Source organism: Dendronephthya gigantea, unplaced genomic scaffold (assembly GCF_004324835.1).
Source record: "Dendronephthya gigantea isolate DGI-Jeju-01 unplaced genomic scaffold, DenGig_1.0 000039F, whole genome shotgun sequence".
NCBI classification, from domain to species: domain Eukaryota; kingdom Metazoa; phylum Cnidaria; class Anthozoa; order Malacalcyonacea; family Nephtheidae; genus Dendronephthya; species Dendronephthya gigantea.
The window spans coordinates 1343218-1415306 of NW_021163049.1; the positions used below are offsets into that span (position 1 = coordinate 1343218).

The 72089-nt window shown below is 36.4% G+C and overlaps 3 protein-coding genes and 1 pseudogene across 3 annotated transcripts; all 4 read left to right on the forward strand.

Moving 5' to 3' along the window:
- Positions 1 to 14694: 14694 nt before the first annotated feature.
- Positions 14695 to 16644, forward strand: LOC114526596. Its single transcript, XM_028548192.1, has 2 exons — positions 14695 to 15784; positions 16122 to 16644. The coding sequence occupies exons 1-2, from the start codon at positions 14708 to 14710 to the stop codon at positions 16602 to 16604; spliced, it is 1560 nt and encodes a 519-aa protein (XP_028403993.1). The 5' UTR covers positions 14695 to 14707; the 3' UTR covers positions 16605 to 16644.
- A 6338-nt stretch (positions 16645 to 22982) lies between these two features.
- LOC114526565 lies at positions 22983 to 32146 on the forward strand (annotated as a pseudogene).
- Positions 32147 to 34293: 2147 nt separating this feature from the next.
- On the forward strand, positions 34294 to 37146 carry LOC114526566. The gene is made up of 6 exons (XM_028548164.1): positions 34294 to 34653; positions 35384 to 35817; positions 35862 to 35868; positions 35990 to 36005; positions 36052 to 36392; positions 36688 to 37146. Exons 1-6 carry the CDS (start codon positions 34294 to 34296, stop codon positions 37144 to 37146), a joined length of 1617 nt encoding a protein of 538 aa, XP_028403965.1.
- Positions 37147 to 40599: 3453 nt separating this feature from the next.
- LOC114526568 lies at positions 40600 to 43467 on the forward strand. Its single transcript, XM_028548166.1, has one exon. It carries the CDS (start codon positions 40600 to 40602, stop codon positions 43465 to 43467), a length of 2868 nt encoding a protein of 955 aa, XP_028403967.1.
- The last annotated feature ends 28622 nt before the right edge of the window (positions 43468 to 72089 follow it).

Consider the following 72089-nt stretch of genomic DNA (forward strand, 5'->3'; position numbering starts at 1 on the left):
ACTCCTAGGTGAAATCATATAAACAGGCCAAAAATAATCCGGAAATAATTGGCATAACTGGCAATAGGCACTGTAGTCTGTACATAGAGATAAGGATTAATTTAATATATAGATGGGGTCAGTTTTGAAAACAATATAGAGTGTAAAATGGGTGAGATGAATTTCCAAACATAGAAAAACTACACAATTCGAACATATATTTTTATAGAGGAATTTAACCCAAATGAGGTTACAATTTGGCCATACATTTTACTGATTTAAAGTACTTGCATGCGAATTCCTATATTTTAAGTTTTTTACTGGTTGGAAAGCTCTTACAGTTTATTACAGCTAGTATAAATAGCATGATCTATATAGTAGCATGATTTATACAGTAGCATAAAGCAATATCCCTATTATAAATAGAGACCTATTCCCATGAGGAAAAAGCTAACGGCTTATCGCCTACTAAAATGTAATATATTTACATCGAAACCCTCCAAAAAGTGGCTGTTTGAAATATAAATAAACTTTCCCAAACTGAATAATGCAAGTGTTTGATGACTCGTAAAGACACTACTTATTCACGTTGCATTTTTTCATAATAAACTTTAGAAATTGAATATTCAATAGCTGTGTAAAGTCATGAAAATTTAATGACTTACCGAAGTTTGAAGCTGGAACATCCGCCATATTGACTAAACCCGTAGCCATGTGCGTGTGCCCAGGAAGCTATATATACGCGCGCTCATTTGCGTCATTAATTTAAGACATATCCTTAATCTTAGCAAATTTGACATTTAAGGATAATCCCTAATTCTACGTGTGAGGATATGTTGGATAATCCGTTAACAGGAACATGTGCAGGAACAGGTTGAGACGAATATCTTTCAAACACTTCCATTAATTACTGCGTCGCGCACTGCGTGAACGCAGTCTTAAATTGCCGTCTGTGTTTTGTTTTTTTTGTGTTTTTTACGTTTTCGACCCGGTCTACCTGGCCGCGCAGGCCAACTAAGATACTCGTATTTTCAACTCGTTTGATTTTGTATCGAAATATTTTCGTGCTAAACACACTTCAAATAGTAATCTAAGCCTAGTAACCCCCACAAAAGAAATATTTTACTGAAACAAAAAATTGAAAAAGTTTGTTGTCGCCAGGATTCGAACTCGGGTCGTGCGAACCAAAAGCAGGAAACTGCATGCATGATACACGTCATATAAAATAACATGTACACGAGTCGCTGTGCATGGCCGATAGCGTAGGGAATCTAGACGTCTGTCGTTCAAGAAAATACGTACAGGTAATCATAATGCTGGATTCTCGTCTTGTCTTGTTTGATATGCTCACTCTACATACACTAGCACACACTGATTGTGGTAAACATACACTAAAAGATGCCGAGCACTTTCGAAACGGGTTTACAGACAACGATCACATGAATCATGAAAGCCTTGTATGCCATGAAAGCCTTGTATGCCATGAAAGCCTTGTATGCCATGAAAGCCTTGTATGCCATCAAAGCCTTGTATGCCATCAAAGCCTTGTATCCGATCAAATCAATATCTGTACTATCACTATAATTATAAAAGCCAAGCCTATTTATATTCTGAAAGCCAAAGTTTATGCTTATTACAAGGTTCTGAAATTGCATCATATGATATTCACATTGATACACGATACGAACACAAAGGAGATTACAGGGTTGACCAAACGAGATACCAGTTCAAATGTATGTGAAATCAAACTGATTGAATTGAATTTTTGCATTGTGCATAACCATTGCATCGAGGTAACTATGTCTATCTCGTTTGTTTTACTAATGCTGGATTTCATTTGTTTCTTTGTTTCATGCTATGCATGGTTGATTGAATATCATGAATATCGCAAAAACTCTGGACTAGAACTAGACATACTATTATTACCAAGCGAGAATTCGGGAAACAATAAAGTCGAATCTTTGAACAAATTGCTAAACGAATGTCGTTCACGTTATGACAAATTCGATGTCATTAAGAAGTATAATCATGGCCGCCATATTGTTCACAACAGGGCCGGATTAACCTATCGCGGGGCCCGTAGCATTTTTTCAGCGCGGGGCCCCTCAACCCCCCCCCCCGGCGGGCCGAAATTCAGATTGTCGTGAAATCAAAATATAATATGTATACCATGATGTGCAAAAATAACTCTATGACATCGTTTTTAATCAATATTTTTATTTTATATGTAGTTGCAGGTATTCAGACCCTGTGGAGATGGCTATGCCCTCATTGTAGGGTTGTTGGAGGGCGCCTATAAAATAAAAATATTGACTAAAAACGTTGATATATATTTGAATGTCTCGACTAGTCGACTGTAATCTTGTTGTTTGTAAAATGAGACGTCGTGTCAAATGACACCTGCACTCCGGTAACACAAATAGGCAATGAGTCATGTCTAAACTGCAGTTTATGGAAGATTCTAAAATGAATTTCTTAAACGAACTTTCAGTAAATACCTACTTTTTGGAATAACGTTATTTTATTTTGTGGCCATGCGGCTTTGGTTGGGGCTCTTTCGGCGTGACGGCGTCGACTCACGCGCAAAAAAAATTATAACCGAGTAAAGCGCGGGGCCCCTAAAGCGCGGGGCCCATGGGCGGACGCCCCTTCAGCCATATGGTTAATCCGGCCCTGGTTCACAAACACCAAAAGATTCGTCGCGATAGAGCGCCTAGTACAATTCCGGCTAAGAAAATCTCCCGTCTCTTGACTAAAACTAGAAAAGTACGTAAACTGGTTCGCAAATATATCAAGAAAGAAATACCTAGATCTTCTCATATCCATTGCCTTCTTTATGCATTTAGTCATGAACGTAAAAGACTGCTGAGCGATCGAGTCGGATACCTAACACGTAGACACACTAGTCAGAAACGAAGTGGAAAACAAACAGAAACTACAGGCAGAACATTTCGTTGTTCAATATTCCACCACCACTCTTCAAAACCACTCATATTTGAAGCAATTTACAAGCAACTTAGTAGCAAGAGCTTAAATCATAGAGATAAGTATTGCAGGTTTAACATTTCTACAGATATTGAGAAGAACCCAGGTCCAACATTTGTAGATCCTAGTAAAACTCTGATGGCTCCTTATAGCCAAGATTTTGTTGATGTGTTTGGTGCAAACGCTGGACAACAATGTGTAGCTATGAGCTTAAGTGCGTTGTTATATAACAATACTAAAGGTGGTATAAGATATAACACAGAGCTCATTATAATCATGGATATGGGTAATGAACTGTATTCGTTGCTGTCAAGAATTACTGGACAAACATACTTACTGCTAACCGAGTTACCTGAGAAATTGACTTTTCTGGAGATAAATTATGAACTCCATTTTAGTGAAAGTTATACTGGCCAACTACATAGTTTAGATTTTAACCAAGATAATCCATATGTTGTCCCTTTGCAATATGCTTTTGAAAAATTGTTACAAGAAGGTTACAATTCATTTCTCTTAACAATTAGTTGTAACACTGTGTCTATTTTTACTGCTGCAAATGGTTCACTAAAGGTTTTTGACTCGCATGCAAGAGATTCATCTGGTATGGTTGACCCTACTGGTACATGTGTACTATTGGAAGTTGATTGTATTATATACTTAGTACAATATTTTAGAAATTTACAGAGAACCGATGTTTTATTTGAGCTCAAAGGTGTTCATATTAATGTTTCCCAATTTCTTGAAGCCTCAAACCACACTAGTATGCCTTCAAACTCTGTACCTATAGGTCATACTGATCCACAGCAAACAAGCAGTGATGCAGCTATCAGTTGTGATGCAATTCCAAGTCATATATCCCATGTAATATGCTTTTACTCAATTTGTTTTTCAACAATCCTGCCGTGTAAATTCTGGAGAAATTATACACTGCATGCTATCACTGAGCATGGTAACAATGAAGCCTTAAGAACTGGACAGAGTTTTTCACCAGATAACTTACCAAAAAGTATGAATATTTGTGGTGGTCTTATTTCAATATCCCATAACTTAGAGACACACAACATTTTGGTAACAGGTTCAGTTGCTAGTAGACAGGTACTTAAGAATTTAATATTGAAAAACAGTGAGAAAAATACTGGGTTTTTGATGTGGATTTCCAAATTCTGTATTTCATGTATTTTTCAGCATCATCCCAACCAAACGACAAAATGTTTCTTACTCGTATGCAATGATACAATTGATTTATTTAAAGAATTTAAGGATTTGAACTCCCTTGTTGACAGCATTTGCACAACTGTTTTAGAAAAGCTGAAATCTGAACAGGTACCATACATCAACAGGTACAAAAATAATAGATACAGATGTATGGATCCAACTAAAAAACACACTTTTCTACAAAGCAAGAAAGAAGAATATCTTTATATGGATCAAACTAAAAAAGAAACACTTCTACGAAGTAAAAAAGAAAAATATAGCTCTATGCAACAAGCCGAGAAAATATCTTTCATACAAAATAGGAAAAAAAAATATTGTTCTATGGATCAAACTGAAAAAGAATCTCTTTTACAAAGTATGAAAGAAAAATATAGCTCTATGGATCAAACTAAAAAAGAATTTCTACTGCAAAGTATGAAAGAAAAATATAGCTCTATTGAACAAACTAAAAAAGAATCTGTTCTACAAAGTATGAAACAAAAATATAGCTCTATGGATCAAAATAAAAAAGAATCTCTTCTACAAAGTATGAAACAAAAATATAGCTGTATGCAACAAGCTGAGAAAAATTCTCTTTTAGAGTGTAGCAAACGGAAATATGACTCTATGGAACCTTATGAAAAGGAAACTCTTCTTCAAATGAAGAAACAAAAATATAGATCACTCAACCCAGTCAGTAATCAAACAGGTTATCAAAAAGAACCTAAAAAAAGCAAGTTGAAATCATTAAAAGCCTTGAACTGTTTAGATGATTATATCTCAAGATTTATCAGCAAGATTAGAGAGGGGCCTTATTATATCTGTTCTGTTTGTAATCGGTTACTTTACAGGAAATCTGTTGTATTACTACATAGAGAAAAGTACACTCCATGTGATATAAATGTATTTACTGATGTACAATCATTTGATAAAAATCGATACATCTGTAAGACGTGTCACTCAAAATTATTGAAAAATAGAGTGCCATGCCAAGCAATTTGTAACAACATGTATGTTGATGACATACCAACCGAACTTTCTTCATTAGAAAAACTAGAACAGATTCTCATTGCTCAGCGATTCGTTTTTGAAAAGATAGTTGTTATGCCAAAGGGACAACAACGTAAAGTTAAAGGAGCAATCTGCAATGTACCAGTTGAATGTGATAATACATGCAAAGTTTTACCACGTGCACCAGAGAGATCAGGTATTATAATGTTGAAACTAAAACGAAAACTCCAATTTAGAGGTCATGTTTATTTTCAAGCCGTACGTCCTGAGTTTCTTATGGTTGCTCTTAATTGGCTTAAATTGAATAATCAATTGTATAATGACATCACCATCGATATCACAAAAATAGATGAAACCCTTACAACATTTGGACAGGGTGATGATAAATCAATAAATAAAGTAGATGAAAATGAAAAAAATACAATTATGACCCAAAAATCAAATGAAAGCAAAGACCACAGTGATAACAGTGAGGAAACTACAGAAGACCCACTAAATCAATATCGACAAGCTCCTAATGAGACATGTCTTCAGGCTATATTGCCTGATTATCCTGTCAACACTGAAACCAATGAAAATTCATCATTAGGTAATGAAGTGTACAACATAGCACCAGGTGAAAATAGACACCCTGTATCAATAATGACTGATGCAAAATGTGAAGAGCTTGCATTTCCGGTATTGTTTCCTAAAGGTCGCTTTGGTTACACATATGAAAGAGATATCAAATTAACACCTATTTCAATGCCAGGCTCTTGCATTACAGTGGAAGGTTTGCTATGAACCCAGAATATCTTTTCTTTGCACAGTTTGTCATGGAACAAAAGAAAGTATCTGATAGTATCAACATTGCATTGAAGAAAGTCCATGGCCAAGCTGTAACTGCCTCACAAATAAAATCAGATGTAAACCAACTGAAAGGTATGATTTGCCAAGACCAAGCATATTTGTTTTTGCGACAAATCCCAGGTACTCCACCTTACTGGCAGAAATTTATGTATGAAGTAGTAGCCATGGTTAAACAATTAGGTATTCCAACTTGGTTTATGACATTATCATGTGCTGATCTTAGATGGCCTGAATTGTTTAAAATTATTGCTAGAACACAAGAGAACACAAGTAAAAATATGACTGATGACGAAGTGGAAGCTTTATCACACACTGACAAGTGTTCAATGTTAAACCTCAACCCTGTGATTGTTGCAAAACATTTTCAACATAGAGTTGAAACATTTTTCACTGAAGTTCTCCTTAGTGAGCTGAACCCAATTGGTAAAATAATATATTATGCACTTTGTATTGAATTTCAAATGAGAGGCTCGCCTCACATTTAATATGGACCTCTGATTGTCCAAAACTTGACTCAAATAGTAAAGAAGCATATATAAACTTTGTCGATAACCATGTTCAGGCTCACCTACAGAACAAGAATTACATAACTTTGTGAAAATGTACCAAAAACACAGTCACTCCAAAACCTGCCGCAAGTACAAGAATACAACATGCAGGTTTAATTTTGGTCAATTTTTTACCAACAGATCAATAATTGCAGAACCACTTGATAGTGATTTAGATGATGAAGTTAAGAGTCGTACACTGGATCAACGAATGCAAATTTTGAATGCTGTTAAAGAAAAAATTGATGAAGTGCTCAACCCATCAAACTATGATGATACCTTAACTGAGCAGGACATCCTAAAATCAGTGAATATCACTGAGGGTCAATATTACTGGGCACTATCTATATCACCAGATTCAGATTTTGACTTGCACCTTAAGAGACCTGTAAACAGTTGTTTTATCAACAATTACTTTGTAGCTGGTATTAAAGGCTTTGCTGCCAATGTTGATTTACAGCCTGTATTCAATCACTATAAGTGCATAACATATGTATGTTCATATTTCACAAAGGATGAAACTGAATGTTCTCAAGCCATTGTCAATGCAGCAAAAGAAGCTAAACTTGAAAAGATGAGTATAAGAGATGGACTTAAAAAAGTTGGTGCTGCTTTTCTGTCTAGAGAAGTGAGTTCCCAAGAATGTGTCTACAGATCAATGCCTGAACTTTGGCTTAGAAAAATATTTCCAAAAACTGTGTTTATCAACACAGATTTCCCAGAGAAGAGAGTAAGAGTCACTAACAAAACTAGATGATGACAGTACAGACATATATAAGTCTAATATTATCGAACGTTACATTATCAGACCAACAAATTTAGCTGTTGTTAATAACCTCTGCCTCGCCCAATTTGCTGCTTATTACTACAAAGATTATAAGACCAATTGCAATGATGTCAATGACTCCCAGCCTGAGGTTTTGACAGATGATGTAGTTGAATCTCAGACTATGGAAGGTGACACCAACCTCCCAAAAAAGATTAAGTTGATAAATACCAACGAATACATGAAATGTTGCAAAGTTAAAGCTGTTGTAAGGTATCATCGACCAAATAAAAAGAAAGAACCAGAAAGCTATTTTCACCATTTACTTATGCTTTATTATCCATGGCGTGATGAGAGTATTTTAATGGCAGAAGATCAAACTTATGCTACAAAATTTTATGAAGCTGAGGTACAAACTGTAGTTCAACACAACCAAGCTATATTCGAACCTGATGCAGATGCAATTGATGAAGCTTTTGAGTCTGTAACATTAAACCCTAGTAACATCTGTTCATTTGACCCACTAAATGATCAGGAGAATACAGACATGGGTGCTGAAATGCAAGATAACTTTCCCAATGAATCATTTCATGAACAATCACCATCACATCTTGGCCCAGTGCAAAACAATCCAAATCTTGGAGGAATTAGTTCCTACAACCAACCAAATGAAATATGTGATGATACATTGCGTACCAATATTAGATCATTGAACACTGAGCAACGTCATGCATATGATATATTTCTTTCATGGTGTCGCAGTAAAATAAAAAGTTTGAACAGTTTAAAGCCTGCTAAAATTGAACCAATCTACCTATTTATAACTGGAGGTAGTGGTGCTGGCAAAAGTCATTTAATTAAAACTATTTATCATACAGCAGTTAAGACATTTAGACATCCACCTATTAACCCTGAGTTACCAACAGTACTTCTTATGGTACCAACAGGTGTAGCTGCAATAAATATTGATGGTACCACAATCAACACTGCTTTAGCTATCCCTAAGGAAGCTGGTGATTATGTACCTGCCATGTCGGATCAAAAGAAAACTCAGTTAAGACTGTCACTCGTTGATCTCAAACTTATTATTATTGATGAGATATCTATGGTTGGAAATACAACGTCAGAAATCTCACAATCATGGAAAATGTGTTGTGCATATAGATACACTTTTCCATTTGTTGTAAAAATTCCTGACAAACATTGAACCCATTTTTTTTGCAATGTAGGCAATTTTAACAAAAATTCAGGACAATTCTAACGACAGTATCTCACCATACTGACCCTGAGATTTCTGAACGCTAGCATTATCTAATTAAACAAACATTCAGACATGTTGAAGGAACTCGATATCAGGATATCTTGCAAAGAGTTCCTTCAACAACATGCATATAAAATTAAAACTTCGCCCCCTCCTTTTTTATATACAGTGGACCACAGTCACGACCAGGAACAAGACAAAAATGTGAGTATAAAATATTACTGCATAAGATGAATATATGGTATTAATCTTATTTTTCTGTTTATTTTTTATGTCTAGATGTTTAACTCCATCTAAATAATGGCTTAAATCACCAATTGCATCCCATCTTGTTGAACATAATATACCTCTGTGGAACAGGATTATCCCCATCTCTAACGGTTGGATTTTCAATATTTCTACAAGTATAAACCACCTGGTGCTTATAAAGATGTTTGGAGTTGGACAATTGGAATTAAAACCACAATTCACATAGACTGAAAATACCATTTATTATGTCAGAACTGAGGCCCCTTACTGCCATCAATGTTAGAAACAAATGTAACTTGGACTCCTCATCTCCGAGATTACCACTTCAACACAAATTGTGGTTAACATTTGGACCTTTAAGTGTTTTGCTCTAATGATCGTGACACTACAATCAATGGACAGGTACCTGATTTATCATCAACAGTAATGAGTTGGACTTCAGTTGATATGTAACATTGATAACAAGTACATCCCTACTGCTATAGCAAAATTTAATGTATTGACAACATGCATCTGTGTGTGGTGTATGTCATAATCTCCATCCGCCAGCCAACATCAGAAAGGGCAATTACATGCATGGACAGTCAACAGTAAGGCAGAGAAGTCTGGAAATCCAGCCTCAAGCATAAGATCCAAATATGAATCGATCCTTCTGGTTCAAACCATGCTACCCCGCAGATATGAAAGATGGACTCTTTCCTCTAAACAACACTGCCACCTAGATCGCTGCATGCACAGTCTGTTAACAATTGTATGAATACAAAATAAATTTATTGCAAACATCAAGGTTTGAGAATTTTACTATAAAAAAGATAACATCTACCAGCAATTACCCAACAACAATTACCACAATTGTAAAATACTGGTATACCAGTAATTTCAGTAATCTTAATAAAGTTTCCAACTATAACAATCAAACAAAATAATTCTAAATCTGCTTACATTATTCTACCAAATTTGTACTTAATTAATAATGTTTTCAAAAATCATAGACCTCCTGACCCAAACCATTCATTCATTCTTGACCCAACAGCCTCATTTTTTTCATTTCAAATAGTTACTTGTGTTTAATACACAGTCAGGTTGATAAGTCACTTGTTACTCAGTGTAACGGAACCAGAAACAAATAAGTGCAGGAAACATACGAGTAAGACCCTCACCTGCCCTTCCATGCTTAAAACATAAACACACAAACGAGGCCATTGGTCAAACGCAAATAAAAAGAAAAACTCATCAAAACAACAAAATTTATTACAATGAAACTAAAATAACAGTTCTTCAATATTGTTCTCCTGCAAAATACCATTTTTCAAAATTCAAGTAACAAACACAACTCAACAATGTTTACAATGTCGCCCCATGCACCCAAATTCCTAAATTTCACAAACCCTACTCATTCTTTTGCTTCTTATGAGCATTCTCATCCTCAACCAAGGCAGCGGCAAGTAGGTCATCTATCTCGTGTTCAGCTGATGGATCCTCTTGTGCAAAAGGTGTTGCATGCTCAATGATTTTTCTTTTAGAATCAACTCGTAGGGAAAACTTGGTGTTTAGTAACAACATGTCATCCTCAGTAGGTTTTGACTTTGGTTCACACCATTGGAACAAGTGCTGAATAACCTATTATAATAAACGAGAAAAACCACTTAAACTGCAGCTGTGGATATAAAAACACTCCTAAAAATGATTTACAATAATTTACAAAAATAGAGTAATCATCAAGTGGCCCAAGGGCATCAATGACAGTAAGTTACAAACAAAATCAATTGGCAAAGTATTTGCTATATAGACCATCATGACATCTTGGGCCCACCTAAGGAAAAAAATCAGTTCTTACCTTCGTATGTGCAGTAAACCACTGGTTGTTGTTCAACAAGACCATACACTTGTAAGCAGGTTGTAGCGTGGATTTTAGGAACATACAGCAACATGTTGGGCAGTTTATTAATGCGTTGTTCGTCTGGACATCATCAATCTGTATTGGTTTCCTGCAGGCTAGGCAGGAAAATGACGCGTGAAATTCCTTCACGGCAAGAATAGGTGTCTCCATCGTCATCACATTACACGTGGCAAGTGGACGCTTTGCTGGTCTTGCCACTGTCATTTCCTCCCCCAACACCGTTATCGACGTCTCGAAGGTTGTTGTCAGATTCAACTGACCATTGAATTTAGAGGCGACAGCGTTGTTGATTGCTATAACATCTCCATCTTTGAAAGAGACAACATCAGTCCGTTCTCGCCAGAGAATCAATTCCATCTGTCCCGTCGTATCGGCGAGACAAACAGTTCTTTTTGTCTTCGTGTCTGGATAGGTGCCAACCACACAAGGGTCCTCAAGACTCACGACCTTCGCTTTTACATTTAAAAATCTGTCGTCGCCGGTTTCTCCCCTTAAGATCTGTGAGATCGTATAGCTGCAATGTTCTATTTCAACTTGCGAGGCCGCCAGTGATATTTTCGTTTCATGGTCAAGCACCAACTCCGAGTTTGTTTTGTCCCCAAACGACTTCTTCACCTTGAACGACTCCAATTCGTAGGTTTTACTCGACTCGAGTTTGGAGTAGATCTCTTCATTAAACACACACAGCTCTTATCGTTGAAGATTTGTCCTTGTCGCACAAATTCACAGAGAACATGCTACCATTCCGCGTGGGTTTTATAGGACTCTTGTTGAGTATCGCACATGTTAACGCCTTTGACGATCTCCGAGGAGAACTTGGAGGAGGTAGTGCCTTTAAATCCTTTATCGTAGTACGCTCTGTAAAACTGTTCTCAAACTCCATCTGCAAAAATAAACACAAGGATACTTCATTTACATTTCACACGTGAACATCTTCATGACAGTGTGAACAAGTGCGATGTGTGTTGCCTCAAAAACACAAAGGCATTCATCAAAAATATATAAAAGAATATAACATATAAAAGTGCTGTAAAAGATAATTACCCTTTTGTTTAAACAATCGCTGACCAACGGATAAAACTAGGAAACCAAACCCACAAACTATGCACACACACTGCCGACAATATCAGAGAAGGAAACTTCGTTACTAAACTCCACCAATGTCTGACCACAGTGTGATCTGACTACCTGTCAATGATATAATGATAGTCCATTGAAACACGTGTCTGGTGTCTACAACCTAATGTAATGTAATACGATATCATGTAATGAGGTGTATAGGTGCTAGACATCAATCAGACCGCATCTTCCCTCATTCAATCAAACCGCACCTTCCTTCAAGGGTAAAAACGGCGAGACCGATCCTATTGAATTTCAGCACAAACAGATTCCGACAGCACATGATTCCAAACTCAGCATTATTCATATCGATAGCTACATCTGCCTAGCACCAATAACGCACTTTTACCCCAATATTCTGTACGAAGTGCTCTATTTACTACAAACTCTAAGAAAGAAACATTTTTCTAAAGGTATGAATATTGAGGAAAAACAGGAAATGGGGCACAGTTGGATGCAACTATTGACGCGACGCAGTTACTGCCAGAATGGGCGTCTTGTCTATTTATTATTTCTTCGTTTGTTCCATCTTGACTATTATTGTTGTTGTTGACAGGATCCATTGCCTTGCCCAGGGTTTCCTTAAGTTTAAGTTTAATATGCCGACCGTTTTGAAAACTTAATATGCTAAGTTCAGACTATACTTTTTCATTTTGTGCCGTTTTCGTTCCAATTTTTGCCGATATCGTGTAACGCACGGCCGAAACAGTATAATTTTTATAATATACCTTTTATGAGGGTAAACTTTGATTCTTTGAAAATATGTGACCGACCTCATATTTGCGACCAAATATTCGCCTTCGGCTCAGTGAATATAGGCTTGTAATCACCTCACCTTCGGCGACGCAAATTTTTTTTCCGTAGACAGTCGGTAGCATCCTTGATGGTCGGTAGTATCCTGTAGCGCTTATTTATTCGCGAATATTTTTGCGATAAAATCTCGCAGGGACAAAGCACTGCCGGAGCACTGGCCAGTGGCACTGGCACTGAGACACTGACACATTTGGTCAAAATTCCCAACAGCCAATGCGCGTATTTGTTAGCCTCAGAGAAGTATATTAAAAACATGTGTCTTTGGAGTTGCTGTAAAATATTATATTAATAAAAAAATATTAATTCAAGCTTATTGGCAAGACAAGACTTTCGACAATGTAACATTATTTCTTTGTTGGATTTTCAGGTGAGCAACTTTTATTCAAGCAAGCTACAATCTACCATTACTCCATTAATTAATGATCTACTATAATCAGATTTCAGATACTGAGATACTTTATATTTATACAAACTGCTTGTGGCTATTTCTAACTATATTCTTAATTATTATATAGCAATATTCACAGCAATATATGAATCACAGCAATATATGAATATTGCTATAAAACACGTTTTTTAACATGTAATGAATATTTTTATGTGGTCTCAACATATATTACTTTTTTTAGTAGCATCATCATGGCAGCCAATGGTTTAAAAGAACTGCTGAAGCAGTCTATCAGTGAAGTGCACAATACTTTTAATGGGACTAAAAATACTTGTGATTTAATATCATCTGTGGAGGACATCATACCATTACCTACCACTGAATTCAAAGTTCTGAATGTGCAAGGAACACCAATACAATTTAAAGCAAGCATTACATGTACCCTAAAGAATGGTGATGATTTGGATAAGTTCATTGACAACTACAGCACAAAAAATAATGAAACTTTGCGTGTTTCAAAATCAAGGAGTGTCACAGATCAGAATAGTCCATATCACCAAGTGAGATATTACAGATGCCACCACAACACCCGTTACAATGGCACGATGCATCCAGAAGCAGTCCTTCGTGAGAAGCCAGGAAAGCGCTTCAAAAACACCAATTGTGGATTTTCACTTATTGTCCGATTGGCAAAAAATGAAAGGCATAACTCACTGCTTGACATTGAATGGAATCACAACCACCCGACCAATTCCCTACCTGCCCTTAGTTTTCGAGATATACCACCTGAAGTTATTGAGAGGATAAAGGCTTTGTTTTCAGCTGGCTTACTTCCAGGTAATACTTTTATATGAATAATAATTTAATTGTTTAATTGCATACAGGCACAGTATGCTATTTGTGATTCTATTTGGTATCTGTGAGTAATAAAGCTATATTTTCTTTTTTCATTGATTTATTTCTTGCATTACTTCAATATATGTCATAGGTGCAGCACATAGAGAATTTATGAGAAAGCTGCGAAGTGAATGTGAAAATGATCTGGAATATCATGCAAAACTTGCTGATCGCTCCAAGGTTCCAAGGCGAAATGATTTCAATGCCATCTATGGTACATTTAATAAGTGCTTATATGGAACAGAAAGTTTAAAGTCGATGTTTTTAATGGTCAAAGAGAGAATTGTTTCTCTAAAAGAGAAGGATGATGATTATAGAATTGTTTTGCAAGAGTTCAATGAAGAAATTAATCAGCCATTCATCCTTACTTTGGTAACACCACTAATGAAAAGAGTACACAAATGGGTGAGAATATGATTAATGTACCCTAACAAGTCTATCAACTTCTGGTGCTTGCAAAAAAGTTGGATTCTACACAGGACCTGTAGGATCTACATAGGATTCTTGATTATTCCTAATCCTTTTTGGTCCTACGATATTGTATAGGATCCTATAGGTTATTTCACTATTGAATAATACCAATCCGCCACCATTGCTGACCTTAGGAAGTTTCCCCAATTGTTAATACATTGTACCTTTTCTTATTCAGTAATTTGTTTTACATTTGCTTTAGATCCCCCAGGCTGGAGATCTGGTGTTTGTTGACTCTTCTTCAAACATGGAGGAGTTCAACTTGCGTGTGTTTTTAATGATGACGCACAGCGTTTGCGGAGCACTGCCTTTGGCAATCATCATCACAAGTGATGAAACAACAGAAACACTAGTGACTGCCTTCTCCCAGCTGAAATCATCCCTACCAGCTGATGCCTTTTTTAGTGCCACTCCTGAGAAAGGCCCACGTGTCTTCATGACAGACAACTGTGCCGAGCTAAAGGATGCTATCCACCAAGTATGGCCTGCTGCTACAACTGTTCTCTGCATCTTTCATCTGCTTCAGCAGATCTGGAGGTGGTTGCATGATAAGAATCATGGCATACTATTAAAGGACAGGCCCCATCTTCTTCTGGGATTTAAGCGTGCTGTGTATGCTGAAGATGAGGAGGAGTTTCAATCGGAATATGAAAGCCTGCTTCAAGATGAGATTGCAATGAAATACCCCAATTTCAGCAAATATGCCTCTGCTGTGTACGAAGATTCGGAATCATGGGCTTTATGTTACCGCACAGAACTGCCATTGCGTGGGAACAACACAAACAATTTTTGTGAAGCACAATTTCTGGTGATCAAAGATGAGATATTGAATAGACAAAAAGAGGTTAATGTTGTTGGACTCATTGACAAACTAACAACTGGGCTTGAATACCATTATAAAAACAAGCTTCTAGCTATCTCTTCTGGAAAGTTTGATGGTATATACAGTGGACGATTTTCTGGTTTCTCAAAAAAGGGACAGGATGGCATTAGATTTAAAAAGCCGGCCACAGAAGCTCAGGCCCATGCATTGAAAGAACTTGTCTCCCTTGGCAACAATACCTTCCAGATGAAGAGCTTCACTGAAGAAGGCAAAAGCTACTTGGTGGACATGACCTTAGGTGTTTGTCAATGCAAGAGTGGTATGAATGGTGCCCCATGCAAGCATCAGTATGTTTTATGGGCAAACAAAATGGCTCATAGCACCAATTTCCTACCACTATTCAGCAAAGAACAGCGGATGGAATTTGCAAGAATTGCCATTGGTAATACAATGTCACTTCATCACTATGAGGGCCTTCATGACAGAGTAGTTGTAATGCCGGAAAGCAATGATCATGGATCTGCACATCAGGTAATTACAGTAATATTTATGGCTTACTTATGAGACTATGCTTGTGGCTTTACTTGTATGGTTATGGGATCATAAATCTGACAAATATCTTTTAAACTATTATTAACCCTTAACAGATATTTTAAAATAATTTAGCTGTTTTAAAAAACCATTACCACTAGCCAATTTAATAAAATATAAGAAAAAATTACACCGAAAAATGACATCTTGTAAACTCAAGATATGAGCTATATATCTTGTTGTCTATATATAGCTCATATCTTGAGTTTACAAGTTGTCATTTGTTTACAAGTCACTTCTTCTTATATTTTAGCTGTTTTACATTCTAATTTTCCAGATAGAGAATGATACCCAGGGCGAAAGTAATTTTACTGCAATGCAGCATAGAAATGTTCCACAAGAGGCGATTGCTAAAAGTGAATGTGAGGCTGCCCTCTCAGAAGTGATGAGTGCCATTAAATCCAAGATGGATGAATCCAACCAAGATTTCCTGAGAAGCATTCTTAAATTTGCTGGCCGATCAAAAAGTATGCCAGTGTCAAAACTAACCAGTTCATTTCATACCTTTGGTGCAGCTGGAGTCACCCATTCTCGAGCAACTGCAACATCAATTGTTAAGAGAGCAAAGCGGCAAAAGATAGCTGTGCAGCCAGAGGCTGTAAAACGAAGAAAGTGTGACTCTGGAGGTAGGGCAAAGCAACCTAAAGGACAAACTGTGAAGAGGAATCCATTTCAGAAGAAGGCAGGGAGAGTCAAACGACCTCACCAGTTTGCAGAAAACGTTCGCTGTAATGAGCCAATGTCAAAGAAAGCAGGCTGAAGTATGGCAACAAAAACAAGATGCTATGAAACAACATAGAGTGCAGGTGATGATCACATTAACCAATTTATATAACATATATCATATTAACAATTTAAAGTAAAACTATTTCTCAAATACAAATGTATGAATTCCTCAATGTCAAGGCCTGGGTGGTAAGGATTGTCAGAGCCAAAGAAATCTTAAATTCAAAAAAATTATGTCATCCATGGGTCAGATATTTGTGTCAAATTTCCCTGTATACTGTACTTTAGATTGTCAAATGGGAAAACCTCAATATCCAAATCCCCCTACCCATGTACAATTTGTCAAATATCCATGAATTGCCTGTCTCTAGGGCCTTGACATTGACAAGAATGTAAGGATGTTAGTGATACTTCTTATTATGCTTACGTAAATTGCCCAGAAGTGTAAATTTTGAAGTACATTTCTCACAGGAAAATTGCTTCAGCTTGTTGTGAGTAGTTTCATGCCGTTTTAAACCCTGCTTTGTTGAAAATGTTTTCTTACACACCTCACAGTGGTTGGCCTCTGGATTGTGGCACTTCATGTGTCTTCTAAGTGCCTCACCATTATGGAATGTTTTTCCACACTGTGTACAATCACAATTCCCACACTGCTTTTCATGGTAGGCTAAATCCTTAGCACGCTTGAAAACCTTTAGACACTTTGAACATTTATGCTCCACCAGGCCACAATCAATATCTTCCCTCATACGCTGACCTTCATTTATCCAATCCTAAGGTTGTAAACATTAGATTGATTAATATTGAAATATATGTTACCAGAAAAGCAAAAGTGGCATCTATTTCGCATTTTTGGCCAGTCAAGTTTCATATGGTTTTGTAATACCTGTCGCACACTCGCACTGCATTTTTTCCACATCGTTGCAGCAACTTTACTCATGTTACCCAGCTCGGTAGACACAACATCCTCATCATTGACAATCATACCCTGGTAAGATTTTAATAGTGAAATAAAATATACTGAATTAACAAGTCATTCCAGCACTTTATCCATCAAATATTACATTTTAACACACGCCTTAGCATTTCTGCCAAATTGTTCGATATCATTAGTAGATACTTGTAATAAATATATAAAGGCGATGTATATTAAATATGCCCAAACAAAGTTAATAAACATATGCTTACCGCAACGCTCTTGTAAAATGCATGATAACCGGTGTATTTCGATGTTTCGGTACCGTTGCTTAGTCTTTCCGCCATTAAACAATCTAGAACTCGACTTTGTTTATATAATAATTATAAAAAAACGCGAAAAAAACAATGATTTACTGCTACAATGGCAAACAAACTATAGAAATTAAGCGCGGAAATTTTCAATTTACTCATAATTCGCGCCAGGACTTCGCGCTTCACTCATAATTTGCGCCAAAATTTGCGCTTACGGAAATCGGAAATGTTCGTCGAACGTCGGCTGGTTACGACAGGATGCTACCACTGAGCTCTATAATAATTCAGTTCAATTATATAGCTCAGTGGATGCTACCGACCATCAAGGATGCTACCGACTGTCTACGGAAAAAAAATTTGCTTCGGCGACCAATCGTTGAATATTATAAAAATTTAATGGACAAAACAACAAAATTCATTCAAACACAGTAAATCAGCAAAAGACTGAAAAGAGCATGTATTTTAAGACTATTCATTAAGAACTATGGCGCTTTATTAGAACCTTTCTGTTTTCGATGAAATACAGCAACAAATTATTCGCATGCATGAAAAACAATCCAGAGTTTAGTAATATTTCGACCTATCCAAAACTGCTAAGTATAATTTCATTCATGCAATAGACAAGGCTACGAATTTTGTTCTTCGCTTTGATTAGCCAATCAAAACGTAAAAATAGTATTCTTAAAATTTTTATGGAACTGCATGTATGTATGTAAGACGAAGCATCGCAAGGAATAAAATTGCAATAGACATGGCCAGGGGCAGATCTAGGATTTTTCGTACCTTAGTCAAAAAGTTTCAGTCAAGAAATTCGAGGGGGGGGAGATGTCACATTTGTCAGGGGGGGTGCAGCTGCAATTTGACTGTTTTGCCAAATATCAGGGCTGATTTGCATGCCTAGGAAACGCATGATACTACAAAGATATTGTGTGATTCTGACATGGAAGGAATTTTCACATAAGAGCACATGCAGATTGTTTTTATGCACCAGCAGTGGCCCAGCACCCACCTTCAAATCTTTGCACTGGTGTAGACATTGGTGCAAATGATGCTTTACATATTGCAAGTAACCATACTTGATTAAATTTACATAAGTAAAGTGCAACCACAAATATGCTAGTTCGATTGAATATTTTGGTGTTTCTCACATCTATAACAAAACAAAATAGGAAGATTATCCAAACCTTCCTTTGGAGTTGAGCATGGTTGAATCATGCAATTAAATAGCAATTTACTTCTTTGTTCCCCACAATCAGGATAATAGGCAAAAGTATTCCTATTTAAAACTAAAGCAATTAAGACCCATTATACAGAGAAAGGGTGACCATTTCTTCTCACTGCAATTATATAAGTATATATATAGCTTCCTGTCTAACCAAGTCATATTTCATACAACCAGTATCTAAACATTCCTTAGAAACAAACATTGGCATAAGGTTATTGATACTTTGGCTGAAATATTGATCATACTCTTCCACCAGAAGAAAAACCAGGGTGCTGAGAATAAAAATCTGCATTAAGGAAGAGCTCTATGGACGTATAAATTCTCAATAGCTCCACTAGGCTATTGTTACTCACACTTCTACAAAGGACACATAGCTATACAAGCAGTTTCCAGTACTGTCAGATCTAAGAGAGACTAAGACATGAATGAAACTTGGTTTTATTACACCTAGGTAAATCTTAGTCAGTCACTTAGGTGAAGATGAATAAATATTAACCTAGTAATTGATAAACTTGATAGCAAAAACATCATGTTCCACTTTCATGAACCATTAAGTGTGAATAATTGGCAATATAATTATAGAATTGTTCTATAATAAACTAGTGTTCATCGTTTAAAATGTAATCATGCAGGAAATATGGCCACTTGTATGCTTTACTGTGATGCATTTTGAATAATTATTTTTGAAATTAAAACACAGTTCAGTGCTCTAAGCTTTGCCTTAATACATCGGGTTGTACATATCACAGAAGGTATTACAAAGTTCACATAATACATTATTACACTGCTCGATTCTTCTTGACTTGATGCGTATGCATACGCCTCAGTTATATGCAAATTAAAGCGAAATCCTATGAAAATTTCAACGTGCAACGTGTAAATTTCAACTTTATAGCTTGTGCAGCTTGACAGTTCTTCAACTCAAATTACACAATAACCAATAAACAAATGCACAAAATCTTTGTAAAATGTTGTTATGTTAACCTTAGGGCCATACAAAACTTCTTTGTTGTCTTCTGAACAGACATCGGGATGTATGATTCCGCAGCAAAATTCCTCGCGATGCAGAAGCTGGTGTTGTTCAGTTCGTTTAAAAATTGCTCAGTTGAACGCTTTGCTGCGGCATCTATTCGCTTCTTCAGATCGGCCTCGATAGTTTTAAGATATAGCCGAACGTCTTTCTCCAAAGCACATCTCACGGCGTTGTAGATTAATAAATAGTTTTCATAATAAATTTTTTCTTTCAGTTTGATAATTGTTTGAGTTTTCTTTACTGTCAAAACTACAATGACGTCAATCAAAAAGGCCAAGGAACCTTGCTGTTTGCATGCTCTCAGGTCAAGGTCACACTGATCGATCAGAAAAATACAATCAATGAGAATTCAGATAGATTTTGAATTAGCCTGTTGAATAGCCCAATTCGAGCCCCTGATCACTTCACCAATCAGAACCACCCACAGATTGCACAAAAAGAGGGACAGCCAATCAGATGACTGGGATTTGATGACAAAGCGAGCAAAATTCATGCATAAGACCACTTTTCTGCGCGCTCGTGCTTGAAGGCCTGGTCACGGAACTCTTTTAACAACTGGACTGCCAAACATCACCCAGTGAGTGACATCAGTCCAATACACTGCACGTGTTTAGCAACTGGACTGCTATTTCATTGAAACACTTTTCTTGGCAATTTTTACCTTAGTCGCGTGATCGCTCTGATCACCCCTAGGATCCGCCCCTGGACATGACTACGAATCAAAATCGAAAAAAGGAAATATAGATACTGAATAAAATCACTAAAATACACTATTAATTAAGTGCAAACTTCAAGCAAATCACTTGTTCAAATTTTCCCATGCAGTAACTACTTGAGAATTCGTAAGGGTTTTATGAATTCAATGTTATATAGCCGACGTTGTTGATACTTGTAATAAGCCGACGTTGTTGGTACGAACTTTCAGGAAAATCCTAGCTGTTTTCTCTTTAACTTATATACTGTTAATGCATGCTTGGTGGAACATGTTCTTATCCAATAAATAACTATCCACTGGATAGAAGACTTTTCTGGGGCCGGTCGGTATCAAGCCCGTTTAGCTTAAACAGTGGAACTTATTTTGAACTTATATCCACCGTTTAAGCTAAACAGGCTTGATACAACCGTAATCAGGGGCCGGTTGTTTGAAAGATGGATAAAGTTATCCACTGCATGGATAGTGATTATTTCAAACATCCTCACCACTACTAGGCATGGCCAAGATTGAACTTCACAATTTTGAAGTTAAAATACTTTTTAACGATAATAAATTTAATATAAGCATAGCTTTATCGTTTTTCAAGATTTTCTATATATAACGGTTGAAAAAGTCACTATCCAGTGGAAAAATTTATCCACCTTTCTAACAATCGGCCTCTGCTACATACAGGTGCTTCTGCTATTAAATAAGTGTACTGTAGAGTATAGTACGCGGAATCGATAATCCATTAAAGAAACTTTGACCGTCCAAAATAAACAGTAACGCATTTCTTATCTTAATTACCCTATAAAATCACATTCATTCCCAAACTGTAGACGTGTAGTAAAACTGTTTATTAAAAAAAATATACGTACTAGATTTGTCTGTGACAAATTGCCTCTTGAACAGTTGTTATGCTTATTCCATTGACATCAAATGTCTAAAAAAGTTGTGAATAATATTAAGTTATCTTATGTAAATAGTTATATCATAATCAAATCATAGTAAATCTTTTTTAAAATAACCGTTTTCAAAACGACCTCGGTGTCCCTGACAAATAATTTCCTTATACTCCAAATTGCTTTGAAAAAAACACCTTTTAACCTTTAATAGCTATGTCAAAAATAACGATTTTCGAGGAAATGTGAAATACAAATTAAAGATATTTTGAAAACCTACTTTTCCCGTGACAGACGTCCATAGCTTTAAAAATCGTTTTCGTTCTTTAAATACTGGGATAAAACCATATATATCCCGAAGTTCAAAGTCAAAAAAGTCACTCCCGTCAATTTGATTTTCTTAAATGTAGAAATAGCAGAAATAAGTGCTATAAAAATATCAAGAAGCACATTCCTTCGTTTACAAAGCAAAAAAAACACGCGTAAACACTTCATTTTACACTGGCTCACCAAGCATGAAAAGTCGTTCTTTTTCAAAAAATCGATAACTTCATTCGAAGTTGAGCTTTGGTTTATGTAAAAAAAAAGACATTTTGAAGCACAAAAAGACATAAAGTGTACACAAGTGAGTTTCTAAAAGAGAAAAGACCAGTAATTTTGGCACGATATCCCATGATTCACTGGTCGCCAAAGGTTACGTAATTTACGTAATTCCATTCCCAGTCTTTTCGCGAGTTTGGCAAGTTTTTTGTTCAAACTCGTATTTTTGAGGCCTTATTTCACTTTTTTTACTTAAATTGATGATATACGAATATGCAGTCGTAAAAGAATATCATAAGCAATCCTTTTTATCCAATTATTTGTGTTTCGGCAAAATGAATCGAATTCCATGTCAAATTTGTGAGCATTTTTTTGCTCCAAGTATATCAGAGATGGTGGGACATTTGGTTAAAGTTCACAAAGATGATTCAAGGTTGCATATTGTATGCAATGTGCCTGGATGTCAATCCACCTTTTCTCGAGTATTCAGCTACAAAAGTCATTTTCAACGCTCTCACAAAGACATTAAGGCTAACATCGGGCAAGCGATGAGGGCAGTCGATTACAACGAAGATAACAACGATGATAACAACGTCAACAAAGGGCAAAATGAAGATGATATTAAGCATTTAAATGCACTGTTCTTGATGAAACTGAAAGAAGTACATTATCTCACTCAAACATCGCTAGACAGCGTAGTAGAAGGCACGGCATCTATTGTTAGAAATACGGTAAAAAAAGTACGAATGGAAGTTGAGAAAAAGCTTTAAGAATCTGGACAAGAGATAATGGATATCGACCGGGGAAGCTACCCGGAAGTGCTTGTAAACGATGAATTTGCCTACATTCCACTCTTGGACACGCTACAGCAGCTTTTGAATATTCCATCAGTCCTTGCTCAGGTAATTCAATGTCTTTCTTTATTTAATGTCTCTTTCATTATGGAGTGGTTAGCACAGTATAGGGAGGAAATAGACGGGTGACACGAGTTGGTAAGTCTCTAACAGTTAATTGTTCGAAATTAATTTAGCTATTATTCATAATAAACAGGTGCTGAACTCTCACGTCAGCAATGATGGGTTTATCAGAGACTTCTGTGATGGAAAACTTTACAAGTGTCACCCATTATTTTCAAGAAATCCAAATGCGATTCAAATAATTCTATACTACGATGAACTAGAAATTGCAAATCCGCTCAGGAGCAAGAATGGAAAACACAAATTAGGTATAACCAGATTTGTAGATTTAGTTTACTGCGCCATACACGAAAAAGCCTTTTATTCAGTTATTACACATGATTCAATAATCAAAGAATTATTAAAAAATAAAGATTAAGAATGTTGATATACATGCATATTTCACTCTGAATGTTCACCTCGGTTTCCATTCGTGTAGCTACTTTTAAAATGAATGTGCTTTTTTCAAATTTGTTCAAATTTCTCTCATGTATAATGTTACATCACTCATTTCAGGTGCAGTATATTACACGTTAGGGAACATTAAGCCTGAGCATCGATCTCAAATGCACTCTATCCAGCTTGTGGCACTTGTTACAGTTCCACTTGTCAAAAAATACGGTATTGATACGATTTTGGAACACTTCATGGATGATCTTAAAGAACTCGAAAAGGTAATGTGACTAGACTAGAAATACAATTTGCATTAATACAGGGGCATTAGCCATTACGTGTTGATGTCATTCTAAATGACAGTTATAATTTGGTAAGCTGGGGGGCACCCAAGAGCGAAACCGAGATACAAGAGATAAGCTTATTTTCCTTGGCTTGAGATAACCTTGGCTCACAACTATTGGGAGGATTTAAAGAAGGTTCAGCAGCTCACCGGAAATGTAGAGAGTGTATGGGAACTCTGAAAACGCTTATTTCACAGGTAAATTGAAACATCTATGGGAAAAAACGTGTTGCTGGAGTGCGCAGTATATTTGTATATTGGACATTGTGCATGAGGTAAAACTTGTATTATGGAGTGGTAAGCACATGCAGTATGGGGGGAACAAATAGACCGGCAAAATGAGTTGGTAATCTCTTATTATTTCTTTCTTGCTGAAAAGTAAATTAAACTATTGCATGAAAGTTAACGCTAGCAATACTTATCGACGTTTCACAATGATGAAAAATGAAATCCCGAAGATATGACTGATACCTGTCAAACAACATATTTACTACAGATTGAATTTACCATTTATTTAACATAATGTAATTCCTTGAAAGAGACTGTGTTTTGCGAACCAAAGATGGTCACAATCATCACTGCAACCAACTAGAACTTAATCCAGCGCTATCCATCACTTATGGTGTCAAACGGAGATCAACTCTTCTGGATTCGCGTTACTTTCACGTGATCGATGGTCTTCCCGGTGATGCTATGCATGATATTCTAGAAGGTGTTCTCTAATATGAATGCAAGGAGATGCTAAAAGTATTCATAAATGAAGAAAAGTACTTTACACTGGAGCAATTGAATACTCGGATAAAGCTGTTTGACTATTGCTATTATAATGATCTGAACAAGCCATCACCTATTTTGCAAGGAACACTTGCAAGTGAAAACAACAGCTTAAGACAAAAAGGTATGTTAAATTCCAGATTACAACACCATATATATATACAATTTTTTAATGATTCTTTGAATTTTAATTTTCAAGAGATTTCTGTCTCACAGGTTATACACTAGGTTACTGTCTCACATGTCATTGATTTATATAATTATGTTCTATTTTTAGCTGCCCAAATGTATTGTTTGGGAATGTTTCTACCTTTAATCATTGGTGCGCTCATACCAGAAGATAACAAACATTGGCAACTCTTCTGTATGCTTTTGGACATTATTGACATTATCTTTGCCCACAAAACCACTGTTTACTCCATTGGCGTTTTGGAAGGTCTTATTGAAGAACATCACTCAACCTTTGTCAGCCTCTATCCGGGCAGGTCCATTATTCCAAAGATGCATTACATGGTTCATTATCCATCCCATATGCTTTGGTATGGTAAACAAATTGCTTTCCTTAAAGAGAAAAGAAAAATTTTTTATTCTGAATAAAAACATGGTTAATAATTAAGCTGATTACTTTTACCACTGGTTGTATTTTTCAATTTGTTTTATTGATCTTTTTATAATAGGTTTGGACCAATGAGGCGCACCTGGTGCATGCGTTTCGAAGCAAAACACAGGTACTTCAAGCGACTGGCTTCCTACATTGGAAACTACAAGAATGTGGCCTATACACTATCAACTCGACATCAGGGGCAGCAATGTTACCTAATGAATGTCAATGAAAACGATGACACATTAGCATCATTCATTGAGAAACCAACTGCAGTAGGTAAGCTGCTGAATACCTGATACAAAAATTAGTGATTAACCTGTCTTACAATTTGTTAAGCTTTATTTGTATCAGCCAAGTTATCAACTTAAGCATCATTTTGACCATTAGAAAAAATGATCACCTTTTTCTTGCAGGTAGTGGAAAAAAAGTGGTTGCTCGTGAAACAGAGTATTTTGAAGAACTGTCGACTAAAGAGATTAGTGTAGCAAATACGGAAAATATTTTTGAGTGAGTAATGATTGTAGATAATAAATATTTAAAGAGTTCTTGAGGCAGCTAGGTTAAAAAATTAGCCCATCGTATATGAGGTTTGCAGATAATCTATAGAAATCATGATTGCAATACCATGTCAACAAATAACAATATATCAGTGTATTTAAAATAACCATGGTATAGGTCATTTGCTAACTAATCCAGCATACTTTGTATAATGATCTCACTCCTTGCTCCAATTTGTATAACTGTATATTTTGTTTCTCTATATTATATATATTACTTTTCATGTGCTCTGACCTTTTCTCGCTCTCATACACTTTTTATCTTATTGTCTGTCTCTAACTGTCAATCAGTTATAATTCTATTGTCCAAGCCTAATTATCTATAAATAGCAGTTATGTATATTACACTTTGCAGACCCTCAACTGTCACTATTAATGGAATTGACTACAGAATTGGCACTATTGTTGTAACGGGATACTTAGCTGACATGGAAATGCCAGAGTTTGGTTTGATAACCAAGATAATCTGCCTTTCAAATCAAAAGTGTTACTTCAACATCAAGAAGCAAGTTCCTATCCAATTCAACAACCATTTCCACTCATTTAAAGTAAAAGAAAATCAGGACCCAGCATATCTTACCACTGAAGCTGGATTTTTCACTCATGTTCCAATGCACTTAGCACATCCCATGAGTGCTGAAGGCCGAAATGCATCCTGGTATGTTGTGCTACCATATAGCACAACAGTTCACATGCCATAAAATTATTTTGCTCCATATGGTTCGTTGATTGAATGTTTGTTAATAGGTTGAATGGGGGCAGTGCATAATAATTTGATTATTGTCAATCCATTTTAACCTAAAAGCAAAAATTAGTGAAAGAAGCTTCTTTAAAAGTCAAATATCATTGATGTCGAATAGCCCAAGTTCACTTAGAATAACTTATTAGGCAAGACACAAGGTACTATGCCTCAGATGATGGATAATATAGAGAAGACATACCCGGTAATCAACTAGTGGTGAATCAGTGCCCCAATACCTAAAATTTACTAAGAGGGATTGTGTACATTCATTTATTTTTCTACTCTTATACACAAGCCATTGCCTTGTTTTCAATCATCACAATAGTGGTTGATTCAGGGTAAGTCAGATAACTCAGATTAAATACCCGGCCTAACTTGCAATAAAATTGCTTAATAACAACACCATTGGTTATTTATTTCTTGAGTACATTTTTACATAAAAACCTACGAATATGACTGTAGTCAACCCCTCAACGAAATCTATTTGTCGATGGCCCCCAAGTTTAGAATAGAACTATCAACTGTACAATTTAATTTAGTCTGACTCACCCTGGATCTGCAACTGACCCACAAGTAACCACAAATACAACTAAGGCTTATAAGTTTTTTATGTAAAAAGGAATTGCATTTAAGTAGTATGCATTTAAAGGAAATGCGTACTCTGATATTACTGTCCATACTATTACCTAATACAATACGGTCTACTCAGTACCTTGATCTTGGCAACCCGTCCGCCGAAGATGTTTAACTTGAACTTCATATTCATAGACGACCACAGATATGAACTTCACATTCATCGACGATAATTTAGCTTTTTCTTTTGTTTAATACACATGAGCTAGATATTTAAATATCGTTCTCATAACTCGATTGATAACTTAGTGCACAAATAACAAAACAATATGCACATGCTCCTTGTTTCCGCCATCTTTGTTTTCACTTGTGTTTGTCGAATTTAATACTCGATTATTTATCAACCAAAAAAAATAGTTAAATATTTATTTGCCGACCAATCATAAATTGGTTGAAAATAATTATAACAATTGAAAATTGGTTCTATTATTAAAAAAAGTAAGGTTAAAACAACCAATTGTTTTGAACAAAAAAGCCAGGTTAAAATTACCAATCTGAATTGGTAGGCAAGAAAAAAATTAGTTATTTTAACATTAAAATTTAACAGTGTATGTTCTAATATGCAAATATCTGTATTTATTTACATACATAGCGTGCACGTAATATTCGCCAACTGCTCGATGAGTCGTCTTGTTCTGCATCAAAAACGAACTCTGCAACTGGAAGTGACATGGTTGTGGATGCCGAAAATGATGCAGCGTTGGACGAAGGTGATATTTTTGTATCTAAAGACACCAGCAATGAGCAAGAGCAAAGTTAATGGTCTACAAGAAATGGGGAAAAACAACCAATCATTTGAAAGCACTTTGTCGAATAACATTGATGTTTTGCCTATGTCACCGTGTTGGAGATCTACTGAAAAGAATGAAGAAATTATTTCTCTGCAAAAATTGAAGTCTAGCCAGAAAAATCAGCTAAAGAAGCGCACTTTAACAACTTGTGAGTTGAAGTTAGAAATCAGAACACTGGAGGTGGTGAGTTCACAAACAATTGTGCATGTATATTGAATGTGTATAAATTGACAGTACCTGGAAATAACTAAAGCTGTAAAGATGAATCTAGGCTAGAAAAAAAAGTAATTGTATGTACAATCTTAGTGAGATTGGAATACTGTTGTTTAAGTTTATTTATAATTACTTGTAATTTTTACCAGAAACTTGAACAAAGGGAGGAAGTGGTCATGAATGATTTGAATGATGATGCTAAAGAGCCATCTGCTTGTGATGTCAGTATGGATGAAGATTCATCCACAGATGATGAAAGTGATGCAAGCAATAATGATGATGACCCTGATTGGGATAGCAATGTTTATGCATCAGATGATGATAAAGTGGAAAAAGACCATGAACCAGTTCCATCAAAACGAGAATTGAGGTATGTGACATTAGGTGTTTGATAAAAAATTAAATCATCCTAGTATGGTCAACAGACCTAAGCACTGTGTTGCTTCACAGCATCACTTAACTATTGAGACCAGAATGCTTTGAAAATATTGTAATTAATTATAATTCTAGCTAAGCATTCTGGTCTTAGTAGTTAAATAATGGTAATGCCATGTTCAAAATATTATAGTGGGTAAGGTGTGTATATCTATTATCATTAGGGTTGAACCAGGACTGTCACCAATGGATGAGCCTAAATTCATTGTGTTTTACACAATGCTGGTAACCCTATTTTCAAAGTTCTGCTTCAATTCCAAATCAGATCTACCTTCTGTGTCAATGAAAGTTCATGGAACAATGGCTACAGTGGATCAACAGTGCAAAACATGTGGTGTAGGCTATAAATGGCACAGCCAGCCCTTGGTTATTGGAAGATACACAGCTGGAAACAACCGACTCAGTTTTGCAATACTAATGGCTGGTGGATCTATCAGTAAAGTTTTGTTGATTTTCAAACACATGGGCCTTGCAGTTTATTCTGCCAGAACTTTCTTTCGCCATCAAACCAAGTTTTTATTCCCTGTCATTTTAAGACACTGGACCAATTGCAGGAATGCCATGATCAGGACTTTGAAGAACGTTTCCAATGCCTCTTGGTGTGGAGATGGGAGGTTCGACTCAATGGGACATAATGCCAAGTATGGTGTATATAGTATGTTCTCTGCTGATCTGTCAAAGATAGTGCACTTTGAATTGTTGCAGGTATGACATATCTATTGGTAGTATATAGTGTAGTTTAGATACCACGAATTGTGTTCTAGGTGTGTGTGGGCCACAATTTACAGCTGGTAGCCATTTTGTGGTGGCTGACATGTAATTCATACACCATTTTATTAACCTGTGGCAATTATTTTATGTCAGTAAGTACTACCTCTTTGATATGTAGACTATTTGTTTATGATTTCACACCTTTAAGGCAACAACAACAGTAATGCAATGGAGTTAGAGGGAGCCAAGCGATGTTTTGCATTTATGAGGAAATGTGGCTTAAGTGTTAGTGTTTTTATATCTGATCGGCATCGTGGTATCGCCAAGTGGATTAGGTGTCACCAGAAGAAGACACAACATTTCTTTGCTATATGGCATATTGCCAAGTCAAACATAAAAAAGTCCTAAAAGCCAGCAAAGAAAAGGGTGAAGTATTGCAAAAATGGACAAAAGGAATCAAAACACACCTTTATTGGTGTGCTACATCAACAAAGCCAGGTTTTGGTGAAATGAATGTGGCAAAGTGGAAACCTTTCATGCACCATGTCTGCAATATACATGATGACCATCCTGATAAATTATATAAGAAATGTGCCCAAGAAGAACTAGAGAAGAGGAAATGGCTCAAACACTGTAAGTTGATTCCAAATTACAATTATCGCATATGCTCTTTATTAACCCATTAAGTGCCAGCACTTTCCACATGACGAGTAAAATCGTCTGGCATTAGACAGAGTAAATACTAAAGATAGGGCGCATCAGGGCACAATGCCGTTTAATGGGTTAATATGACAGCTAACACAATCATTGAGGACAAGCTGACAAGGTAGGTCCAACCAATGTGAATGTTTGCATTGTAAACATAGCAATATATTGGCCTGAGAACATAACTTACTTGAAGCTCTTTAGAATTTGACCTCTACACTCAATATTGAACATTGTCATTTATAGGTAGTAAACCATATGAAAAACTTAATGGCATCATCAAGAAGAAAACATACATCAATGATGTCAGAAAGATGTCCTCTGAAGCTCAAACTAGTTGCCTGGAAGGGTTCCATGCAACCCTTAATCATTGGCACCCCAAGATGCTGAGCTTCTCCTGGATAGGGACATATTGCAGGTACAATAAAATTAGAAATCATTTGAAATATCAGACACTGGGGAATATGGAAGACAATCATCATTACTTTGAAATGCAACCAGAAGTTTTTCCTTTTATCATTATAGGCACATTTTAGCATGCATGCATTTCAATGAAAATGTAAGTAGGAAGTCCAGAACAAAAAAAAATGGTGAAGTTTACATGAAAGTTACCTACCCAAAATACAAGTTTGGAGAGGAGCTGGTTCGTGAAGTTGCCACTTTACCAACATATGGTAAGTTATAATATCTTGTTTTCCAGCTTCAGGACAGGAAATGGAATATTCATTTAGGCAAAGAGAAATGTAGGCTGGCTTTTGAAAGAAATGCTAGATTAGCCATTCTCAAATTACAATATCACCTTGCTTTAGGATATGTATGTGAAATGAAAAAGCTTTTAGTTACCATGTCCAAGGCTGAAATGAAAAAGGTCTATCAAAAACAAAAACAGAAAGAACCAGATCCTCTTACAGCACAATTTAGTGATGGTCTCTCAAGAGAAGATGCCATTAAGAGACAAATTGAAAGACAGAAGAAAACTGTGAAATTAGTTCCATCAGGTGCAGTATATTTTATATCAGTGACACCTAAAAAAATACAACCCCTCCTCCTTTTCACTTTCATGTCTGAAAAACAACCAAGGACTAAAGCAATCATCTTTTAATTGTTTACAGTTGAACAAGATAAATTACTGGCACAACAGAAAGAAATAATGGCATCAAATCAAAACAAACAACCAAGACGAAAACCACAATGTAAAAAATGTGGTAAGCACATGAAGGGCCATTCAGCAACAGAGTGTGTAAGACTGTAACAAACAATATCATTAATTTGTACAAATGTTTCTACAAAAATGCTTATCTGCAATAAATTGAGACTGAAAAATGCTGCAAATATTGCTATGTATATACACTGGTATAGCCAGCACAATATATCTAGGAGAAAATGCCAATTTTATAGCATTATTCATTTCTTTAGAAATTTATTGTTTTTACAGTCAATGAATGCAACAGAATTTGCATTGCTACCCCAGACATATCAGGATGGCTATGCCAGTGGGCTATATTACTTTATTCCATCAAGTGAACATACTGTGACAAAATGTAATGGAAAGTTTTTTTGTAATACTGATATTTAATGTTCATTCTCTTTGCTGTGCACTCATAAATCCCTTTGTTTCTGTGCTTGAATATTGCTTCCTTGTATGCATATATATACATGCAGGAAGAGGCCTTTAACCTCACCGCAGACCGCACGGGCGTGCGCTGAGTAACCTGTCTCGTTATAAACAATAACAATGCAGAAAAATCGATATTTTTTTAGTTTTTCTGCCCATCCTGACTTAAAAACTATCAGAAAAGATAACTAAAGCATTTACAGTTTATATATAACAGTTAAAAGATGACAGGATAAAAAATAACAAAGAAAATAACGAAATTCCAAAGACGAGTTATATTTCCGGTCGTCATCACTTTGTAATTTGATATCGATATGATTTTGCCAGCTGCACTGCGGTGTCAGGTTAACAGAAATATATATTAATTTCCGAATTAAACTTCGGACTCTAACGTCCGAAATTATTAGGCAACCTCGTACCCAGGGTCTTCTGTGTTCACAGGGCGCGGAACTACGCGACGAAGACCCTGGTCGGGGCTGATGACGTCACCCCCAGATTTTGGGGGTAAACGTACAATTTTACCATGGGTCGGGAGCATTCTCGTACCCAGAGCCCTTCCTACGCGTGGTCTCTGTAGGGCGCGACGAGGGGCTCTGGCGAAATCCAAATCAATCCGGCTTCTGATTTGTCGCCAAAATTCTAATACCGAAAGTGAATAAGCGGACGAAAATAGCATCCGCTAATTAATAATTTGAAATATTGACAGGTTCATATATTCAAATAGCTGTAATATAACTAATATTATTACACTTTTGTGAAATGGCAGAAGACACACCGAAAAAGCCAGTTCACAATTTGAGTTCACATGTAGGTCGTTGTTGCGGCGTTAATGCAAGTCATAGAATTTATCTTTTCGGCGACAAATCTAAAGAAGATGGGATTTTAAAAGCAATCGAAGAGTTAACGAGGAAACGTATATCTAAAAAGGATGAACTTTCCAAGTACGTTTGCCGTCCTTGCTCTCGAAAAAGGAATTGACAATCAAGAAAAAAGTTAATGAGTTTATAACACAATACAACCATTCAGAAAACATGCAGAAAAACATGTCAAAATCAGAGCGCTTTAAAAGAGGACGAAAAAATGATGGTTGTTTGGACAATTCGAAGTTGCCGAACCAAAACGCAAAAAGGCCTAGAATAAATATAGCAGCTGTGTTTCAACGACCCCTCAGTGATATTCACAGTAGAGCAACTGGTTTACAATGCAAAGAAAGTGAATGTCCTACTTCTGGTGTGCCACAACAAATACCAAGCAGTCCGATTTGTGAGTCACCTAGGCGTTATCGGCGAGTGTTAGCTGCCAGATTTCAACAAATTGCACCAAAACCAAGCAAAACTATTCCGTCAAGTAATAGCGTGGAAATGTTGAACATTTTGCCAAATGTACCGACATCCAACAGGACGATGGGAAAAGCCAAAAGAACTTTACCGTCTTACTTTAGTATGCAAAAGGAACAATCAAAAAAGAAAGGAGACGAAGCCTTAGAAATTGTGAATACATTTGGCTTGCAAAATTTTAAGGTAGGAAGAATGTTTTCTTTATACTTTTACACAATTTACCATGCATGATAACGAATATTACTACTTGTAGATTTCAAACCGGAACTGTCATAACTTAGTTTAATGTTATGTTAATTAGTTATGTTAATTCGGGGTATAAATAGTTGTTCACTATCACTTTGATCATACGATACAAAGTTCAAGCTATAGTCTCTACAATTCAAGAAGCGAACGATTTTCTACCGGACAGGCAAATTAATCTGTAAGTTTCATGTATGTATTCGTATGGTTTACTTGTTCGTATTCGTATTCATTTGGTTGTATTCGTACCGTACTAATCTTTGTAAATATTTGTTTAGTTGAACCGCTACATGATTAAAATTCTACGAGTTCAAAGTACACGTCTGGTTAAGACTGAGTCTAACACTACTAGTATTATTGTTTACAATATATAAAACAAAAATATGGTTATCAAAATTGTCGCAACACTGTAGATAGAATATCCATTGTTGCAACTGATGTATCTGAACTTCTGCTACAATACTGATTACTGTATAATTATATTGTATTTTTGCACATTTTATGAGTAATTTTATAACAAGATATTAGATTTAACGTGCGAGCAAAAATGATTACCTTCTCTAACTATTCTGACCAGGAAATAAGCAAATTTTAGCCAGTGCTACTAATAATTCGGCTCCACAAGATATTTGCGTTGCAGTATCTTATAAATAAAATTGACAACCTTTAAAATTCGTACGTTGATATTTCTTGTATGTGTGCTTTTATATATAAGTAAATATATACATATATACTATAATCTTTGTTGACTTTTCCATTTTTTGTGTATATAATCAATTGAAATAAAATTGAACAAATTTTTATTGCCAGGAAAACTCAACCAAATGGTGCCAATTATGCCATTATGAAGTCCTTAGAACGAATATAAATATCCATTATATTAAATGACGGTATTATGTAAATAAATTCGCTAAACAGATTTCAATTACTCAATATTTATAGGACGCGACTGAAAATGATATTTGCCTAACTAGCAAGGAAAAGGATGATTTGTGTCAGAAAGTTTTGGATGGATGCCCATCAGTTATTGCAGAAGCCATTTATAATATGCCTCATGTGAAAAGATGTATTAAAACGCTTGTTTTGAAAAGCGTCAACGAACAGTGTAAAAATCTTTGTGTGAAAACGAAAGGAATACCATCAGTAATGCGGGTAACAAGGAAAAGCCAAAGGGATCTCAAGTCGTTTAAGTGGATTGATGTTCTACGGGAATTAAAAGACAGATCTCCAGATATCCTGGAATTTCTACTCACAATTGCAGTCCCGTCTAAATTGAAATGCACCTGGCAACAGATTCCTCCAGTTTGTACAGCGTTTGGAATCTTGATGAATCAAAGATGTCGTGAACTGTCGTTGATTCAAAAGATAAATACTGTAATACTTGGATCAAGTAATGCAACAAAAAAGGTAGCAATCAAACTATGTAATCCTTTCGGCACATATCAATATCCGTTTCCTGATTCTACAACATTTTGCAGCCAAACTTTCAATTCCAAATTGTCTATTTGCATTTTGCGGGACAAATTATAAAAAAATTATGTACGCATAAACAATGCATGTTAATTTCATTTGGCAATTTTATACGGTATACTAACCGCATTTGCAGTTTAATAGTTGTATTTACAATACACCTGTATATGTTAAATGGAAGTTTCATTTTCACAAACTCTTATGGAAACCATCAAAACCAATTACCCAACTACTTTATATAAGATTAATGCAAAACGTTGTGGTATCCTAGATCTGTGATACATTCATAACATGCATTGGTGGTCAACCAAGTTTGTTTTAGGGCTTTTAGGGGGTGCTGGTTGAGCCCCAAGTGCATGAAACCTGTAAAATCTTGCACTGTTCAGCAACATGCTGTCATAAAGGTGCATCTAGTAATATCTTGGTAACAATTTAGTACAATTAAAAAACTTAAAAGCAGTATATAATCTTTTTGGGACCTGTCTTGGACCCCTATTGACTAATGTCTACATGGGTGCACACCCACACCCAATAGATTGAATCTACACTTTGTTGTAATGATCACTTACTTCAAACATTAATTGTGCTAAGTCATATAGACTCTGATTAGTAATATTGTTTTGCTAACTACCCTCATGATAAATCTTGTTTTATATTGACCTCATAGACATTCCAGAGATTTAATAAACTTGGAATAACCCAGACCAGAAAAAGCTTTGTGAATCTTATGGATGATGTTGGTGGAAATTTAATTGATGATTTGAAGAAATTTGTGAGCAATGAGGGTGAAATGAGAATTGTATTTGACAATTTTGATTTTAAGGTCCTTGCAAATATCATCCTACGTAATCACTGTAATTCTGACATGCATTGGATTGGCCATTATGTCACATTTGATCGCATACCATCGGATCACTTAGATGATACAAAGCCACTGGTGTCTGATATCAATAAGTTCAAGAAAATGAACTATCTGTTGAATGAGGATGAGCTTCAAATGATGAATTCTGACTTCACAACACTTGTGACAAGAGTTTTGGTAGAATATATCCCTTGCCTCCAGCACCTTAATTCAAGTGTTTGTCAACATATCCCTCACAAGTGAGTTTAAAAGTAGCTAGTATATTTCTTTTATGTATATTTAGGAATATAGTGAGTGCATTTTGTTACAGCAAGATACACTCTTGATACATCACATGCCTCCTTTTAGCCTGAAAGCCTCATTCTAGTGTTTCAAGATTTGGCTCATGAATCATGAGTGTAAAATTCCCAGGCGGGACACAACAATTGTATGATATGTAATTGCTGAAAAGGTCTGGGTATTGAAACTTTCAGATATTCTAATGGCAAAACAATCGGTTGTTGTTGGCCTACCAATTGTACCGTTCAACCAATCAAAACATTCAGATGTGTGTCAGTACTTAGATTATGTGGAAGATTTACTGGCAAAAATATTTGGCAATGATGAATATTCTACATGTTTGCCTTCCCAGAAAGCAGCCAAAAAGAATGACATTGTGAAGCAAGTGAAAGTTCCACTCTGTGGGGATCTTTTGGGATGTGAAAGGGTAACTGGTGCAAAAAAAACAAGACTGGGGTGTGACAATGAAAGTGAACGGTTTGAAAACATCATTGAAAATGCTGCACAATGGCATCCAAAGCAATCATTTCTAGCAGTATGTTTTCATGCAATACTGTAATTGCTTATAGTGTATTAATTGTATATTCACCAACTTTACTAAAGTTATGAACAGAAAATGTCTGGCAATGCCAGCAGCACTGTCACCAGGAAATTTATGACAATTAGCTAGTCTTCACAGAAAATATTTGTCAATTTATCAATACAAACAACAGATAATTAGCTTTATCATATATGAAATTATTTTATTCAGAAACTTTAATTCTGACTGGTGATATAACACGGGAAATTGTTATTTTATGTGTATTAACAGTTATATGTGCATTTTCTAGCTCATATGGAAACAACTGTACAAGGCAACTGGATCTTGTGGACGAGAGGTTGGGACGTTATACAATCTTCAACAACAGTTCAATATGGTAAATGTTTATACTAAGGTTAAAAAGAATTACCGCAGTGCTGAGCATTTAATGCTGTCTGCAACCAAAGCATACATATGTTGTGCTTTCATGCAATGGTGTGGCATGAAGAGATTGGAAGACACCCCACAAGGTATAAGCATTCCCACCAAAGATGACACAAATGAAGTTATTGAAGCATTTATCAGAGAAACTATTGGCTCATTTGTGAAAGAGTATGTTTTGGTTGAGTTTGATACAGAAAAAAAGCTACGACACCAGCTGCAAGCAGTAAAAGATAAAAGAAAGAATGCGAATGAGTTACAAACACCCGACAGCCAAACAGTCAATGGTGGTGGTTTATATATAGCTACATTTGTTCCAGGTATGTAAAACACCAACAATATTTTGTTGCAATTTTCAGCCCCAGATTTATATGGATGACTAAATATGAGTACAGATCTGAAAATCATCAGTGTTAACAGGCTTTAATTTCACATGACAATTTTATGTGTGCTTTTATTACATAACTTGATTTACAACAATAAGCAAGCATTGATTACTGTATGGATCACATAAAGAATTTTTTTTTTAAATTTTTATTTTCCCATGTACATTACAAATATTAATATTAATACATTATTACAATATAGATATTTGGGCTAGAGACCTACTAGAAACCTTAGCAGGCTTTTGTAACTAGGCCACTAGTTGTGTTCTTTTTAGATTACTTTGGTATTTACAGTAATTATTAAATGAAGATTATCAGGCAGAAGAAAAGTTTTTTACGGTATATAGAAGATATTTACAAATTTGAAGTGAAATACTGTAGTGTTTACGATATTAAGATAAAGAGATAAAGAGTTAGCATAAATTTGTACAATCAAAATTGATCGGACATTGCTGTTTAACGAAACTGTGATTTCTGAAACTATGTATATGCAACTGAATTTAGCAGAAAGTGTTTCTTAATTAATTTCTTGAAGGTATTATAGAAACGTATGTCTTTCAGATTAGCTTCTAATCTGTTCCACACATCAACTCCTTTATTTGAAAGAGTGTGTTTTACATAATTTGTTCTCTTATAACATTTAAAAAGTTTTGTTGCGTTTCTTGTATTATGTAGATGAATTTGGTTGTTTGTAACGAAGTAGTTAGTGAAATATTCTGGTAAATTATTAAGATGATGATATCGATGCATAAACAAAGCAGTTAGGTAATTGTTGATCAAAGTACACGTCTGGTTAAGACTGAGTCTAACATTGTTCAAAGATTAACTAAAACTTTATATCTATCAATTTGGAACCGTCGATTGACAAATTATGCTATCACAGAGCGAAGGATCGCCAAACCAAGAAACAACTAGTTTTGTCGAAGAATCAAGCGAATTTCGGCGATTGAGGCGTTGCCGCTCGGCTGCAAAGGCGAACATAACAAAGAAGATTAAAGAGCTCACTGAATTGATAGGTAATTGTCAAATTAAAGACGACGCTTTAGCGAAGATAAAGGAATTTGAAGACGTGGCAAGTAAATTCTACACAGCTCATGCCAATTATCATGACATAATTGGCGACGAGTATGATATCCGAGACTCCGAAGAGTATTTGCAAACAGAAACAAGGCGAATCGAGAATTTTTCACGAACTCTGAGCGAGTGGATTTCGCGTTTTGAAGACGAAGTATCAAAGGCGGATCAAGAAGTTAGACCGGGTGATTCAATAAGCAATATTGGACCCTCGCACCGCGATAAAACACGTTCGCTAGCTAGCTCACGTTCGAGAACAGGTTCGTCTACCCTGAGCGCCAGACTAGCGGCAAGAGCGAAGAAGGCCTCATTGGAAGCAGAAAAGGCAGAACTAGCTAAACAACAAGCTCTACAAAAGGAAGAGCTTCTTTTCAGACAAAAACAACGCCAACAAGAGGAAGAGAAGTTACGATTGGAACAAAGAAAATATGAACTGAAGCTCGACACAGAATTAGCAAAAGCTGAAGCAGAAGAAAGAGTATATGCTGAAGCACTTCATAGCGAAAATCAACCTATGGCAACACAATTTACACCCACAATGGCGAAGCAAGCCGGAGTGAAGCTAGAGAATAAATACGCTCTCGGGCAACAAGCCAAATCAATGCCTAATTCCACACCTTGGTTAAAGTCTACGGAGCAAGCCTTCAACTCTGAGAAAAGAATACAGCCGACTAGAAAGAATGTTGCTACTACAAACCAAGGCCAAACAGAGAAGGGTGATACAGATTCGGACGTAGCAGAGGAATTCTTATACAACGTCGCAGAGATACAGCGACAACAACAGCAACAAATGCATCAGATGTTCGACATGCAACAGTCACGAGACCAGCAATTACATCGGTTACTCGATCAGCACCAAAGGTCGACCTTGGCTATGACCCTGCCTAACGTTCAGGTTCCAACCTTTGCTGGAAATCCAATCGAGTATTGTCACTTTGTACGATCTTTCGAGAACCTGATCGAAGCAAAGACAACAAGCGCCAGTGCAAGACTATTCTATATGGTCCAATATACGAAAGGTGAGGTGCAAGAGCTTGTTCGAAGTTGCTTAACTATGGATCCAGAAGAAGGATATCTTAAGGCAAAGAAGCTTCTGAAAGACAACTACGGACAAAACTACAAGATTGCGGCTGCATACGTGGACCGGATCACCCAAGCATCGCCAATTAAAGCAGAAAATGGCGTAGGCTTACAGAAGTACTCCGTGCTACTGGCTAGTTGCAGAAATACCTTGAAGGAGATCGGATACATTAGCAGAGTGGAAAATCCTGAAAGTTTGGTTAAACTAATTGGGAAGCTACCCTTTTCTCTGAGACAGAGATGGCGAGAAGTTGCCGATAACATCACTACCCAGAAATCAAGAGAGATAACCTTTGATGATGTTGTTGAGTTTGTTCAAGCAAGGTCGAGAGTTCAGAACCACCCAATCTTCGGAAAATTGAACAACGACTCACGAAGTAGACCAAGTGAACCTTTAGGTTCTAGGGGCAGACTGAACTTTCAAATTGATGGTAAGCTAGGTGATGAAGGAAAAAAGGAATCAAAACCCTACAAATGTTCCATGTGTAATGAAGACCATATTCTGCCACGATGTATTCATTTTAAGAAAGAGTCCCTAGTGGGTCGTCTTAAGTTTGTTCGCAAAAGAGGACTATGTGACAACTGCTTGTTTCAAGGACATGTCGCAAAGTCCTGTCCAAAGCCCAGTTTCTGTAAGGTAGCCGGCTGTCAGAGAACTTAGTGGAACTTCCTACTGTTTTCTCGACCGAACGGTTACCTGTCGATAGATCTAGCATTCCGCTTCAAAAGGATGTTGACAGATGGCCTCATCTCAGAAACGTAAACGTACAGGAAATCGATGCCGCCGTTGGCTTACTAATCGGGAATGATGTACCAAAGGCATTGGAACCGAAGGAAGTCAGAGAGAGCAGTGGCGCAGGACCGTACGCCGTGAGAACAGTTTTCGGTTGGACGATAAATGGCCCGCTTGGAAGAAATAAAACGGCTCGTCGTTGCGCGAACTTCATTCGATCTGATTATGACCTAAATGAACAGTTTCAAACGTTCTGCAATATGGAGTTCAACGACTCTGTATATGACACAAAACTGGAGATGTCGGTAGAGGATTCTCGTGCTCTTGGCATGATGGAAGGCTCGGTTCAGCTAAAGGACGGACACTATGAAGTGGCTTTACCATGGAAAAATTTCCCGCCACGTCTGCCAACAATCGTCCATTAGCGGAACATCGCCTGAACCTTTTAAAGAAGAGGCTTCTCAAAGATCCTCAACTGCTTTCAAAGTATTCAGAATTCATGGATAACATGCTAAGCAGGAAGTATGCTCGCAAGGTCCCTGAGAGTTCGATAACCCAACCTAAGTTACCTTTATGGTACTTACCCCACCATCCCGTAATCAATTCAAATAAGCCCAGCAAAATTCGCGTGGTTTTCGATTGTGCAGCAGTTTTCCGCGGGACGTCACTCAATAGTCAACTATTACAAGGTCCAGATCTAACAAACAGTCTTGTTGGAGTTTTAATTCGCTTCCGAACGGATCCTGTGGCCTTGATGGCGGATATAGAGGCTATGTTCCACCAAGTCCGCGTTACACCAAGCGACTATGACGCATTACGATTCCTCTGGTGGCACCAAAATGATCTTGATAAAGAACCCCAAGAATTCCAGATGATGGTTCACCTTTTCGGCGCAACGTCCTCCCCGAGTTGTGCGAATTTTGCACTCCGAAGAACCGCCGAAGACAACTCAGACGACTTTGGTGCTGAGATATCAGATATAGTAAAACGGAACTTCTATGTGGACGACTGTTTAAAGTCTGTTAAAGATGACGAAGTGGGCATCAAAACGGTGAGCTGTTTGACCCAGTTGCTAGCCCGGGGAGGATTCCACTTGACGAAATGGGTTTCAAATTCAGCAAGAGTGATTGCGTCGGTGCCTGAAGATGAAAGATCTGGATCTGTAAAGGCTTTGTGTTTTGGCCAACCAACGGTTGAACGAGCACTAGGAGTTAAATGGGATGTCGCGAGCGATCAGTTTGGATTCAAAGTAATCATCAATGAGAAGCCATCAACTCGAAGAGGGATACTTTCAGTAATCAGTTCAGTCTATGACCCTCTTGGGTTCACAGCCCCATTTATTCTTCCCGTGAAGATATTGATGCAACATCTGTGTCGACGAAAGTTGGGATGGGATGACCTAATTGAGCCCGACGATATGGCACGCTGGAACACTTGGTTGAAGGAATTGCCAAAGATCGAACAGCTTCGCGTCCCAAGATGTATCAAATCCTACTACGTCAATCCAATAGTTCAGACGCAGTTACACAGTTTCGCAGACGCTTCGCGACGTGGATATGGGGCAGCGAGTTATTTGCGCTTTGAAGATTCGAAAGGTAACATCCACTGTTCGTTCGTGATGGCTAAGTCAAGAGTGGCTCCTCTAAAGGAAACAACCATTCCACGACTGGAATTATCCGCTGCTGTGGTTGCGACAAGACTCGACAAGATGATACGAAACGAAATCGATATTGAAATCCATGCCTCCATCTTTTGGACAGACAGCACCTGTGTTCTGGGGTATCTGAATAACACAAGCAAGAGATTCCAGACATTTGTTGCGAACAGAGTTGCCACCATTCATGAAACAACCACGCCTGAGCAATGGAGACACGTGACCAGTGAAGAGAACCCGGCTGATGACGCCTCACGAGGATTATCTGCAGATTCCTTGTTACGCAGTAATCGTTGGTTGAATGGTCCCGAATTTTTATGGAAACCAGAGAATTATTGGCCATGTCAAATCAACCTGGCCGTTGCAGTCAGCGATGACGACCCAGAAGTCAAGAAGAATGCCCAAGCCTTCTCTATTGAAGATAGTTCACACGCCACAGTTGAAGGAATTATCGAGAGATTTTCGTCATGGGAGAAGCTGAAAAGATTCGTTTCATGGATACTTCGATATCGTGCCAATTTATCGAAGGCTGTCATGAGAGCTAAGACTAACAGAAACTCGGATATTTCGACTCCAGACTTCAGACCACTCGACCTGGATGAAATGCAGCATGCAGAAAAGGAAATTTTAAAATATATTCAAGGAAGAAGCTTTCAAGAGGAGTTAGCTCGTCTTAACTCCGTTGATGACCAGTCAGCAAAGTCGTTGAAAGGCCAAGTTAAGAAAAGTCCCATCTACAAACTTGACCCTCGGTTGAAGGATCAACTCTTGCGAGTCGGAGGACGCCTAACGAATGCCCCCATCTCGGAGGAACGGAAACACCCCATCATCCTACCAAAGAATTGTCACATTTCCACCTTGATTGCAAGGTATTACCACCGGTTAGCGGGGCACAGTGGTTTAGAACATGTTCTGTCCTTGATCAGAGCACGCTACTGGATGATCGGAGCGAGGAAGACCTTAAAAAAGATGCTAAACAGCTGTGTGGATTGCAAAAGAAGACAAGCAGCAGCAGGTGAACAAAAAATGGCGGACCTCCCAGAGCATCGAGTCACGCCAGATAAGCCGCCGTTTACCTTCGTTGGGGTGGACTGCTTTGGTCCATTTGTTGTGAAAAGAGCACGTAGCCTGGTGAAGAGATATGCCGTTTTATTCACTTGCTTAACCATCCGAGCTGTTCACATTGAAGTGGTGCAAAGCCTCGATACCAGTTCGTTTCTCAACGCATTGCGTAGATTCATCGCCAGAAGGGGACAACCTGAAGTCATTAGATCTGACAATGGCACTAATTTTGTCGGCGGAGAAAGAGAAATTCACAGTGCAATCGATGATTGGAACCAACAGAAAATTCAACGATTCCTCCTGCAGCAAAACGTCAAGTGGATCTTTAATCCTCCCTCAGGATCTCACCATGGTGGAGTTTGGGAGCGCTGCATCCGAACTGCCCGTAAAATATTGTTGGCCCTTTTAAAGCAACAGACTGTGGATGATGAATGCCTTACAACTGTTATGTGCGAGGTTGAATCCATTATGGACAGCAGACCATTGACAAAGGTATCTGACGACCCAAATGACCTAGAAGCCTTGACGCCAAATCATTTGCTTCTTTTACGCCCGGGACCATCGCTACCCCCAGGAGTTTTCCAAGAAGCTGATTTGTATTGTAAACGTCGATGGAGACAAGCTCAATATCTCTCGGATGTTTTTGGCGCCGCTGGCTGAGGGAATACTTGCCAGAATTGCAACGCCGTCAGAAATGGGTTAATGCTCGTCGCAATTTTTCTGTAGGTGATATTGTTTTGCTCGTTGACGAAAATACACCAAGATCGTCGTGGTTGCTTGGTCGAATCACGAGAGTGAAACCGAATTCGAGAGACGGCTTCGTGAGAAGAGTAGTTTTAAGAACGAAACTTAACACCCTGGAACGCCCTGTGGACAAGATTGTCCTCTTGGAAGCATCAGAATGCACTTGATTGTTGAAGAGGACATCGTCATGTCGATTGGTTATTGATTACGGTTAAAATCTTTATATACTGTTTAAATGTCGCCTTATACAACATTTCGGGGCCGGAATGTAGATTTCAAACCGGAACTGTCATAACTTAGTTTAATGTTATGTTAATTAGTTATGTTAATTCGGGGTATAAATAGTTGTTCACTATCACTTTGATCATACGATACAAAGTTCAAGCTATAGTCTCTACAATTCAAGAAGCGAACGATTTTCTACCGGACAGGCAAATTAATCTGTAAGTTTCATGTATGTATTCGTATGGTTTACTTGTTCGTATTCGTATTCATTTGGTTGTATTCGTACCGTACTAATCTTTGTAAATATTTGTTTAGTTGAACCGCTACATGATTAAAATTCTACGAGTTCAAAGTACACGTCTGGTTAAGACTGAGTCTAACACTACTAGTATTATTGTTTACAATATATAAAACAAAAATATGGTTATCAAAATTGTCGCAACACTGTAGATAGAATATCCATTGTTGCAACTGATGTATCTGAACTTCTGCTACAATACTGATTACTGTATAATTATATTGTATTTTTTGCACATTTTATGAGTAATTTTATAACAAGATATTAGATTTAACGTGCGAGCAAAAATGATTACCTTCTCTAACTATTCTGACCAGGAAATAAGCAAATTTTAGCCAGTGCTACTAATAATTCGGCTCCACAAGATATTTGCGTTGCAGTATCTTATAAATAAAATTGACAACCTTTAAAATTCGTACGTTGATATTTCTTGTATGTGTGCTTTTATATATAAGTAAATATATACATATATACTATAATCTTTGTTGACTTTTCCATTTTTTGTGTTATATAATCAATTGAAATAAAATTGAACAAATTTTTATTGCCAGGAAAACTCAACCAAATGGTGCCAATTATGCCATTATGAAGTCCTTAGAACGAATATAAATATCCATTATATTAAATGACGGTATTATGTAAATAAATTCGCTAAACAGATTTCAATTACTCAATATTTATAGGACGCGACTGAAAATGATATTTGCCTAACTAGCAAGGAAAAGGATGATTTGTGTCAGAAAGTTTTGGATGGATGCCCATCAGTTATTGCAGAAGCCATTTATAATATGCCTCATGTGAAAAGATGTATTAAAACGCTTGTTTTGAAAAGCGTCAACGAACAGTGTAAAAATCTTTGTGTGAAAACGAAAGGAATACCATCAGTAATGCGGGTAACAAGGAAAAGCCAAAGGGATCTCAAGTCGTTTAAGTGGATTGATGTTCTACGGGAATTAAAAGACAGATCTCCAGATATCCTGGAATTTCTACTCACAATTGCAGTCCCGTCTAAATTGAAATGCACCTGGCAACAGATTCCTCCAGTTTGTACAGCGTTTGGAATCTTGATGAATCAAAGATGTCGTGAACTGTCGTTGATTCAAAAGATAAATACTGTAATACTTGGATCAAGTAATGCAACAAAAAAGGTAGCAATCAAACTATGTAATCCTTTCGGCACATATCAATATCCGTTTCCTGATTCTACAACATTTTGCAGCCAAACTTTCAATTCCAAATTGTCTATTTGCATTTTGCGGGACAAATTATAAAAAAATTATGTACGCATAAACAATGCATGTTAATTTCATTTGGCAATTTTATACGGTATACTAACCGCATTTGCAGTTTAATAGTTGTATTTACAATACACCTGTATATGTTAAATGGAAGTTTCATTTTCACAAACTCTTATGGAAACCATCAAAACCAATTACCCAACTACTTTATATAAGATTAATGCAAAACGTTGTGGTATCCTAGATCTGTGATACATTCATAACATGCATTGGTGGTCAACCAAGTTTGTTTTAGGGCTTTTAGGGGGTGCTGGTTGAGCCCCAAGTGCATGAAACCTGTAAAATCTTGCACTGTTCAGCAACATGCTGTCATAAAGGTGCATCTAGTAATATCTTGGTAACAATTTAGTACAATTAAAAAACTTAAAAGCAGTATATAATCTTTTTGGGACCTGTCTTGGACCCCTATTGACTAATGTCTACATGGGTGCACACCCACACCCAATAGATTGAATCTACACTTTGTTGTAATGATCACTTACTTCAAACATTAATTGTGCTAAGTCATATAGACTCTGATTAGTAATATTGTTTTGCTAACTACCCTCATGATAAATCTTGTTTTATATTGACCTCATAGACATTCCAGAGATTTAATAAACTTGGAATAACCCAGACCAGAAAAAGCTTTGTGAATCTTATGGATGATGTTGGTGGAAATTTAATTGATGATTTGAAGAAATTTGTGAGCAATGAGGGTGAAATGAGAATTGTATTTGACAATTTTGATTTTAAGGTCCTTGCAAATATCATCCTACGTAATCACTGTAATTCTGACATGCATTGGATTGGCCATTATGTCACATTTGATCGCATACCATCGGATCACTTAGATGATACAAAGCCACTGGTGTCTGATATCAATAAGTTCAAGAAAATGAACTATCTGTTGAATGAGGATGAGCTTCAAATGATGAATTCTGACTTCACAACACTTGTGACAAGAGTTTTGGTAGAATATATCCCTTGCCTCCAGCACCTTAATTCAAGTGTTTGTCAACATATCCCTCACAAGTGAGTTTAAAAGTAGCTAGTATATTTCTTTTATGTATATTTAGGAATATAGTGAGTGCATTTTGTTACAGCAAGATACACTCTTGATACATCACATGCCTCCTTTTAGCCTGAAAGCCTCATTCTAGTGTTTCAAGATTTGGCTCATGAATCATGAGTGTAAAATTCCCAGGCGGGACACAACAATTGTATGATATGTAATTGCTGAAAAGGTCTGGGTATTGAAACTTTCAGATATTCTAATGGCAAAACAATCGGTTGTTGTTGGCCTACCAATTGTACCGTTCAACCAATCAAAACATTCAGATGTGTGTCAGTACTTAGATTATGTGGAAGATTTACTGGCAAAAATATTTGGCAATGATGAATATTCTACATGTTTGCCTTCCCAGAAAGCAGCCAAAAAGAATGACATTGTGAAGCAAGTGAAAGTTCCACTCTGTGGGGATCTTTTGGGATGTGAAAGGGTAACTGGTGCAAAAAAAACAAGACTGGGGTGTGACAATGAAAGTGAACGGTTTGAAAACATCATTGAAAATGCTGCACAATGGCATCCAAAGCAATCATTTCTAGCAGTATGTTTTCATGCAATACTGTAATTGCTTATAGTGTAATTGTATATTCACCAACTTTACTAAAGTTATGAACAGAAAATGTCTGGCAATGCCAGCAGCACTGTCACCAGGAAATTTATGACAATTAGCTAGTCTTCACAGAAAATATTTGTCAATTTATCAATACAAACAACAGATAATTAGCTTTATCATATATGAAATTATTTTATTCAGAAACTTTAATTCTGACTGGTGATATACACGGGAAATTGTTATTTTATGTGTATTAACAGTTATATGTGCATTTTCTAGCTCATATGGAAACAACTGTACAAGGCAACTGGATCTTGTGGACGAGAGGTTGGGACGTTATACAATCTTCAACAACAGTTCAATATGGTAAATGTTTATACTAAGGTTAAAAAGAATTACCGCAGTGCTGAGCATTTAATGCTGTCTGCAACCAAAGCATACATATGTTGTGCTTTCATGCAATGGTGTGGCATGAAGAGATTGGAAGACACCCCACAAGGTATAGCATTCCCACCAAAGATGACACAAATGAAGTTATTGAAGCATTTATCAGAGAAACTATTGGCTCATTTGTGAAAGAGTATGTTTTGGTTGAGTTTGATACAGAAAAAAAGCTACGACACCAGCTGCAAGCAGTAAAAGATAAAAGAAAGAATGCGAATGAGTTACAAACACCCGACAGCCAAACAGTCAATGGTGGTGGTTTATATATAGCTACATTTGTTCCAGGTATGTAAAACACCAACAATATTTTGTTGCAATTTTCAGCCCCAGATTTATATGGATGACTAAATATGAGTACAGATCTGAAAATCATCAGTGTTAACAGGCTTTAATTTCACATGACAATTTTATGTGTGCTTTTATTACATAACTTGATTTACAACAATAAGCAAGCATTGATTACTGTATGGATCACATAAAGAATTTTTTTTTAAAATTTTATTTTCCCCATGTACATTACAAATATTAATATAATACATTATTACAATATAGATATTTGGGCTAGAGACCTACTAGAAACCTTAGCAGGCTTTTGTAACTAGGCCACTAGTTGTGTTCTTTTTAGATTACTTTGGTATTTACAGTAATTATTAAATGAAGATTATCAGGCAGAAGAAAAGTTTTTTACGGTATATAGAAGATATTTACAAATTTGAAGTGAAATACTGTAGTGTTTACGATATTAAGATAAAGAGATAAAGAGTTAGCATAAATTTGTACAATCAAAATTGATCGGACATTGCTGTTTAACGAAACTGTGATTTCTGAAACTATGTATATGCAACTGAATTTAGCAGAAAGTGTTTCTTAATTAATTTCTGGAAGGTATTATAGAAACGTATGTCTTTCAGATTAGCTTCTAATCTGTTCCACACATCAACTCCTTTATTTGAAAGAGTGTGTTTTACATAATTTGTTCTCTTATAACATTTAATAAGTTTTGTTGCGTTTCTTGTATTATGTAGATGAATTTGGTTGTTTGTAACGAAGTAGTTAGTGAAATATTCTGGTAAATTATTAAGATGATGATATCGATGCATAAACAAAGCAGTTAGGTAATTGTTGATTTTAAAAATATCTAGAATATTTAATTCTTTGAATAAATCCTCGGTGTGTTCCAAGTACGACTTAAATGTCATTAAACGTACAATTTTTTTCTGAATATTCATTACCTTATTAATTCGGGTTTTGTATGTGCTACCCCAAATTAAATTGCCATAAATTAGATATGGATAGACTAATGCATAATATATTAGTTTGATAGCATTTCGATTTAAGAAATGTCTAATTTTAGCTATTATTCCGGACGCCTTGATGAGTTTTTTTGAAACATTATTTATATGATCATTCCATGTCAGACATTCATCAATGATGATACCAAGAAATGTTGTACTTTTAACTTGTTCTACATTTACATTATTCATGGTAATTTGAATTTCATGTTTTGGTTTTTTGTTAGAAGATCTAAATAAAATGAATTTTGTTTTTTCGATATTTAGAGATAACTTATTGACGTTTAACCATTCTGTAACTTTATTAATTTCAGTTTGTAAGATTACATTAAGTGATTTAAGACAGCTGCTGCTATAAAATATATTAGTGTCATCAGCAAATAATATGAATGATAGTAATTTGCTGCACTGTTCAATATCATTTATGTAAAGCAAAAATAGAATTGGTCCAAGAATTGATCCCTGTGGAACCCCACTTCTGATCACCATTTCACTTGACCTAACTTGGTCATATTTCACTATTTGTTTTCTATTTTCCAAATAATCTTTAAACCATAGTTGTGTTATTCCCCGTATACCATAGTGTTCCAGTTTTTGAATCAGAATCCTGTGATTAATAGTGTCAAAGGCCTTTGACAAGTCAAGAAAGATTCCTATTGTGTATTCACCTTTTTCGATTGCTTTACTAATTTTGTCAACAAGTTCAATGACTGCATGCTCAGTGGATCTATTTTTTCTAAAACCATACTGACTATGTGTTAACAATCTATGTTTTTCAATGAACTTCATTAATCTCTTACACATCAGTTTTTCCAGTAATTTAGAAAAACAAGTGAGTACAGAAATTGGTGTAACTAGAGCTATTTTTAGGCCATTAGGAATACTTCCATTAAGGAAAGTCAAGTTGAATATGTGTGACAGGGGTTCAGAAATTTCCTTAGCAATTGTCTTAATGACATGTGAACTTATACCATCGTAGCCTGGACTTTTTTTAGAATTTAAATTTTGAATCTCAATTTCGACTTCATGTTTGGTTACTGGTTCAATAAAAAAATTGTTTTTATTCTTATTAATCAGGTATTTGTCAAAGGTTGTTTCACTATCTGGAAGTTTTTTTGCTAGACCTGGTCCAATATTTACAAAATACTCATTGAATTTATTTGCTATTTTGCATGGATCATCAATGATTTCATTGGGAGAGTCGCCATTGAATTCCTTTGGTAAAATTCTATGGTTTCATTAATTGTCTTCCATAAACATTTTGTATTATTCTTGTATTTTTTTAGTTGTTCCTCATAATGTTTCTTTTTTGCTATTTTTATTACATGGTTTAATTTATTTTCATATCTTTTGTATATTATCTCATTTTTTATTACAGGGCAATTTAGGAATTTCTTATAAAGTTTGTTCTTATTTTGGACTGATTTAGCAATGCACCCTGTCATCCATGGACTTTTATTTTTGTCAAATTTCCTCTTTGATACTTTTTTTTGTTAATGGGAAATTGTTTTCATAGGCTGTCGAGAATTTATTGAAGAATTTGTTGTAAGACTCTGTAGTATTACTGTTGGAAATTACATCCTCCCATGATGTAGTTTTAATTGTATTACCAAATGATTTAACATTGGAATCATTGATGATCCTTTTATTAATAATTTCCATTTCTGGCTTATTCTTATGTTGTTGATCTTTAAATTTGCGTATATGAAATGCTGGTAAGTGATCAGAGATATCACAAAAAAGTATCCCATTTATACTCGATTCAATAGTTTCCGTATCATTAGTAAAAATATTGTCTATTAGTGTAGCTGTATGGTGAGTGATTCGCGTTGGTCTTAGTATAAGAGGTACATACGATGACGTGAACAGTTGTTCAATAAACCTGGTAGTATAATCACAAGACTCTGATTTTAACAGATCAATATTGAAGTCCCCCATAAGATAGCATATTTTATTTTCTTTGTCTAATTTGCCAAGGATGTTATTCACTTTGTCTTCAAATAGGTCAATTTTATTATTTGGTGGTCTGTATATTAGACCAACTATTATATTTTTCCCAACAGCTGTTATTACTTCTATAAAAACGGATTCAATTACATTTACAATATTTGTGTTTAAATCCTTGCGTAGTTTATATTTAGTTTGGTTTGAAATATAAATTCCTACACCTCCTCCAATTTTATTCGATCTGTTTACATTTACAAAATCATAATTATCTAGTTTGAAGAGGTCGTCGTTATTATCGTTTAGCCATGTTTCGGTTAAACCTATTATCTGAAACTGGTTATTTAATGAATTCAATAGGTGTTTTAATGAGTCAAACTTATGAAGTATGCTTCTAATATTTAGGTTAATCATCGAAAGACTATTCGCATTAACTGGACTTACTTTATTTGTTTGTTTATTGAGATCATTAGGAATATAATATTCACAGTTTATTTTAATCGATTCATCGAGATTTGCGTTGTTTTCAGACAGCGCAATGTTGTTATTCATGTCGAAAGGGTTGAATTTCATATGTCTTAGTCTATCCATATCATTATCACTAATATTGTTTCCGTTCATAGTAAATTCATATTCTAATTCATCAAGTGTTTGAAATGGTAAAGTATCAGCTAAACATTGCTGACATAGATCAATACTAGTAGGTGTTATGTTACTGTCATTAAAATTAAGTGACTTTGTGCATGCTGGAACAGCGTGAAACAGATTATTGCATTCTAAACATTCAGTAAATTTTTGAGTTTTTTTAATAAGTTTGGAGCAAGAAGAACATTTCTTCTTGTGCGTAGTGCTAATAGTACTCATTGGAAGATTTTAGTGCAATATTAGAAATAAGCTAGTAATAAACTATATATATATAACGATTTGTCTATCATGTTTCAAGTAATTCAAGACTTTGTATTATTGAAGATCTGACCTTCTATTATTAATTTGTCTCTCACGAGTTTAGCCCTTTTACCTTCGACTTTTGCTTTCTTTAATTCTGGGTACAATGTTTTTCTCACTTTCTCTATTTCTTCAGGAAACTGCTCACTTACCCCGATATTTGTTCCCTTTAGCTTTCTTGCGTTAAGCCGTACGTGTTCGCGATCCTGGTGGTAATTAAATTTAACCACTATCGGACGTGGTTTTCGATTTCCGACTCTTTTCTTACTAATTCTATGGGACCGGTCTATCTTTATTACTTTCTTTGCATCCTTTATTTCATACTTCGTTTCTAGCAAGTTGTGAAGGATCTCCGTCGTGTTTTCTTTGTCTTGTTCTGGTATATTGAAAAACAGCAGATTGTCCCGCATAGATCTCGCTTGTATATCTACTATTTTATCGCGTAATGTTGCGTTTTCTTTTTCGAGTTTCTCCAGTTTGGTTTTTGTTAGCTCTTGGTTTGCCCTTGTGATTTCATTTTCACTTTTTAGGTCCGCTATTTCGGCGTGCGCGTATTCTAATGAATGCTTTATTTCTTTCATGTCAGCCTCTATGCCGTCAAGCTTCTCTAATTTCCCCATCATGGTCGTAAACATTTGTTGAATTTGTCGCATATCTATCTCCTTTTCTCCGTCTTTTTCCTCCATTCCTCTGCCTGGTGTGTTAGGTTTAGGAATTTTGCATTTTACTGGTTTATTAGGCGTACATAGGAGTGTTTTATTAAAATTTTGCGCAGAGCGCTTTGTGGCGTGTTGTTTGTCGCCCATTGTAACTCAATCAAAAATAGTTTCTAATATTATGCCATAAAGACTATTTTGTAGGTAGCATATAGATGTAAAATCAAATAATCTCCATGCAAGCTTGTATTTTATTATTTGCACAATTTTATTTGTATGTTATCTCACAAAAAAGCAAAATAATGCAGTAAAATTAACTTAATTTCTCCTTATAAAGGTCAAGTTGTGATAATTTTAAAAAAACAAGGGATGAAGTTGCCTATGAGATAAATTGGTGCAGGTAAAGTGGTTTGTTTAGAAGGATGTGGTGCAGTACCAGATAATGTTTGTCCAATTGTGGTTGGTGCAGTCCAACCATCTGCTTCATTCACTCTTCAAGTTGGCCAACTTGTTTTGTGGCAAAAATTGGAAGATGTTAATGCTTTACTTCCGGGCAGGTCTTAGGGGAATGAAGTATGCCTTTGAAGCAATGCGGCTTATAACAAATGTGAAAGGATTATACACAGAGAAAATGGCACATAGAATTATTCACGGCCAATTTGTTAATACTGCTGGTGCCAATTATTTAAGGATGGAGACTTTAGTGAAGACTTTTTAAGGCATTCTAAAGGGATTGTGCGGGAACAAATCGCTTAAGGCTGTAGAACAGGGCACTCAAGCAGCATATGCATATGGTTTGAGGAGTATCTTGGATGCAATTGATTGGGACACTGGTGTACCACCAGACTCAAGCAAACACACTCAAGCAAGTATCCACGAAACAGTAAAAGAAATGATCAACATTTTGAACAAGAAACAACCATTTCAATACACAGCAGGACAAAATCTGTCATCGTTTCTACTGGAATCTGTTGATGTCATTTTCTTAAATAAATGGTTAACAAATCACAAGAAAAGGCTAGCAAAAGATTCATTTGCATCAGACTGTGATGACGAAAATGCTGATGAAAATGATGATGATGAAGACTCTGATACCGAAAACACTGACATTAGTGATTTTGAGAGTGACAATGATATGTAGATAACCTACCCCATTAATGCAGTGAATACTCTGTGTAAATGAACTATTATGGCAGAACTGACTTGTTAGTGTTGCTAATTAATATCAAGATGTTTTTTTAAAATTCTAAATATATCTATAGCAAGCTCATTGTTAAATAGTGGAAGTTTTTTAATTACATCCTCAACTGATGTCAGCTGGTGTGCATTTTCTATAACCAAATTAACAATTTCAGTGCTAAAACCACTTGTGAGGCTAATGCTTCCAGCACAACTTCTTCCACAACCATGTAGGGATAGCCTGTATGTTAAGAGTTCCTCCCTTAAATTTTTAGCTTCATCATTAATAATTCTGGGAGCAGATTCTTCAGGGTCCCCAGTAGCACATAAAGTAGAGGTTACATTTGAGGTGATAATTGATTCATTGGTACTGGAATTGAACAACAGTGTAACTGATTCAAGCATACATTCATCACATGAACATATTCTTTTATGATAATCACAACAAAAATGATCTTCATCAGTTCTAGGTGGGCATTTGTAACCAAAATAAGAAAGAATGAACTCTCTTTTACATTTAGTTGTCTGTACATATTCCCTCATGTGGGATGTCATACCTTTCCTTGACTTGGAGAGGTCATAAGAATTGTAGTACATGGTGGCTGCTGCAGGCAATCCATCTCTGCCACACCTGCCTGCCTCCTGAAAGTACTCTTCTAAAGTGTAGGGAACTCCTATGTGTATCACTCGTCTGATATTTGGTACATCCACCCCAATACCAAATGCAACTGTCACAAAAAGCAAACGTAGTTTGGATGTTCCTTGAACTAGTTCTTTTACAATTCGTTCTCATTCATATTCCGGATACTGAGAATGAAATTGAGTGAAAAGCCTGTTCTTGCTGCAAGAGGAAGCACCAATTGGGTGATACTGTAAACGTCCCAGCTTGGTACTAGCATACCTACAGAAAAGTATTCCTTTATTACAAAAATGATTATATTGCAATGCAAACATTTGTCAAACAGCAAACTATAATGATATATGCTCCTTGTCCTTGTCACTTCAGTACTGGTAATTCACCATTAAAATACAAGGGTCTTCACTCAAATAAAATCATTTGACAGAATGAAATAAAAATTCGCACAAGACATGGGCATAATCAGTTTTTTAAGGTGGGTAAATATTAAAAGAAACACAATTACCTGAAGCACTCCGATATTGTCTCAAGGTTTCCATATATCAATGTCAATGGGAAATCTTGATGTTTTTCTTCTAATTCAACTATGATAGGATTTAGAATGGGTTCCAACTTATCATATCCATGTGTTGGACAAGGATAAGAGGCTAGAAAAATGTTTGCTCGATCAGGGTTTACTTCAACAAAAGCTGGGTTTATAAGTCTAATTGAGTTAACAATCTCTGTTTTGGTATTACTCGTTGCTGTTGCTGTTAATGCCAAAAAGGGAATAGATGAATAAATGCTTGACAATATCCCAAGTTTTCCATAGCAAGGACGAAATATCTTCCTAAAAAAAATTGTGTACATCTCTCAAACATATATTATATACTTTGGTAAACAAATTGTATAGTGTTGACATTAACTATCAAGCACACTAAACATTTAAATAAGCCAATTATCAGACTTAATTATCTGTTGGATATATTTAATTAAAAGTTTATTGCAACTATACTTACCATTCTTCAACTAGATGTGCCTCATCAATAACAATAGTTTTAATACGCTCTTTAAAAGAGGATGAGAGATTATGAAAAACAAGTTTGTTGTCTATTAATGCTTCTGGATGGGCGAATATAATCTGGCTTGGTTGTAAAATTTTTTTTACCATATCTATAGGATTTTCATCAGGCACCATTTTAAGGATGCAAACCTTGACATATTCTTTCAATTTGTTGACTTGGTCTAGCATAAGGGCGTTCAACGGCAAGATGACTATAATTGTAGAAGGGCCAATGTTCTGTGTTTGACTGACATGCTTGAGTTGCGTTTTAGACAGATAATAGTCATATGCATATGGCAAGAGCTGGTATATTAGGGATCTCCCGTATCCAGTTGGCAAAACACACACTGTATCTTCATTATTCACAATTATCTTCTTTACAGCTTCGAACTGTTGTGGTTTTAACTGAGTTCCTTTCCTTCCCATTTTCTCCAAAGAGAAAGCCACTGCCTCCCTAAGTACTATATCTCTCTCCATATTTATTTAATACCATATTACTTGGTAAAACGTTTACTATAACACAACTTCTTTTGTAATAGATTTGTTTTCTTGCACGTATATAATAACTAATAAGTTTGCATATTAGTGTCTTACTCGAGCATGCGCTGTTTAACCGGAACCTAATTTTTGGGTTCCGGTTTTGGATTTCGCCAGAGCCCCTCGTCGCGCCCTACAGAGACCGCGCGTAAGAAGGGCTCTGGGTACGAGAATGGGGTCGGGAGGTAAAGTAACATGCTTGTCACTTTAGGAAATTTCCAAATATTTTATGTTTTGTTTTCAATAAAAAGCTATTTATATTGCGCCAAAATATGGAGTAAAAAGTCGCAAGAGTTCACAGAAAAGCATCATGTATTATGTATCGAGTCTCATATTGCATACCATGCGTCGAATAAAGCTCGAAATTCAAAGAGCACGCTCGAAACCGCTCAGTTCAATCGAGTCGATGGCTAGCAAAGACACGCCGAAAAAATTTTACAAGAGACAAACCGATTTGACTGGTAGTATTTCTCGCTGTAGACTGTGTAACTCTGTTACTAACCCGAAACACTACAGGAATTTGTTTCGTTCTCAAAATCAGGCGGTTCTACACAACGCCCAGCGTATTTATGGTGGTAAATTGCCACAAATCGATAGCCTTCCTCACCTAATTTGCGCGCGTTGTGATCGGAGACTAACCAATGCGATAAAGTTTAAGACCGTTATCGAGGAAACTCAGCGTGTGTTACAAGAATCTATTCGAGCAAAACGTTGTGTTGATGTATCGCCTTCGGTCAATAAACCACCTGCTAAAGTTCATTTAGTTGGAACTCCACGACGTTGCAGCATCGACTTTAACATCAGCCAAGGTGAATCAGAGTCGAGTCTCACTTCATCGCCACCACCTTTAACTGTAAGTTTACTTTCATGAAATATACATGTATTAATAATAGTCAATATTAGTATTTATTGTTGAATATTTAGCGCTGTAATAATATTTAAAAAACATTAATATTCATGATGACTTAGAACGCCACATGCGTAGCCACATGTTATATCGTTATACTCATGTTTTCCTGTTCCTCCCTTCCTCTATAATAATATCCTGTATTTATAATACTGTGTGTATATAAACTAATCAAAACAACACACTGAACATCCCAGCTTTAAAACGTCTTGCCTATTCGGAACTTGTTTATTTTGCTTTATTATTAAATACATGCAGTATAATACACACAGTATACAGGTCATGACCTTGAAACCTGCATCTGCATGTCAAAGCCTACACGGCCAAAAATTGATCAGGTTGTTGCATCAGGGGTGAACAATGTTGTGCTGCACCCAATAAACAGTATTGTTAACAATGTTGTTGAACCTTGTTGAATCATCAGTGTTGATGCAATATTGTTGTTACAAGCTGCAACAGCATTGATAGTTCAACAAGTTTCAACAACAATACTGTTTGCAGGGTGCAGCACAACATTGTTCACTCCTGTTTTTAACAACTAGCATCAACATGATGGTTTTTACGCATGTAGATCACAGGCCTAAATACTTATTTAACAGTAGATTTGAAAAGCTGGGAAGAAATCTCATATTTAAATATTATTATTATATTAAAGAGTGATGATCAAATGTTAGCTGTGGCAAACAAAGAACTGATTCATGTTGCCAGCCATCTGTCCTTAGACAAAGAGGCTTTGATGGAATGTCTGCAGACACCTGGATGTCAGAGGTGCTAGGAGAGTTGTCAACAAGATGTCCAACTGTGAACAACATCCTATGTACTCTGTTGGAAAGCTCCCAATATCCTGCAAAGAAGAATCCTGCTATCTGCCTTATTTATGGCATTATTAACTTCCTGTGGTGCCATGAATCAAGCAGAATTCAACGCATTAATTCAGTTTTGCTAATAGAAGGCCAGGCATCTGTAAATGTGAGTTGTTTTACTTATTTACCATTTTTTTTACAAATTGCAACCAACTATTTTGTTTTACTGCCTGATGCTTGCAGCTAGCCTATAGCATTGAACCTTTGCTACGTAATAAATACACAGATGTGCATTAGTGACTAACATGTCATATGTGGTAATTTTAAATTGTATTACTCTCCTTGACATGACTTTGTATTTGCAATGCATTAGACAGGTTCTAACTTAGGACAAAGGAAAAGGTAGCGGAGATGACATATATTGAGCATTGTTCATTGTATCATTTAGCTGATTGCCTGTCTACATAAATATGGATTATGCCTGGAGCCGAAAATGAAATACCCAATTCTGGAAGACATTGGCAAGCACTTCATCGACCGAGCAGCAGAATTAGTTAAAAGTGGACTTTCCTTTGTTTATGTTTTGGACAATATTGATTGGGAAGAGAAAGCCCATGATATGAGGCAGGATGTCCAAAACCGAAGTGTTCATGCTGTGGCAACAAGTATTGTGTTTAACCGGGTTCCTGATAAGGGATTGCCTGATTCTGGTCCACAGCAATTTCTGAAAGATTGCGATGTCCATCAACTTGTGGAAATCAATCAACTGGAATCTGATGCAATTCGGAACCGGTACAAAATACTTGTTGCCAACATTTTGTTTGATCAGTTCCCTGCTTTTGCAATGTTCAGAGACTATTACCTGCGAGAACTAACTGTGAGTATGAAAAGGAGATGGCAAGAAAGTCAGAAGTCTTAACAATGCCTGTAGTGATGAAAGACGAAAAAAAGTATTCTGACTGTGTTGATGTCTTGGATCAACTTGAAAAGTGGACACACGAGATCTATGCAGCAGCTGGACTATGTTCCCTAGACCCTGATACATTGGAAGATGTTACTCCCACAATTGGAACCACATCCAGGCCTGACCAACCTGCTTCTCATGTCCCACCAGTTCATTCTAACAGCGATCCATTGCATGGGGTGAAAATCCCATGTTTTGGTGATCAACTCACAAGGGTTCGATTTGCTGGGGCAAAAGATCTAAGAGCTGGGTGCCATTCCGCAAGGCAGAGGTTGGACCATTTATACCCTTTCTGCATTGTCGACTGGCATACAAAGAGAAGTTTTTTGAAGGTACAGTATGCTTACTAATTTAAATTAGAGGGGCAAGGGACTGAAGGGAGAGGTATTCAATAGGGTAAACCAACCAGTAAATTTTATTAATTTTCCCCAAAAAAGTTGTACTTCTTCTGGGACAAAGATAATATTGTTAAAAAATCATAAATTGTTCATGTAAATTGAGTACAAAGAGTGTATTTGTATCAACAGTAGTTATTCTAGTACTGCAGACTCTCTGATGTGATGCTGTGTCTGTATTGATTTTAGCCAATCCTATTTCAAAGAAGGCTAGAGGTTGTAAAATGTTCCTAAACAGTATCATAAGTTTTTATGAATAAGTTTTTTACTTTTTTGGTAGACTTGTTACAACCTCTAGCCTCTGCAATATCCTATATTGCTAACATTTTATTGTACCCTATTGAAATGAGGTTTAGTTCCAAAAATATAAAACAAGGTTATTTTATTTCTTCAGACAATTTTCAAAAAGCTGTACAAGAATTCAGGAAGAGAAAGGGGAACACTTGCTTTTTTAGAGAGAAGTTAATCGCAGAAATGTGACGGTTGACGTTAAACACTATGAGGACTGTGAGCAGCTGTTCTTCAGTGTTGGTAAGTGCTTTGTTATCGAAGCCCTATTGGAATTTTTCCAAATGGATGATGATAAGTGCAAACCAACAGTGAACGGTCCTCATAGTGTTTACGTCTTAGAAGAAAGCTACATGAAGACATATATCAATGAGACTCTAGAAAAGTTTCTCAATGAATATATTTTCCATGGGGAAATTGAGGTGACCGATGGTGTTTGGTGCTATGGTGTCAACATTCTTAAATCTTTCATGGTGCTTGCTGATTTCAAGAATGCTGTTTCCTCTGGCAATGGTGAATATATTTCAATCCTTAGGAAGCAGCTGTTGACCCATTTCTTTGCAACACCTGGATTTAATGAATTTGCCATTGAAATGTTGATCAATATCTTCCAGGGTGAGGTGTTATTGTCGGAAGCTGAGGCTCATCCCTGCAAATGGGCTGCCACAGTTAACTGGAGAGGTGGCATTGGTCGCAACATTGAGATTGATCTCTTTCAGGAGAATAGAAACTGCAAGATGAAGAAGTTTATCAGGTCAATGGGTGCCAACAAGACAGAGAGAGCAATTGAGAGAGCAAGTAAAGCATCTGGAGGTGTTGCGAAGATTGTTGAAGCGTTTGAAGAGCAGGTGAATATTTCCAAAAAATCAGGATCCCACACCCACAAATCATCCACTGAGGATGAGAAAGTTACTAGTAGGGACTTGAGAGGCTTAAGGCCTTTTAAGGAAGAAGATGGTCGATCATTTGAGAGATTTGATGGCATCTCACATGATCCAACCCATTCATTGGATGAAATTAAATTTAGGGAATGGATTGATCGCCACAAGAAAAACATTGCAATGCATTTATCCAGTTGAACAATCTAGTCAGAGTGAGTGAACTATGGCGTTATATTTCCGCCAAAAAGCAGTTTTCTTTTCAAGATCAAAGTTTTTATTTTAAAGTTCAATTATGAAGCACAACAGATATATTTTGAAACCAACAATGTTGTACACTATTTTACATATTTGCGATTCAAAGTGCATGTTCTAAAATTTAAGACAATTTTTTTTTTGACATAAAAGTTTTCATTACAAAGGTAATGTTTTTATTTCAAACCCAAGTATGAAGCACAAAATACATGTTTTTAATTTAAAATTAATGTACCCTATTTGCCGTATCGCACATGTTTTACAAATCGACATTCAATTATTTACATTTTCGCGCTTGATATGTATTGCACTGAAACACAGCGACGATCGCCAGATGCGACGCTTGCAACGTCCAACATTTGTTTTCAAACATCAACTTTTGATTTGAACTTCACTAGCGTCTAGGCTGGTCTAGCCCACTCCAAGGTCACCATGCGCAACTAACAACTCCAAGCGGGTTAGGTAAAACGTAAAACTCGTCTCATTACTCATCACTGTTACTCATCCTCATGGTCCATGCCCCAGAGGTCCATGCCTCATGGTCCATGCCCCAGGTCCATCCCCATGGTCTATGCACCGCGCCAAGAGGCTTGGGGACTAACTGACTTGCTGGATCCAGTTTCCAGTGGCTGGATCACAGGAATTTAAGAAATGCAATATGGCGGGTGAGCAGGTGCGGGAGGAATATTTGTTTCTTCGGGGAGCAATCCTTGAAACTATTTCAGCATTAGATAATAACGGAAATGCCGAAATAGATGCGATAACGTTAAGGTTGGACTTCATAAAGAGGTATGTAGTGAACATCAGTGATCAGGATCAACGTTGTCAAGCTATCGTCAGCCAACTCGATGATGTCATTGGAAATTTGGAAGAAGAAAAACACCAAAAGGAAATTGATAATCACCCATTGGCCGCAAACCTTTTAAGGCAAGAACGAGGCCGTCCTAAGTTTGACATAAGAGAAGAAACCTTGTCGCGTTTACTTGAAATTGGATTCAAAGTGCCTGTAATTGCTGAGCTACTCATGGTGTCCACTCGCACAGTAGAAAGAAGAATGCACACATTTGGTTTGACAGTGTCCGGTTAGTAAATACTAGATGAAGATATCTTGATTAGGTATATTATACTCACAGACGTATTAATAATGGAATTTTGTATATATTAAGTATATTAAATTAAATTTATTTTTTTTACTTTTTGTGCTCCTTAAAACTGTACTTTTTCTATTAAATGTAAGATCATTTTACTGGTTTTGTATGTCAATTTGAAATCAATTTACTCACATAGTATTTTTTTTAAAAACTTTAGGAACATATAGTGATATTGATGATGAACAACTAGATGCACTTGTTCGACAAGCTCAAACAGAGCAACCTGGAATAGGACTCAGACTGTTAAAAGGAAAATTACAAAGTCAAGGCAGAAGAGTACAGTGGGAAAGACTACGTCTCTCATTACTAAGGACTGATCCCGTAGGTGTTCATGAAAGATGGAGAAAGGCTATCCATCGCCGTAAGTATTGGGTTCCAGGTCCCCTTGCCTTGTGGCACATCGATGGAAACCACAAATTAATAAGGTTTGTAGGAACAAGACACTATCCAATGACAAAAACTGTTTGAAGTATGTAAGTTTGTGTTACGGCTATCAACACTATAACTGTGCTATATATTTATTTGCATGTTGTATATATAGGTGGAAGATGGTTATACATGGTGGCATTGATGGATTTTCCAGGATACCTGTTTATTTGAAAGCCTCCAATAATAATGAATCTGCTACAGTTTTGGATCTCTTTATTCAAGCTGTTGGTCAGTACGGACTTCCTTCGCGTGTGCGCTGCGACAAGGGTGGGGAAAACTATGCTGTTGGTAGATATATGCTCGAAAATCTTGGAACTGGACGTGGGAGCATAATTGCTGGTAGTTATAATGTAGATACCTGAAAATAAGCAAGTGAATCAGACAAAAATTAATGTCTTTTCTCTTTTAGGAAAGAGCACCCACAATCAACGGATAGAGCGATTGTGGCGTGATGTCTACGAAGGCTGCTTGGACCTATTCTATCAAATTTTTTCATTTTTGGAGAGGAACGAATTCCTTAACATCCTCAATGATATACATATGTGGTGTCTGCATTATGTGTATCTCCCAATACTAAATAGGCACTTGGAAGCTTGGAGAAATGCATGGATTGACCACCCAATTAGAACAGAACAGAACAAATCCCCCATGCAGTTATGGATTCATGGCCATCTTTGCAATAACTTGAGAATAGCTGGAAGAGATGATGCAATGGTACTTGTAAATTATACACTGCCCTGCACAGTATTTTAGTCTAGTACTCTATTGTGCATGATATTTCAGTTTGCAGTTTCAGACAGATAGTAAAAATTAGACTGTGTTTTGAAATTGTGTCATTCATGTCTTTTTTTCCTTCTTTTGTAGACCCAAGATTTTATGTATTATGGGGTAGATTGGGAAGGTCCAATAGGTGATGGTAATGATAATACCGTTGAAGTGTCAGTAACAACATGTCCCCTTAATGATGTTCAGTTGCAGGAACTTAGAAATCAAATCAACCCATCAGTTCAGGATGACAATTACGGTGTTGACACATTTATTGAAACAGTGAACATTGTTCAAAGAATGTTATTTGTTAATTAAAATGTTAAAACCAACCTGTCTAAACATAATTTCAAAGATAAGGCAGATATGTAATGAGATGAAAGTAAAATCTCTAGATACTGTGCAGAGTATCTGTATAATACATACTGTAACTTCAACCCGTAACATAGACAGCATAAAATGTACTGTGTATTAACTAACAACCATACATTGAAACTCTTAATAATTTAACATGAAGAAAAAACCCCTGGAAAATCAACTTTCTGTTATGTCCTCACATAACTACTGATACTGTCAATATTCATATATATATATACAAATATATAGTTAGTTTATTGTCATGGAGGTTCTGCTAAAAACTAGAAAATGCCCTTCCACTACTGTAACACACAGCTCTTAGTGAAGATGAGAAGGCACTTTGGTCCAGGAATGACCTAGGTAATGTTACAGAATTAGAACATGTTGAAGAAAATATGCACTCAGCATCATCAAATGATACTTTAATATGTCCAAGACCAAACTGTGGTAAACTTGGTGAGCCTGTTGAAAACACTATAAAGGATATCAGATCTTCAGGGGTACAATGTTTCAGGTAATTACGCAGGAATTCTTGGACAACTTCTTCGGCTGGACTGATGTCAGGTGGGAATTGCAGTTGCATAATAACATCCTCAGCAGTTAGCTGCTTGTGGCCTGCTACAAATAATTCTTTGAATAACTCAGGGTGCAATTCCATTCTTTCAGCAAAGCCAAGAGTTTTCAAGCCCTCTCTCAACTGGTCCAGAACGACTTTTGGTTTGGCTAAGGCATCATGGACTATCAGGCTTTGTATAACTGTGGGCTTATTTTCATTCTACATAAGAGTTTTTTAGTAAGAGTTTTAGAGTGCAGACATATCATGAGCTACTGTGCAAAGTCGTCATAAATGAGAACTGGCTACTGCACACAAAAATACATATTGTAACAGCTAGTTCTTACTGCCAAAATAGTAGTGAGACCACAGCTCCCCATAACCTCCATTACTTCATCCTGATCAAGTGTTCCAACATCCTCCACTACCTGAAACTAACACCATCCTTCAGCTACCTGAAACCAGTTTGGACAAAATGTTTACTAGTAGAACTATTAGAATCAACAGGAAAGTTGTAAGGGCATAAGTGGTGTGAAAATTGTTCTGGTCTACTGCAATTCACATTGAAGCTTCGTAGATCAAGACAGTATTGGATGATCAATCATTGTAATCATTTACAAATACAGCAGTCCAAAATGTAAAGAAGGTATTGCCTGTTGTATATGCATTTGACAATAAATTATACACTTATTTATATATGATACAGTATACTCAATCATAAAACATTCATTCACATTTCATATTCACACGAAATATAGTCTGGGCATCCTACTCAGCCTCACTAATCTAAAATTCCAAAATCTAAGCCTAAAATTTCAGATTTCACATCCTGAGCGGCTAGCCAGACCCTAACTCCAAAATCAAGAAACACCAGATTATTTCTTAAAAGTTGATATAGAGTATTAAGTATTTAAAATTATAAAAAACTTGCCCTTGTAATGAAGTTTCTCATCTGTGATGAGCAATCAATAGTAGTGAGACATTTTATTGCTTCATCAACATTGCCACTAGCCAGATAATTGTATATTCCTGGACTAAAAATTGGAAGGCCCGGGCCACCTTGTAGGATGCTATGGACAACTATGGTGCCCACTAATTTCAATAATCCAGAAGCAACAGTACTGCTGTTGTAAACAGGGATGCAATATTCCTCTCCTTCAAAAAAGGTTTTAGCTATTTCAGCAAGCAGTTCTGTGTAAAATTGACGCATAACACCTCCAGTATCTACTGCAGGCTGCCCAGTGTACACAATACGGAGCTTTTTTGCTGGATTAAATTCACTGTGCTTGTAATATGCCATGGCATCATTCAATACGTCATCTTCATCTACTTTTAACTTTTCTTTTGGGCCTTCATCAAAATTCTTTTGAAGATTTTGTAGTTCGTTGTGCAAGGTACATGACATGCTGGTGTCAAAAGTTGTTGGTTGTTCAAATTCCCCAAAAGGACATGGTAGGTCTCTCGATTCACCATCTGATAAGATTACTGTATCATCATCAGGCAATGATTGCGGTGGCATCAAGTCATGTATTATTATGTCATGAATTAAATTCTTAAGACTAATATTTGGATATTATAAAATGGTGGCATTGTTTTTCTCCATAGTGGTAGTAACTTTGGAATATCAAACAAATAGTTTGACTTGTTTTACCTTGTGCTGAATAACATATCATTCATTGTTGGTTGCGTCTTTAAAAGTAAAAATGACACACATTTATATAATGCAAAAATGTTTTAGAATGATCCAAATGTAATTCATTATTGTCTAATAATATTGTTATTGTGATTGTCACTGCATTAATCAGTCATTACCACTATCTTTCATTATCACCACAACTATCATAACTCCTTCCATGATGAAACACCAAAATCAAGCACGTCACCACCTGCATTATATCAACTATGATTATCATCACGACCATCATTGCCACAACCTCACCTACCACAATCACTACCACTTTTCATAATTACCAACACACCATCACTATCAGTATCCCTATTAAAACCACCATTACCTGACTATGACTATTACTACAACTACAGCTTTCTAATGTATTGGTGTTTACAGTTTACCTTTCTCTTTTTTCACAGATGGTGTGTTTCCAGGTGTTCTCTTAATTTTCCCATTTCCATCTCATCATCACAAACTTAACATTTGACCACTGGTTCAAACTGTATTTAGAATAGTACATGTTATTTTACTAAACAAATATATTTAATATTATGCATAAAACAATTGTGGTAAAAAATGTAGATTATACATGCCAATCAGTTTGATTGCATTCTTGGTTTGTGCTTTATGCATCACATGTGCTCTATGTATATGGATTTAGCCACAAAACTCAAAACTATTTCAGAAACAATTGGTAAAGTGCAAAAGCTAACATAATTTATAGCAGCATTTTTATATAACTTGCCAAACAAAGATTACTATGGTCAACATATATTAATTTTATTTGGCACACTTCTCACCTCCTCAGTAGTTTGCCATGGGTCATCAGCATTCAAATCTTGGATGTCAAGTTGCAAAGGCCGGATGTAAATGACTGAAGCATTTCCAATCTCCTTAATCCTTGATGGGGTATGTGGAGCTGGTAGCGGATGGAAGCCTTGGTCTTCACTACCTCTTTGGTACAGTAACAGTTCATACCCACCAGCATTTTTCAGTTTGGGGTACCTTTTCAACAACCGTGAATGAATTGTAATCCCATCCATTTCAAAAGACATGGTTGCAGGCCCCAAACCAGAATTTGCCAGGACTGTTTTAGCAAAAACAGTGGTTGGAGGCTTCTCATCATTCACAGAACCAAGACAACAGAACTTCATTGTGCATGTTGGCACTTTCTTTGGTGTCTTTCCTTTCCTGGTTGATGCTTTTTTCCCTTTTGCATATTGGAATACTCGTCTATGTTCTTCGTCAGGTGTGGTGGCCATGGTAGCTCTACCAACACCAAGATGTGGTAATACAGGATGGTACTGGTTCCCTATTCCAGGAATCGACAGATTACTTGTAGGTGTAGTGATTCCTACCCTTGGCTCAATCATATTGCTCTGTGTCACTGGCATTGTACTAGTACTACTTCTGGCTGCTTCTGAAGATTGTGATGGTGCTATATAGATAATAGCATAGTTAAAAGGGATATTGTAGTTCTCTTGAATGCTAATAAGTGATTTACATAACATAAAATAAAACAAAACAATAGATGGTCATAGCCAAATGGTGAGATAACAACTTCTAGGTGGCGTATTCAGCATGACGATTTTGTCCCGCTATGTAAATTTCGAATTATTGTAATTATTCATTTGTTTAAAAATTTCAATATTTCAAAGAACACCAAAATATTAGCATAGCGGGACACACCGCATAGCGAGCTACCCAACTGATCAAACATGTACACATTTTTTAATGTAAAACTACAACACAAAATGAAATGACTCACTGTCGCTCGCCATAGACAGAAGCTCTTCTGCTACTTGGCGGAGAGTTCTCCGGTTGTCCGCCATGTTCAAAACACATTGCGGGTGGCGGGGAGTGCGGCGAGAGGTACCAAAATAGTGCGCATGACCTGTGACCTTGGAGTTTGGTGTTAGTGAAGTTCAAATCAAAAGTTGAAAACAAATGTTGGACGTCGCAAGTGTCGCATCTGGCGATCGTCGCTGTGTTTCAGTGCAATACATATCAAGTGCGAAAATGTAAATAATTGAATGTCGATTTGTAAAACATGTGCGATACGGCAAATAGGGTACATTAATTTTAAATTAAAAACATGTATTTTGTGCTTCATACTTGGGTTTGAAATAAAAACATTACCTTTGTAATGAAAACTTTTATGTCGAAAAAAAAATTGTCTTAAATTTTAGAACATGCACTTTGAATCGCAAATATGTAAAATAGTGTACAACATTGTTGGTTTCAAAATATATCTGTTGTGCTTCATAATTGAACTTTAAAATAAAAACTTTGATCTTGAAAAGAAAACTGCTTTTTGGCGGAAATATAACGCCACAGTGAACTGCTTGAAAGAGAATTGTTTCAAATTAGAATGTTTGTTTAACCCATGACTGGTGAAGTGCCCTAATGTGACCATTTATTATTTCACTATATATATATATATATATATATATTATATATTTATTTGTTAATATCCAAACGTTTCGCCGGTCAAGGCTTCTTCAGTGGAATGGTTAGTAGCAATATTAAGATCCTAGTGTATATACAGGTATGTGACGGGTACGCGGTGACTGAGAATGTGCCAGTAATTTGGCAATAATCGGCGCTATCACTGATCGGCACAAACTTCTCGTTGGTTTTGTCCATTGTATACTTGCTGATGAGCACAAACAGGAGAGGGGTCTGGTCAATGTTTATGATGAGATCGTCCGGGATGTCATAAGCACTAACCACCTCCTTGACAGAACGACAAAATGTGAAGCGAATTTCTTTCAAGAAGCCAGGAGATACGGGTTGTTTTGCAGTTGTCGCTCGGCGTTTACTGAAACCCAATCTTCTGAAAACTGACTGGCACCATGTATTGTGGAATTCCAGGATTCCTCCGTTTTCTTTTAACAAAGACCGATCATTAGCCATTACTATCCCCTTCGCTATGGAAATAGCAATGTTGTAATTGACAACACAACCGGCCGCTCTCATGCTTTTGATCATACCGATAACTTTCTCATCAATGTTTATGGGTAACAAAGTTTTTGCTCCACGATGCTTCCTTGGCAATTGGCAGAGTTCGGTGCTTTCTTTTTGATCTTTGTAAGATTTCACAAGTCCACGAACAGTAGACTCTGGTACAGAATACTTTCTTGCTGCCGGCCTTATTCCGTGCGCAATTCCCGATTTTGCAATTTCCGCTCGTTGAAAAGCATCATATGCCCCATATTTGACGCTCTTTTTCTTTGGTTCTGGAGCGTCAACAGATATTTGCTCTCTTACTGCAGTTTCTTCGGCAGCATTTAGTTTGCTGTTCGATGATGCAACAGAAATATCGTACTGGGAAACTTTTTTGAAATATCGTAACAGAGCCATGTGCGTTGATTTCCCGCACAAGCTATTCTCTGTTAGCAATACTTGAACGGAAATGTTTGACGTTTTAGCCAATTAGTTACTAATAAGGAAGTAAAATCAGTCAGTAAAATAATAATAGAACATCAAATGACATGTAACACCTAAAGCAAACGCGACTGCTCATTGACTGTTCTGTTGTGTTGGGAAAATGGAGGGCATTTGTGTAAGCTGCAATGAGTTCACAAAATACACATGTTTAAAGTGCAAATAATTTGTTTGTAACCGAGGAATCCAGTGTTCAATCCCTGCATCTGAAGACTATCCTGGATGGAAAAGTGGTTCGAGTGTTGCTTTATGTGAAGCGTGCGATGGGAAAGAAAAGTATGCATCTAACTGCATTTATGCACTTGATTCACTTCAAGAAACCTACGATTCAGAAACAGACGACTCTGATTCAGTGAAACAGAGCACCAAGGAGACATCGTTTTCCCTGGCTTGCGCATCACAAGGTTTTCATGAATACAGAAAAATTTGGGCTCCAAGGATCAACCAGCAGTTAACAGTAAAGCCAGAATCAAGGAACCTATTCGACCCATATGCTATTGGTCTTTTCACCAAAATCAGAGGCAAGATTAAACCATTATCACTGGTTGGACATTTGCCTCGAGATATCTCCCGATTTTGCAAGTTCTTCTTTGAATATGGGGGCAATATAGAAGCAAATGTGTGTGACATTAAATTCCGTCGATCTCCATTACCACAGGGAGGCTTGGAGATTCCCATTACCGTTACAGTCCTGAAAAACCATGCAAGTCAGAGGATCTACAGCAAAATGCAGGCATTCATGAAGGAATACTACGTGGAACCTGACAATATCCCGACTGAAATTGTCCAGGATGAAGATGAAGATATTTTTGACTTTTAATGTTACCAGGACAACTTAAAACATAAGTGAAATGTGTTTATGCGTTAATAAATGAACCGATTTGCATTATTGACAATGAGTGTCTCATATTACACCATAATTACCTTTTCGCGCGGATTATATTTCGCGCAGTACTAAAAATCGCGCACTCAGCGCTGCGCGAATTCTAGTACTGCGCGAATTTTAATACAAGTAAGGTATGCAAAGTCGAAAATTTCATCTTCATCGACTTTGAGGGCCTCAAAGTTGGTGATTTTGACTAAAACCGTGACCTTAAAAGGACTAGGGCGAGAACGCTTGTGAAGACGGGTTGTGACGTCATTTCGGGAAGTCCCATTTCTTGTAAAGCCTGAAAACACTGTAATTTAAATGTTGCGCGAGCGAAGATAGACTTTGAATTGTACTTTTTCAATATTACTGTGGCGTTTCGTTTAATTTGTGGATGCGACAATGTTGTGAAGCTTTACTTATCCGATCAGCGGCGAGGTGAATCAGAAAATAACGCCGAACAAGCTGTTCATTGGCATTGCTATGATCGAACAATCTTGAAGATGACGCTTCTCTGAGGCTCTGATTCACTCAGTGCTCTGAGAAAAAAAGAGTGCTCTGCAGATGAAAGTGTCCATACCCGAATGATATTTTTAAAATGTGTTGCCAACTATTACAAAGAAAGTCGGAACAAGAAGATAAATTGCAAATACTTAATATACAGTCGGAGGCTGGTTTGAAAGACGTGTAGCAGGAAAGATGGTGAGTAGAAGTGTTTTTGTAATATACGCCATAATATTAACGTTTGCTATTTGAATCGGATGTTTATTTTACAGTAATGGTGAAGTACCAAAATTTATAAGAGTAGACCAGCCTTTTTCAAAGTAAAACGACAAACTAAGCATTTGGGGCATTGAATTATCATCTAATTATGGTGTGCTGAACAGTGCTCTACTAGAAGCTACCTATAAATTTTATCACCAAGCCATGCAGTTATTATTCAAAAGTCAAAGAGACAAGAGCTGTTGAGAAATAGTGTTTATGTAGCATTCCTTGGTACCATTAATATGTGTATCCTCAAGTATCTTCAATGATCTCAATTAGTTCATAATGCATTCTATCATTTTACTTTGTAGCTATCTTGACTTGTACATATTGCATATTGACAATCCATGCAACTTGTTCAATTATGGCGACTTGGAGAAAAGAAGAATGTCATGACTGCCATATTATATGCAGTAAATTTAATGAAAAGGACTTTCACAGAGATGACCATCTTTAAGGATTTATTTTATACTCCTTTTCATTCACATATTCTATGGTTATAAGTCAACTCAGTCAGAACTCAGAAGAGGTTGCTTCTTTAGGAATTTGACTCATTGCTGCCTTTTGTAAGCAACTTATATAATATTTAAGCTTTGTTGTAACACTTTTGCCAATCTCATTAAAATTTGAATAGCTTGTAAAACAAATTGTGTGTGTATCTTGCAACAAAATGTTGTCTATATTGCAGTGAGCTAGTTTTTTTTTGCATTAAAACACAATATCATGCATATATCCAAGAAATATATAATTTTGAAATAATAAATGTATAAACAAGGCACTTCAATTAAATTTTGAGGGTAGTTTTTAAGATTTATTCAAAAAGTATGCTCATTTAGGAGGGTTATAATACCTTTATTTTGACCATTTGACATAGCAATACATAATTACTGTTTGATAGGTTTATGTTTTAAAGATTTTATGTGTTGTTAAACCACCAATAAAATATTTACATATATACATTATTCAATAACTGATTATTTTTTCCAGCAAAGATAGTTCAGAACATTCCAATGACCTTTTATGGGTTTGTCACAAGTCTGCAACATGGTTTTGCTTGTTTTTAATGTGGATGTGTGGATCAAGTTTCCCAAGTTGAAGGCGTTGAAGCAAATTAATAGGTCTCAATCCGTTCTTGTGATTTGGTCATACTTCCAGAATCTGTTAGTGTACAAACATATACATATCAAATTACTATTTCTTGGAGAAATAAAAAATATATATATTGAAAGTACTTGGTTTAATCAACAGTAAAACAGTGTGATACATTTCTCATGTTCTCTATTGTTGCATTACGCACAATATCGATGAATCAAAACAAGTGAACAGAGCATTGATGAAACTTTGCGACGGTGATATCTTGCAGACAATGTCCTGCTAGTTTTGTTATAATAATTTGACGGGTGCACAGATATACTTATTGTGTCCTTACTTCAAGCAATGAGCCACAAGTCCCACGACGGATAATCTGTTTTACATCAAAACTTTCGTTGATACCAATATAACTGCTCATGATATCTTTTTCCTTAATTAAAATGTTCTGATCGAACTCCTCAAAGGTCAAACAGCTCTTATTTTCCACGTTATCGTAAAAAAGGCAAACCGAGCTTCCCCCTGTCTTTTGCCTCGGGCAGTGTACCATATAAAATTTTATGTACGGTAGCGCAATTCTTTCGCGTAAATGGGTGGTCTTGGAACCACAAAGCTGTGTGTTAAATTCTTGCACCATTATTAATAAATGTCGAACACATAAAGGCCTAACTTTACACAAAATCTTTGCTTATCCGATATTAATAATTTAACAGTCTTTATTTTCTATAATATAGCTTATTGTTATTTTCGCAACTTTCCGATTTGACGTCACACATGACATTAGTTACCAGTTTTTTTAGGGTCACAGAAAATCATAAAAATTGTCAAAATCACCAACTTTGAGGCCCTCAAAG

Excerpts from the sequence above, each read along its gene's own strand:
- LOC114526596 (XM_028548192.1), top strand. The coding sequence starts at position 14,708 with ATGATGACGCACAGCGTTTGCGGAGCACTGCCTTTGGCAATCATCATC. Across the intron at positions 15,785-16,121 it reads ATCATGGATCTGCACATCAG|ATAGAGAATGATACCCAGGG; the intron begins GTAATTACAGTA and ends CTAATTTTCCAG.
- LOC114526566 (XM_028548164.1), top strand. The coding sequence starts at position 34,294 with ATGCCTCATGTGAAAAGATGTATTAAAACGCTTGTTTTGAAAAGCGTC. Across the intron at positions 34,654-35,383 it reads CAAGTAATGCAACAAAAAAG|ACATTCCAGAGATTTAATAA; the intron begins GTAGCAATCAAA and ends TTGACCTCATAG. Across the intron at positions 36,393-36,687 it reads CAAAGCAATCATTTCTAGCA|CTCATATGGAAACAACTGTA; the intron begins GTATGTTTTCAT and ends TGCATTTTCTAG.
- LOC114526568 (XM_028548166.1), top strand. The coding sequence starts at position 40,600 with ATGCTAAGCAGGAAGTATGCTCGCAAGGTCCCTGAGAGTTCGATAACC.